Raw genomic sequence first — 72,089 nt, 5'->3', positions numbered from 1 at the left:
CCTCCCCCAAAAAAAAGTTGTACATTTTTTACTCTTAATGAACCTGCCTGGCAGTGCAGGAGATGTAAGAAACACTGTTTTGGTCGCTGGGTCAGGAGACCCCCTTGGAGGAGGACATGGCAAACTACTCCAGTTTTCTTGCCTGAAGAATCCCATGCATAAAGGAGCCTGGCAGGCTACCGTCCGTAAGGTTGCACAGAGTTGTACATGACTGAAGCGACTTAGCATACAAGCAATGAACCTATATTGACATAATTGCCACACAGTATTCATAGTTTACATTAGACTTCATTCTCAGTATTGTACATTCTATGGACTTGGACAAATACAGAGTTACAAGCATCTGCTGTTACAGTACTACAAATATTAGTTTTATGTGCTCAAAATCCACTATGTTCTACATATTCATTCTTCTCTCTCTTGTAAGCCCTGGCAACCACTGTTCATAGTTTTGCCTTGTCTGGAATGTCAAACAGTAGAAGTCATACAGTATGTAACCCTTTCAGACTGGCTTCTTTCACTTAGTGATATACATTTAAGGCTTCTCCACGTCTTTTCATGATTTTCCCTTAGTCTGGATGTACTGAGTTTATTCATTTATCTCCTGAAAGTCATCATTTTTGTTTTTAAATTCCAAAGTTTTGGAATTCCAAAAATTCTAAATTTTAACAGATATGAGTCAAGCTGATATAAATATCCACATGCAGGATTTTGTGTGGACCCACAGCACTAGTGGTAACAAGCTGGTCTGTCAATGCCAGAGACATAAGAGATGCAGGTTTGATCACTGGGTCAGGAACATCTCCTGGAGTAAGAAATAGCAACCATTCCAGTATTCTTGCCTGGCGAATCCCATGAATAGAGGAGCCTGGTGGGCTACGATACATAGGGTCGCAGAGTTGGACTCAACTGAAGTCACTTAGCAAATAGCAAGGAGTGCAGTTATTAAATCCTATGCAAGAGTATCTTAAGGCAAACCATTTGATACCACGGTAATCCAAGCCTATGCCCCAACCAGTAACGCTGAAGAAGCTGAAGTTGAACGGTTCTATGAAGACCTACAAGACCTTTAAGAACTAACACCCAAAAAAGATGTCCTTGTCATTATAGAGGACTGGAATGCAAAAGTAGGAAGTTAAGAAACACCTGGAGTAACAGGCAAATTTGGCCTTGGAGTACGGAATGAAGCAGGGCAAAAGCTGATAGAGTTTTGCTAAGAGAATACACTGGTCATAGCAAACCCCCTCTTCCAGCAACAGAAGAGAAGATTCTACACATGAACATCACCAGATGGTCGACACCAAAATCAGATTGATTATATTCTTTGCAGCCAAAGATGGAGAAGCTCTATACAGTCAGCAAAAACAAGACTGGGAGCTGACTGTGGCTCAGATTATGAACTCCTTATTATCGAATTCAGACTTAAACTGAAGAAAGTAGGGAAAACCACTAGACCATTCAGGTATGACCTAAATCAAATCCCTTATGACTGTACAGTGAAAGTGAGAAATAGATATAAGGGACTAGATCTGATAGAGTACCTGATGAACTATGGATGGAGGTTCGTGACATTGTACAGGAGACAGGGATCAAGACCATCCCCCTGGAAAAGAAATGTAAAAAGGCAAAATGGTTTTCTGAGGAGGCCTTACAAATAGCTATGAAAAGAAGATAAGTGAAAAGCAAAGAAGAAAAAGTAAGATACCTTTCCAACCCAGGAACTGAACCCAGGTCTTCTGCATTGCAGGCAGAATCTTCACCAAATGAGCCACTAGGGAAGACCAGAAATTGCCTGTCTTTCAAACTAGCTATACAGTTTTATAATACTACCAGCAATAAATGATAGTTCCTGCTACTCCTCTTCCTCACAATTCATGCATTTCTTTTAATTTTCTAGTTATTTCCCTGATTTATTCTGATTAATTTTTCACAAGTGTTATGATAATTCTTTTGTGCTCTTGAATCTCCTCTTGACTTCAAGGCCCTGTGCCACAATTTTACTGAAAAATGTAATGAGGCTCTTAAACCCAAGTATTGCCGTCAGTAAGTGGCCTCTATTTATTAGTGTAATTTTACATCATATCATGGCATGACTTGACAGCACAAAACAACATGAGATAAAACTGTGTGATCTATTCATCATTCTAACTTTATTTATCATCAACACCCATTTAGGAATTGTCTATTATCTTTTATGAAAATGTTTTTTTCTGTTTCCTCTTTTATTCCTTTTCTTACCACTATTACTGTCCCTCAACTATATTTTTAATAAACCGTAAGCTCCTTGAGGCAAACTCCTCTTTTAAACAACAGGACATTTTGGTTAAAATAGATGTCCAACACTGAACACAGAGTCTGATGTCTACTATACCTACAGTTTGTATTTATTGAATATAAAAATTATAAATAGGTAAATATAGATGCATTGAATATATATACTTGTATAAGTGTTATTTGGAAAAACTTGCTCAAAATATTATTATTATTTTTAATGTTCCATCATGTTCATTAAAGTCAACTACTTCTAAAAATTCAATTGAGATTCAGCTTGGCAAAATTCTGTTCATAGCTTTTTATTAATATTTTCATAAGAAAGGGAGAATGGATATATATGTATGTGGATATAAAATGTCCTTGCCATGTTAATCTCAAAGTAATGCTAGATACATACTTGATCACAAATAATGACTTTTTTAACTTTGTATGTTACATTTTGTTTGAAATTTCTTTATTTCTTCAACAATGGAAGAATATTCTCAACTAGTATAAACTTCTAACTTGATCTTTAAGGACTTTAAGCAGATTTTTTTTTTAATCTGCCCTTATAATTATTTTTTGAGCAGTTTGCTAACAACCCTCTTTAGCTCATTTGAAGACAGTGTATATCCATTTGCTCTCACTGGTTTTTCTTTGTAGGTCATTTCTGCCAGTTGTCTTAATCACACACTTGTGATATTTCTTTCTATTTATATCTCATAGATTTCTCTGAGCCTGTAGCCTTTAAAAAAAATTGAAGGGTGGATCTCTTAAAATTCTTTCTCTATCAGTTTCTAGTCTGCTCTTCATGGATTCTAAGCTGGCGTTAGAGATATGCAAGGTCTTTTCATTATTTGTATTTATTTTCCTTTCTTTCATAATTCTCTGTATAAAGTAGCCTGGATATTTTCTATTTCTATTCATTAATCCTTTCTACTCTCTTTCCCATTTGTTGTTATAATTATTTTTTAAGTCAAATATATATATATATATTTGACTTTATATATATATATATATATATATATATATATATATATATAGTTTTAGAGTTACATTTGATTCCTTTTATAAATCTTTATTTCAGAAGTTTTCCATTTTATAATCTGTGGTTCAGTTCAGTTCAGTTCAGTTCAGTCACTCAGTTGTGTCCGACTCTTTGCGACCCCATGAATTGCAACACGCCAGGCTTCCCTGTCCATCACAAACTCCTGGAGTTTACTCAAACTCATGCCCATCGAGTCGGTGATGCCATCCAGCCATCTCATCCTTGTTGTCCCTTCTTCTCCTGCCCCTAATCCCTCCCAGCATCAGGGTCTTTTCCAATGAGTCAACTCTTCGCATTGGGTGGACAAAGTATTGGAGTTTCAGCTTCAGCATCAGCCCTTCCAATGAACACCCAGGACTCATCTCCTTCAGGATGGACAGGTTGGATCTCCTTGCAGTCCAGGGGACTCTCAAGAGTTTTCTCCAACACCACAGTTCAAAACCTTCAATATTTCGCCGCTCAGCTTTCTTCACAGTCCAACTCTCACATCCATACATGACCACTGGAAAAACCATAGCCTTGACTAGATGGACCTTTGTTGGTAAAGCATTGTCTCTGCTTTTTAATAATGCTGTCTAGGTTGGTCATAGCTTTCCTTCCAAGGAGTAAGTGTCTTTTAATTTCATGGCTGCAATCACCATCTGCAGTGATTTTGGAGCCCCCCAAAAATAAAATCTGACACTGTTCCTACTGTCTCCCCATCTATTTCCCATGAGGTGATGGGACCAGATGCCATGATCTTAGTTTTCTGAATGTTGAACTTTAAACCAACTTTTTCACTCTCCTCTTTCACTTTCATCAAGAGGCTTTTTAATTCCTCTTCACTTTCTGCCATAAGGGTGGTGTCATCTGCATATCTGAGGTTATTGATATTTCTCCCGGCAATCTTGATTCCAGCTTATGCTTTTTGCAGCCCAGCGTTTCTTGTGATGTACTCTGCATATATGTGAAATAAGCAGGGTGACAATATACAGCCTTGATGTACTCCTTTTCCTATTTGGAATCAGTCTGTTGTTCCATGTCCAGTTCTAACTGTTGCTTCCTGACCTGCATACAGGTTTCTCAAGAGGCAGATCAGGTGATCTGGTATCCACACAGTCGAAGGCTTTTGTGTAGTCAATAAATAATAAATAAATAATTTATATAGTCAATGAATAATCTGTGGTAGGATCCCCCCAAATGTTCATGTCCTACTCCCAGAATTTGTAAATGTGTTATTTTACATAGTAAAGCTGACTTTTTAGATGTGGTTAAATTAGGATTCCTAGAAAGGGGGTCTTATCGTGGATTATCTGGGTGGGCACAATGAAATTATGAGTTTAAGAAGGGAGGCAAGAAGTCAAAGAGGAGAAGACAGTGGGAGAACAGAAGCACAGACTGAAGTGGTGTGGGCCACAAACCACGGAATGCCAGCAGTCTCTAGAGACTGAAAGAGACAGGAAAAAGATTTTCTCCTAAAGCAGCTAAAGGAAGCAACCTAGCTGACTCTAATTTTAGCTCTGTAAGACTCATTCCAGGCTTCCAGATCCCCAGAAACTAAGATAATGGCTTTGTTTTGTTTTAAGCCACAAAGCCTGGGGTGATTTCACAGCAGCAATAGGAAATTAACATATGCATACTTTTTCTTTAACATATGTATTTATAAACATTTTAAAGTTTGTTCCTGATAGCCACAATCTTAAGGCCATCAATGAGTTAATTTAAATGATTTATATTCCCTGGATTTTGTTTAATGATACTGGATTAATTTACCTTTTGTTTCAGTGGGTTTTGCTTTGTTTTTTTTAAGGCTCAGGCTATGTGTGGTTTCACAGGGTAGCTCTCCAGTTGGAAGCCTGAGGATGTTTATTACTGCTCTTCCCTTAACAGTCTGAAACCCCTCAGGGCTGTGACACCACTGAAAACTTCACACTGATTTTCATTTTCTGCTCATTTTTTTCAGCTTTTTCACCTGCACACAGCTGAAGCTTAAGGATTTGGCAGTGTGTTGGACTCACTCTCCTAGGACTCCCTTCTCCCTGGGATTTTGGTCATGCAAGTTCTGGTTTGCTTGGCCTTCTCAAACTCAGATTGCCCTTTCTTTTCTTTATGTTAAGCTCAGTAAGATTTCCAAATATTTTACTGCCTTCTCTGCCTATTAGATGAAACCCTTGGCTTTTTCAGTCACTCACTCTCTGTCATAATTCATCAAATATATTGAGTACCCAGTCTGATATAGTCTAGTATAAGCTTCTGTACAATGTAAGTAAGGAGAAGGGGGCAACAGAGAATGAGGTGGTTGAATGAGATCACTGGCTCAGTGGACATAAGTATGAGCAAACTCCAGGAGATAATGAAGGACAGTCAAGCCAGGCGTGCTGCTGTCAATGGAGTCACAAAGAGTAGGACACAATTTAGTGACTGAACAACAAATGCACTGTAAGTTAGAGTTTTGCTTTCATTTTGCATATGTGAGCCTTGGAGCTTAGCAGTGATACATAACTTGCCCACAATGGCCCAGGGAGAGTTGGAGGCAGTTCTCTCTCTAACATTCACTTCACTATATGAGAATGACTCCCAGATGTCATATAAAATAAACTGAAGAAAAAATAGTAACCATTTAAATAGGAACTAGATTTATGAACCTGCTCATTAATTTCAATGTCTTCAGACAATATATTTTGTTTTCTAATGGAAAGAGGTAAAAGTTAAAGTAATTTTGAATTTCATGTGTTTAACTGATTATTAAACTTATGAGTATAAACACTAGCGGTAAAAAAAAAAAAAATGTAAGGAGACCTTTTGCTATAGGTGACATACATGAAAATTAATAGAATACCATAATTAGAAGATAACATAACTCAACCTACAGCTCTCATGGAAATTTTCATAATAGTGCCCACCATAATCAGTCATTGCTGTTTTTTATACCCTTTCTTGATATTCCAATTTGGGACAAGTTTATTTATCTTGTCTTGAGCAGTAAATAAATCTCCTATGTTAGTTTCTAGTCATTGTTTTTTCTGCTAATAGAGAATTGATTTTGATGAACTTACTGAGGAAGTATATTCACATGTGAGGAAAATAAAAGCAACCAAAGTGTATTAAAAGGTTAAGATAAACTCCAAAATAATAGAGTGATAATTTTAACCAGAATAAATAAGAGAGAATCAGTGGGGAAGGTGATAATACTATGCTGTCATAGTTAAGACTGTAAAGCAGTGAGCAAACTAATAATTCAACACTGGAATTTCAAAGGAAGCTAAACAACAAAGCAGGTCTTTGTGATATAGAGTGCAAGAACATTTGGTTGCTTAATTTTGTTTCTTAATATATTCTCAAACTTCTAAAAATAAAGTGCTAATAAGAATATTGTTAGGAAACTTTAAAAAATTACAATAACTAGTAAAATATCAGATGTTGGCATTGTTTTAGATCAAGCAATATTGTTAAGTTGGATATTGAAGGATATGAGGATAGGTATTTAAACATAAGGTTTTGTATTACCAATATTTATTATAACCAACATTTTTCATATTCTTCCATTTGAAAAAATAACCAAATAAAGAAACCAAAGAAAAACTCTAAACTTTTAAAGCCATTGAACACTTAAAAACCTTCACCTTGTTTGACTTCTTTCTTGTTAGAGATAGGTAGTAAGTATTCTCAAAAATATCTGTTCTCTGTCTGAAGCATCACTCACTTCTCTGATAACTCATACCAGTTGTTCTACCCTGATTTTTCCTTTTCTATCTCTATTATTTCTACTTTTTCTTATCCCTTAGAACTATATTCTAGATTATTTTCACTCATTCCACAATGTTTATATGGTAAATGTCCTATTCTCAGATGTTTAAATATTTTATGTGCCACTATCTGCATGTAATGATTTAGAGATTCAGGGTCTGGAATCCACTAGATATGAGTATAATTATTTTATTACTAATTTTGTGAGTTATTTACTATCTTTAAGTTTTGAAAAAGTATTTTTGCTGTAAATGGAAGACCGCTTCCTCTTCTCTCAGAGGAATTAACTAACGATCTGCATTTCATCACATTTTAAGACAATAAGTAGATCATGATGATGTGTAAGTTTGAATTCATCACATGGATGAGAGACTGTCCATTTTGCACACTTCTTCCATGTCTCACCTATGCATCCATCATCCTCCACCATGTGACAGAACTCTCACTACCTCAGGCTGGTTGTGCCCCTGGTCAGGGGTGGGAGGGTCTCCAGAAAGCTTGGCATGTCCACAAGATACATACAAGGAGCTGTGTACCTGGAGCTCCCTGGCCCAGAATCCAGTGTTGCTGAACTTCACGTATATCTTCCTAGAATCTCAGGTGAGGAAGATATTACAGGCTTATCTTATCTCTCTTCACCAACACTTTGTTTTTTTTCCTTCTCATAAACCATCCTGATCAGAAAGGAGTTTTATCCTTTTCCTTCTCTTGTATCATAACTACCCCCTTATTTGAATATAATTTATCTCTTCATCAAAATTTATGTCATTATAGCAGATGGTATTCAGTTTAATGATGAAGAGCAGAGTTTTGAGCCAGCTTGCCTAGGTTTGAGTTGTAGCTCTGGTCAATTATTAAATATATGATCTTGGTCAAAACACTTAACTGTATCTTAATTCTCTTGTCCTGCAATTACACATTATTATAACACCTTCTTCATAGGGATATTGAAAGATGAAATGAGTTAATATGGATAAATGGCTTAGAATATTGCCTTGCATGTAGGTACAAGATGTATTTTAGCATTTGTTATTCATGTAAGTTATAGAAATTGGCAGTAAAAGAGCATGTAAATCTTTGCATCTCTTTTGAAGGACTCCCCTTCAAATGCTTGATTTCCTCCCACACTTTCCAATCTAACTTAGAAGGTCAACCCTTAGCCACCTCAAACTCATTTACATATATTATTAAAGCTTCTTTGAATCCAGGAAAAACATTAAGTATATCTTGTTTAGGTGCCTTTGTTTAAATTTGGCAGGAAGTATGTGTTAGTCCCTAACCCCAAATTAATGCCATGTTCTTTTTTGACTGAAAAAAAAAAAAAAATCATAATCCAGACTCTATTGTTAGATTTTTTTATTTAACAGTGAAACTAGTGCTGAGGATGTCTTGTGTCTGGGGATTACCATCATGGTTTACTCTGGTTTTCCAGAACTCTGACCTTACTTAACCACATTAAGAGAATGTCTTTCCCCCCCCCCCCCCACGTTTCCTCCCTCTTCTTCCTCTTGCTCTCCCTCTCCTTTGTTTTTCTCTTTTTTTTCTGTGTTTCTGATTATACATCAAATCTGAGGTCTTTCTCCAGAATAAAGTCGTCTCTTTCATATCATTGGCCCATACATTGTTCATGAATTATTGCAACTGAGATAGGGCTTCCTTTTCTGAAAAGCAACTATGTCTCTTAAAAACACAGGTTCCAGAGGTGACTTAAAGAAAAATGTACATGTTGGTCCCTTTCCTCCCCTCTCTTGGGTCTTTCTCTTCACTTTTATTCTACTTCAGGTTTAGAATCCTGGTCTCATGATGTCTTCAAAGTCAATAACTTGTAGATTTATAGTTAGACTAGGTCTCAAACAAATGATGACCAGTGATCTTGGAAAAAACTATGGCTGCATCTGTAAATTCCATGAGAATGTATTTAATAATTGGTCAGTTCTACCCTACTAGTCAAATTGAGGGGTTTCACTTTTTGCCTTTACTGCCCCTCTGGTTATCAAAAACAACTATTTGGTTTATTCTTCAAATGTCCTTTGTCTTTTACAAGACCAAAGTTCCACATTTGCCTATCTAATGATCAGCAAACAGTTTTAAATGAAGTATCTCAAACCACCTGCTATGCAAACTATTTTTTTATTTCATATTTAACACATATGCAAATGCCAAACTTTCTAGTTTTGTGTATATGCTCTCTCTCTCTTTTTTCTTTCTTTCAACTTTGATAACTCTTATTCATCCATCCAACCAGTGTTCCAGCAAATAACTCATATAAACAGTCTAATATAAAGCTGCTATAAATTTAACTATTTAATTGTATAGACAATACATGGAGTATTTTAGTTATCTTATGTTTTTCAAATGGAAACATTTTGCAAACTTTTCTACTATCTTCACTGAACAATATGAAATTCTTCCCAGTCTATTGGTCTACATGTAATTCATTATTTTTAATGACCAAGTAGCACTTCATAGTGGAGCTATATCACAATTTATATAGTTATCCTTCAAATCATAGTCACCGTCTATATTTCTGCTTTTTTCTTCCCCTGAAAATAATGCTTACAATTATATTTTTGATACATAAATCACTATATGTTATTTCATTTCTATAGAGTAGATATCCTAGTATAAGATATTGTGTTTAAAAGGAAAATTCATTAAAAAATTTTATTTTGGGCTCTTCAGTTGCTTGTCTTAAAAATAACTGACATTTTTGCAAACAATAGACATGTCATTTTCCAGTAATCTCCAACAACATCTATGTGCCTTTAAATTTTTTACAGTTTGAAGCATGTAAAACATAAAGGATAATGATGAGTCAACATTTATTTTTATTTGCAGTTTTCTGAATATTGATACATTTAATGATTTGTATTTTTTGGTGAATTTTTTTTTTTGATGAATTTTTACTTTATAACACCTGGCCATTATTTTTTATTAATAATTCATCTTTTTCATTTTCATATTTAGAGATACTGTGCTCATTATCTGTATTACAAATATTTTACTTTGCTATATATTATTAATATTTATGTAGGGTAGTGTTAATATACAGTTTGTCTTGTTGGTCTCTTTTTCAGATATTATTGTTCTTTGCCTACTTACTGTAGTTTAATTTTAGTTAAGGTTTGTGATGGTTTTGCAGTGGTGGACATCAAACCCCTCCCCACGTGAACCATCACATGAACATAGACTATATCCCCCTGAAAATGTACAGAAAGGAATGTTCCCACTCTTTCTTTTCCATATATTCCCCAAGAATTGCAAAGAGGACTAGGATTCAGCCAATATTCTCAATTCATTTTTGTGGATTAGTGAAACTAGTTAATATTATTAAATATTATTTAAATTTCAACTGAGGATAGACAAGGGGCAAAGTTCTTAAAACCAGTTTTCAGGCACCTGCCAAAAGAACTGGAAGAGAAATTAAAAGAACAGTTTTGTTTTTTTTTCCCTAGAACTCAAGATTTCATTTTCCTCTGAGCTCATATTATCATGTGAGTCAGAAGAGGCTGATTTTATTGAGCTTTTAGTTTAAAGGAAAGGAGAACATTTTTGATCATAGTCACCACAGAGTCCCTTCTTTACACTGTATCTCTTTATTTAAAGCTATTTTGTTGATGTTACTAAAGGGGAAAATGACATAAAGTCATTAATATTGGTTAATTGACATAAGGTTAAGTAACATTCTCATGAAATAGTTATCTGTTATTCCATTGCTATTAATATCTGACATAAGTATATTTATGAAACAATGCTTAAGACTTCTAATCAATTTTATATAACAGTACATATTTTCCTTACATTTGGAATCTACAGAAATTAGGTCTGTCTTATAGAAGAAATATGTTTTATCCAAGGTCACATTTGACTTGATATTTCTTTGTCATTTGTTGTGTGCATTACCTGTGATGAACAAGAATTTAGGTTGTCACCATTCCTTCCAGTAATGAAAAATATATTTTATTTAAAAAAAATACAGTTCAATGAATTGTTAGTGCCTCCAAAACTGAATAACACAGTTACAATGAATTCCTCATGTGAAGAAAAATGACTGACATGACCCAAAACTTCTGAATTTGTATGCATTGAAATTACTGTTCAAGATATAGTGGAGAAGGGATGGAAGAATTAATCAATTTTATTAATATGATCTTTTAAAAAATGTACTTTTTCATCATTTTTAGGACTGATATATCATATCTGACACATTTATTTGTGTCCTTCACAGTGAGTTACATTTCATCTTTTGGGTTATTGGCATAAGGAAAAAGAGATAGCATTGCTGAGGGCTGTTAACAGTTTCATGTATCAACTTTTAGCTGTGACTCAGCATCTCTATTACATAAGCTCACCTTCTGACTGTTCAGTATTATTCATACATTTGAAGCAGAATTCAGAGAGGTCACATTCATTCTTCTTTGATCACAGATGACTGCCTGAAAAGATCATTCTTCTCATGAATCAACATAGAATATATCCTGAAACATTTTATCTGTGATAAACATATTTTCACATCATAAATATACTTAAATATAGTAATAAAATTATGATCTTTGCCAAATAATGATATCATTTGACTCATTTTATTTATGTATACAATTATACAGTGAAAGTGAGAAATAGATTTAAGGGACTAGATCTGATAGACAGAGTGCCTGATGAACTATAGATGGAGGTTCATGACATTGTACAGGAGACAGGAATCAGACCATCCCCAAGAAAAAGAAATGCAAAAAAGCAAAATGGCTCTCTGAGGAGGCCTTACAAATAGCTGTGAAGAGAAGAGAAGTGAAAAGCAAAGGAGAAAAGGAAAGATATACCCACTTGAATGTAGAGTTCCAAAAGAATAGCAAGGAGACATAAGAAAGCCTTCCTCAGTGATCAATGCAAAGAAATAGAGGAAAACAACAGAATGGGAAAGACTAGAGATCTCTTCAAGAAAATTAGAGATATCAAGGGAACATTTCATGCAAAGATGGGCTCAATAAAGGCCAGAAATGGTATGGACCTAAGAGAAGCAGAGGATATTAAGAAGAGGTGGCAAGAATACATAGAAGAACTATACAAAAAAGAACTTAATGACCCAGATAATCACAATAGTGTGATCACTCACCTAAAGCCAGACATCATGGAATGTGAAGTCAAGTGGGCCTTAGGAAACATCTCGACGAACAAAGCTAGTGGAGGTGATGGAATTCCAGTTGAGCTATTTCAAATCCTGAAAGATGATCCTGTAAAAGTGCTGCACTCAATACATCATCAAATTTGGAAAACTCAGCAATGGCTACAGGACTGGAAAAGGTCAGTTTTCATCCCAATCCCTAAGAAAGGCAATGCCAAAGAATGCTCAAACTACCGCACAATTACACTCATGTCACACGCTACTAAAGTAATGCTCAAAATTCTCCAAGCCAGGCTTCAGCAATACGTAAATTGTGAACTTCCAGATTTTGGTTTTAGAAAGCTGGTTTTAGAAAAGACAGAGCAACCAGAGGTCAAATTGCCAACATCTGCCGGATCATCGAAAAAGTAAAAGTGTTCCAGAAAAAACATCTATTTCTGATTTATTGACTATGTCAAAGCCTTTGACTGTGTGTGTCAAAATAAACTATGGAAAACTCTGAAGGAGATGGGAATACCCATCTGATCTGCCTCTTGAGAAACGTCTATGCAGGTCAGGAAGCAAGAGTTAGAACTGAACATGGAACAACAGACTGGTTCCAAATAGGAAAAGGAGTACGTCAAGGCTGTATATTGTCACCCTGCTTATTTAACTAATATGCAGAGTACATCATGAGAAACACTGGGCTAGAGAAAGCACAAGCTGGAATCAAGATTGCCAGGAGAAATATCAATAACCTCAGATAAGCAGATGACACTACCCTAATTGCACAAAGTGAGGAACTAAAGAGCCTCTTGATGAAAGTGAAAGAGGAGAGCGAAAAAATTGACTTAAAGCTCAACATTCAGAAAATTAATTTCATGGTGTCTAGTCCCGTCACTTCATGGCAAATAGATGGGGAAACAGTGGAAACAGTAGCTTTATTTTTTTGGCTCCAATATTACTGTAGATGGTGATTGCAGTCATGAAATTAAAAGACACTTACTCTTTGGAAGGAAAGTTATAACCAACCTGGACAGCAAATTAAAAAGCAGAGGCATTACTTTGTCAACAAAGTTCTGTCTAGGCCAGGCTATGGTTTTTTCCAATAGTCATGTATGGATGTGAGAGTTGGACTGTAAAGAAAGCTGAGCACCAAAGAATTTGATGCTTTTAAACGGTGGTGTTGAAGATTCTTGAGAGTCCTTTGGGCTGCAAGGAGATCCAACCAATCCATCCTAAAGGAGATCAGTCCTGGGTGTTCATTGGAAGGACTGATTTTGAAGTTGAAACTCCAATACTTTGGCCACCTCATGCGAAGAGCTGTCTCATTTGAAAAGACCCTGATGATGGGAAAGATCGAAAACAGGAGGAGAAGGGAACGACAGAGGATGAGATGATTGGATGGCATCACCGACTCAATGGACATGAGTTTGGGTGAACTCCGGGAGTTGGTGATGGACAGGGAGGCCTGGAATGCTGCGATTCATGGGGTCATAAAGAGTCGGACATGACTGGGTGACTGAACTAAACTGATGCAACTATGCATACTGCAAACTATACATACATATTGATTAGACTATAGATGTCTTAGAAAAACTTTCTTGTAGAAAATGTTACATAACTGTATTTCCTTAAGTTACTATAAAAAGCAGAATTTGACTTTTACCAATGGATATAGATCTTAAGTCTGGTTAGCAAATAGAGAAAGGACAATTTCTGTTTTGTTTTGCCCTGTTCAGTTCCAGTAAACAGCGTCTTTACTTCTGTGGTGCTATTCTCATTGATATTACAAGAGCTGAACTGAATCTTACAACTTTTGTAAAAGGAAATATCACTTGAACTTTTGTAAAATAAGAGATATTGTTTGTACTTTTGCAACAATTATCTTAAGGAACCAATGTACTATTAGTGTGTTTCTGAGTATGTAAATAAAATATTTTATCAGTTCCAAGTTTTTTTTCCATTATGATTCCAGATTTTGAGCCTATGATATAATACATCAAACTTTAATTATCAAATGGACAGAATCTGCAAGAAATAGGAAATAGAAACTTAGGTTTTATGATGATTTTAAGCTCTGCCATCAAACACATCATATACCACTACTGTCTTAAGACTAAGAACATTCAGATTTTATAAGTCTCTATTATTTGATCCTCAAGCAAGAATAGTTTGCAGAAGTTTAAAAATTGCATCAGTAAAATAAACTACATGATTTTATATTTTTTTCTGATTTTAAAATAAGAAAGTAAAAATTACCTTTTTATATATGAGTGTGCTTGCTAAAAAACTTTACATGTATCACAGAAAGTTGCACAAAAACTCATTTAGAGTTGTCTTTTTTTTTTTTAAAGAGCATAACTTGTTAGAAATCCCATTATCTGCCTTACAGGCTAACTTGCATCTGGTCTGGCAAATTGCCTTTTCATGGTATCATTTACTTGACTTTTCTATTCATCATAATTCCTATAAAATGGCAGAATATAACTAGAGATTTGATTAGAGTTATAATCAACTTTGAGGGATAAGAATAATAATTATTCTTTGTACTTCCTATTGTGCTACATTATGAAGCATAAAATGGCAATTGTTTATTAATGTAAGTATTAATGTTTATTAACGTAAGCATTATTTTGTGGATGAAGTACTATAGCCCAATCACTCCACTGCAAAATTTCCTCACTAAATTTTCACAGAATCATTTGGTATTATATTGACTATTGTTTAGATTCATTGTTCCATTATATGTTGTAAAATATTAGTATTTTAATTCTACTTTTAATTCTGAATTTATTAGATAAATTTTTCTGTAAAGAAAAATTTCCCATTTGAATCAACTGGTTCTGCTGAAATAAAATCAGTAAAGGTAGATGAGATAATGCTTGATTCTATTCTTACATTGTCAGTTATCAGATTAATGCATTGCTGCCTTAACAACCTCTAATATCATATTGTTATGTATTTATGATTTTCGTAAATATAAATTATAATCTGTCAGATTCTCAAATTATGTCAACATAGGCCTTTGAGTGGTCTGTATTCTTTGGACAAGGTGCTTTTAAAATTTGATGGTATTCTTGCTTTCTAGTTCACCTGGGACATTTCTTTTCCATATCTGAATTAAAACATTTCTTAAAAGATCCCTCATTATTTTCACTTGAAAATGATGTTTAGAGGTTGTTGTAGTTGGGGATTTAGAAATGCAAAGCACTGCTTAAGAGTTAACTTTTCTAGGCTTTTGAATGAAAAGATCAAAAAATTAAATTTATTATAGAAAATATTTTGTATACTTGTATAATTGCTGCATTAATTTAATATACAGTTAAGCTCATTTAGTCCATTTTTTCCCTGCTTTAAAAGAGTACTCTTTTCTTTTTGACATATATTTTATTATTATTCCAGGTAAATTTCATACTAAAATAATTTTTTAAAAATAATGAAAACTGAAATTGCAGGCTAATTTTGTTCATAATATAAATTTTAATTCTAAATAAAATACCACAGTGGGACTTCATATGAAAAATACATCACATACTGGCCTAGTTCAAATTATTCCAGATTATGTTAAATTAGGTTGTTACTTGTAAAAAAAATCCCTGTAAATTACTCATTTAAAAAATGAGTCAATGTATATTATCATTTTAATAAAGACATAAAAATATTTTAAAGTAAGTATCCTTTATGATAAAAAATGTAAACTCTTTCCCAAGATGACTCAGTGGATAAAGCATCTGGCCTGCAATGCAGGAGACACAGGAGATGCAGGTTTCATCCCTGGTCAGGAAGATCCCTGGAGTAGGGCGTGGAAGTTCAGTTCAGTTTAGTCATTCACCTGTGTGTGACCCCATGGACTGAAGCACACCAGGCTTCCCTGTCCATTACCAACTCTCAGAGCTTGCTCAAACTTATGTCTGTCAAATCCGTGATGCCATCGAACTATCCTCTGTCATCCCCTTCTCCTCCTGCCTTCAATCTTTCCCAGGATCAGGGTCTTTTCCAATGAGTTGGTTTATTGCATCAGGTGGCCAAAGTATTGGAATTTCAGCTTCAGCATCAGTCCTTCTAATGAATATTCAGGACCGATTTCCTTTAGGATGTACTGGTTGGATCTCCTTGAAGTCCAAGTGACTCTCAAGAGTCTTCTCCAACACAAAAGCATCAATTCTTCGGCAGTCAGCTTTCTTTAGAGTTCAACTCTCACATCCATACATGACTACTGGAAAAACGATAGCTTCGACTAGATGGATCTTTGTTGGCAAAGTGATGTTTCTGTCTTTTAACATGCTGTCTAGGTTGGTCATAACTTTTCTTCCAAGGAACAATTGTCTTTTAATTTCATGGCTACAGTAACCATCTGCAGTGATTTAGGATCCCAAGAAAATAAAGTGTCTCACTGTTTCCATTGTTTCCCTAACTATTTGCCATGAAGTGATGGTACTGGATGCTATGATCTTCATATCCTGAATATTGAGTTTTTAGCCAACATTTTTATTCTCCTCTTTCACTTTCATCAAGAAGCTCTTTAGTGCTTCTTCACTTTTTGCCACAAGGGTGCTATCATCTGCATATCTGAGGTTATTGATATTTCTCCTGGCAATCTTGATTCCAGCTTGTGCTTCACCCATCACGGCATTCCTCATGATGTATTCTGCATGTAAATTAAATAAGCAGGGTGAAAATATACAGCCTTGACATACTCTTTTCCTGATTTGGAACTAGTGTGTTGTTCCTTGTCCAGTTCTAACTGCTGCTTCTGGACCTGCATACAGGTTTCCCAGGAGGCAGGTCAGGTGGTCTGGTATTCCCATCTCTTGAAAAATTTTCCACAGTTTATTGTGATCAACACAGTCAAAGGCTTTTACATAGTCAGATGCTTTTCTAGAATTCTCTTGCTTTTTCTATGATCAAGTGGATGTTGGCAGTTCAATATCTTGTTCCTCTGCCTTTTCTAAATTTAGCTTGAACATCTGGGAGTTCTCAGTCCACTGAGAACTGTTGAAGCCTAGCTTGGAGAATTTTGAGCATTACTTTGTTAGCATATGAAATGAGTGCAATTGTGTTGTAGTTTGACCATTTTTTGGCATTGCTCTTCTTTGTGATTGGAATGAAAACTGATCTCTTCCAGTTCTGTGACCACTGCTAAGTTTTCCAAATTTGCTGACATATTAAGTGCAGCACTTTAATAATATCACTTTTTTTTTTTTTTCTTAATTTGAAATAACTCAGCTGGAATTTCATCACCTCCACTAGCTTTGTTTGTAGTGATACTTCCTAAGACCCACTGGACTTCCCATTCCAGGATGTCTGGCTCTAGGTGAGTGATCACACCATCGTGGTTATCTGGGTCATTAAGAATCTTTTTTGTATAGTTCTTCTGTTTCTTCTTGTCACCCATCTCTTGTTAATCTCCTCTGCTTCTGTTAGGTCCATACCGTATCTGTCTTTTATTGTGCCCATCTTTGCATGAAATGGTCCCTTGGTATCTTTAATTTATGACAGTCTGTTAAGTTTGCAGTACTATATCAGTGCATCTCTGGTGACTCAGCAGGTAAAGAATCTGCCGGCAATGCAAGCGATGCAGGTTCAATCCCTGGATCGGAATGATTCCCTGGAGAAGGAAATAGCAACCCACTCTAGTTTTCTTGCCTAAAATATCCCATAATCACAGGAGCCTGATGGGATACAATCCACAGGGTCACAAAGAGTCAGACATGACTGAGTACACGTGTGCACACACACTTTAATCAAAAAATAATTCTCTTGGGAAAATTGTGCCAATGGACTTGCTCAATGCAGCGTTGTGACAAATCTTCAACTTATAAAATCTACAATTGGCTGAGTAATATTCCATGATGTATATGTACGGCAAAAAACACTATTATAAAGTAATTAGCCTACAACTAATAAAAATAAATGAAAAAAAAAAATCTACAATTGAAAGATGGTAGTCAAAAGGTACAAAATTCCAGTCATAAGCTGTATAATAGAAGGTAAATGGTTAAGAGAGTAAATCCTGAGTTCTCATAATGAGAAAATATATTTATTTTATTTTTTTCATTTATTTAAATATTTATGAGAAGATGGGTGGTGCTGTACTTACCATAGTAATTATTTTTAACATAGGTAAAGTCAAATATCATGCTGTACTCCTTCAACATATACAATGATATATGTACATGATTTCTCAATAATACTGGTGGGAGGTTGGAGAAGATTATAGAAGTGTAAAAGTCTCTAGCGACACTGATCTAGAGGAATTAAGAGGACATCAATTATTCTTATTGAATGAATAATGGAGCTGTGCTACTGATCTTACAGACATTAGAAAGGTAAGAGGATATAAAAATTTCATGCAAGCCAACTTGAAAATTTATATACAATAGACAAATTTTTAGAAAAACACAACTTTACAAAACTGCTAGACATTTTAAAATGTCTAAAAATTCCAGTATCAATATAAAAAAATTGAATCCTAATAAATATGATAATGCTGGGTGATGACAATATTTGAAGAATCTGTTAGACCTTGGCTTCAACTTTTTATATTGTGAGATTGTAATTACTTTAAAACCTGGATTCTCTCTCCATTTCTTATTTTTCTTGACAAGAGAAGGAAATACCTAATGGAGAAGTTGAGAGATGGAACTAGGCAAGCTCACTTCAGTTTTTGCTCCCCTTTATTCTGTTCTGACTTCCTGCTAAGATGAAGACTTCTGGTATGCTCTTTTCTGTGCAGTTAATAGACTTCTTTCTTTTCCTGAGGAGATCTGCAATTGTCCAGTGATGTCTGTAAGTGGGAAGGCAAACTGTCCTCTGGGACAAAATATTACCCAGGCTGTCAGTCTGAAAACCTTTTCACTGACTGACCACCAATAATAAAAGTCATATTTACAGGGCTTCTCTGGTAGCTCAGCTGCTAAAGAATCTGCCTGTAATGCAGGAGACCACGGTTTGATTCCTGGGTCAGGAAGATCCACTGAAGAAGGGATATGCTACTCACTCCCCTATTCTTGGACTTTCCTTGTGGCTCAGCTGGTAAAGAATCCTTCTGCAATGCTCAAGATCTAGGTTCAATCCCTGGGTTGGGAAGATCCCCTGGAGAAGGGAACAGTTACCCAGTCCAGTATTCTGGAGAATTCCATGGACTGTATAGTTCATGAGATTGCAAAGAGTCAGACATGAAAAAATGTTGGCAAAACTGTCAGTTTGAAAACTTTTTCACTGACTGACTGTATCAATAAAGAAGTCATGTTTAGAGCTTCATCTGCCTTAAAAAATAAGACATGTAAACTCATATATCTGAAAAAGAGTTAGTATCAAAATTATATAATAAAAATAATAAGAAAAGAAATCTGTCAGCAAAGACACAAAGTCTAATATAAAAATAGGCAAAGTACATAAACCAACATTTAACAGCATAGAAAACTTAAATGGCAATCTGTTAAAACTACTAATAGTAGTAATACTGTCTAACTCCTAATATACTTGTCAGTTACCAGGTAAATGCAAAGTATTTCCATAATGTGAAACCATGTTATTGCATCTAGATAGCTAAACACTAATAAATTGGACCTTATCAGATGTTAGTGAGAATATGAACTGTGGTACACAGTGTTCAGATGTACATACACACATATCTGGTGTGAGGTATGCCTCTGCAAGGTAGAATAAAACAAGCTTTCCTTTCCTGTGAAAATAGGTATAGTGAAACAACTTATTTTGGCCTATGAGACATGAATGTAATTTGAGATTGGGGATACTCCATGTACAAGATCTTCGGAGTGATGTCATCACCAAGTGCATCTACAGCAATACTATGACAGAAATGTGATGTGAAAGTTCTAAGCTGCTGATATGGGGGCATCATTTGTTATTTTTGCATTAAGTGATTCGATTAATGACTGCCAATGAGTCATGCCTTCTAGTGTCTATACTCTTGTGTAGTTCCCTTCCAGATTACTCAGGGCATGCCTACTTTACTTACTTTGACCAATGGGAAATCAGCAAGTATGAGGCTTGATAGGCTTTAATTCTTGGAACACTTCAATCTTTTGAAAAAAAAACCTGATCTATCTTCCTTAAGGACGTGGTCCCATGTAGAAAGAGACTACCTCAGAGGGAGAAGTCAGCCATCTCACCAGTTCCAGACATTTGAGCTGAGAAACAAGATATGAGAATGAGGCCATTTGCACCATGTAATTTTAATACAATAGGGAATGAAAAAAATTAATTGAAGTTTTAGAGCTCAGTATAGAAACATATATTAAAGTCAATAAATTTATCTACATTTTTACCAGTATTCTATATTGATCTGACTATTTATACATGTAAAGTTGTATATAATTTTAAGTATTGCACTTATAAACTAAAAGCTACAAATATCAACAAGGAAATTTAATACTACAGAAATGGGGTTAAAAGATATTCATTATTGAAAGACTCAGTATTGTTAAGATGAGAGTTCTCACCAAGTTGATCAAGAGGTTAAATGTTATCCCACTCAAAATACTAATAGGCTTTTTTGAAGATGAAAAGCTGATTTTAAAATGTGTAGGTACAGAGGATTCTGGTGGGCTACAGACCGTGGGGTAACAAGAGTCAGACATGACTTAGTGACTAAACAACAATAAAAGAGTATCTAGAATAGCCACAACAATATGAAAAAACATAAGATATTGGAAGGGATCATACACCTATTTTTGACATTCAGAGCAAGACTGTGTTTATTAAGTCACTGTGGTGTTAGTTAGTGGACAGACTTATGGATCAAATTAACAGAGTTCAGAAATAGATTTCTATGGTCAGTTTATTTTCAACAAAGTTGTCCAGTACAGTGTTTAATGAATAAAATGTGAAAATGATTATTTTTGTTTTACTAGGATTTGTTGTTGTTTAGTCACTCAGTCATGTCCAACTATTTGTGACCCCATGAGCTGCAGCATGCCAGGCTTCTCTGTACTTCATCATCTCCCAGAGTTACTCAAACTCAAGTCCACTGAGTCGATTATGCCATCCAACCATCTCGTCCTCTGTCATTCCCTTCTCCTCCTGCCTTCTGTATTTCCCAGCATCAGGATCTTTTCCATGAGTTGGCTCTTTATATCTTGTGGCCAAAGTATTGGAACTTCAGCATCAGTCCTTCCCATGAATATTCAGAATTGATTTCCTTCAGAATTGACTGGTTTGAACTTCTTGCAGTCCAAGGTACTGTCAAGAGTTTTCTCCAGCATCACAGCTTGAAAACAGTTCTTTGGTGCTCAGCCTTCTTTATGATCCAATTCTCACATTCGTACTAACTACTGGAAAAACCATAGCTTTGACCAGATGGACTTTTGTTGGCAAAATAATATTTCTGCTTTTTAATACACTATGTAGGTTTGTCATAGCTTTTCTTCCAAGGAGTGAGTGTCTTTTAATTTCATGGCTGCAGTCACCAACGGCAATGATTTGGGAGCCCAAGAAAATAAAATTTGTCACTGTTTCCAAGTTTCCCCGTCTATTCGCCATGAAGTGGTAGGACCAGATGTGATGATCTCAGTGTTTTGAAGGTTGAGTTTTAAGCCAACTTTTTCACTCTCCTCTTTCACATTCATCAAGAGGTTCTTTAGTATCTCTTTATTTTCTGCCATTAGGATGATGTCATCTACATATCTGAGGTTACTGATATTTCTCCTGGCAGTCTTGATTTCGACTTGTGCTTCAGCCAGCCCAGAATTTCACATGGTGTACTCTGCATATAAGTTAAATAAACAGGGTGACAATATACAGCTGTGATGTACTCCTTTCCCAGTTTTGAACTAGCCTCTTGTTCCATGTCCAGTTCTAGCTATTGCTCCTTGAGCATCATACATTTTTCTCAGGAGACAAGCAAGGTGGTCTGGTATTCCCATCTCTTTAGGGTATTTCCACAGTTGTGATCCACACAGTCAAAGGCTTTAGCATAGTCAATAAAGCAGAAATAAATGTTTCTTTTTTCTTCTGGAATTCTCTTACTTTTTCTATGATCCAATTGATGTTGGCAATTTCATCTCTGGTTCCTCTGCCTTTTCTAAATCCAGCTTGAACATCTGGAAGTTCATGGTTCACATACTGTTGAATCCTAGCTTGTAGGATTTTGAGCATGACCTTTCTTGGATGTTAAATGGGTGTGATTGTGCAGTACTTTGAGCAATCTTTGGCATTGCCTGTCTTTGGGACTGGAATGAAAATTGACCATTACCAGTCCTGTGGGCACTGGTGAGTTTTCCAAATTTGCTGACATATTGAGTGCAGCACTTTAACAACATCATCTTTTAGGATTTGAAATAGCTCAGCTGGAATTCCATCACCTACACTAGCTTTGTTTGTAGTGATGTTTTGTAAGGCCCACTTGACTTTATGCTGCATGATGTCTGTCTGTAGGTGATTGATCTCACCATCATGGTTGCCCAGATGATTAAAATCTTTTTTGTTTAGTTTTTCTGTGTATTCTTGTTAGTTCTTCCTAATCTCTTCTACTTCCATTAGGTCCATACTGTTTCTGTTCTTTACTGTGCCCATCTTTGCATGAAATATTCCCTTGGTATCTCTAATCTTCTTGAAAAGGTCTCTAGTCTTTCCCATTCTATTGTTTTCCTCTATTTCTTTGCATTTTTCACTTAGGAAGATTTTCTTATTTCTCCTTGTTATTCTTTGAAACTGCATTCAGATGGGTATATGCTTATTTTTCTCCTTTGCCTTTCAATTCTCTACTTAGCTATGTGTAGGGCTTCTCAGACAACTATTTTGTCTTTTTGCATTTCTTTTTCTTGGGAATGGTTTTGATCCCTGCCTCCTGTACAGTGTTCCAACCCTTCATCAATACTTCTTCAGACACTCTGCTTATCAGATCTAATCCCTTGAATCTATTTGTCACTTCCACTGTGTAATCATAAGGGATTTGGTTTAGGCCATACTTGAATGGTCTAGTGGTTTTCCCTATTTTCTTCAATTTAAGTCTGAATTTTGCAATAAGGAGTTAATTATCTGAGCCACAGTAATCTCCCGTTTTTTGTTTGTTTGTTTGTTTGTTTTTCTACTGACTGTATAGAGCTTCTCCATCTTTGGCCACAGAGAACATAATCACTCTTATTTTGGTATTGACCATCTGGTGATGTCCGTGTATAGAGACATCACTTGTGTTATTGGAAGAGGGTGTTTGCTGTGACCAGTGTGTTCTCTTGGCACAACTCTGCTAACTGTTCCTCTGCTTCATTTTGTATTTCAAGGCAAAACTTTCCTGTTAGTCCAGGGATCTCCTGACTTCCTACTTTCACATTCCAGTCCTCTATGGTGAAAATGACATCCTTTTCTTCGTGTTCTAGAAGATCTTGTACTTCTTCATAGAATTGTTCAACTTCAGCTTCTGTGGCATGAGAATTGCGGCATAGACTTGGATTACTATAATAATGAATAATTTTCCTTGAGAACAATCAGAGATCATTTTGTCGTTTTTGAGATTGCATCCAAGTACTGCATTTTGGACTCTTCTGTTGACTATGAGGGCTGCTAGATTTTTCCTAAGAGATTCTTCCCCGTACTAGTAGATATAATGGTCATCTGAATTAAATTTGCCCATTCTGGTCCATTTTAGTTCACTGATTCCTAAAATGCTGATGTTCACTCTTGCCATCTCTTGTTTGACCACTTCCAGTTTACCTTGATTCATGGACCTACCTTCCAGGTTCCTATACAGCATTTTTCTTTACAGCATTGGACTTTACTTTCACCACCAGACACATCCACAACTGGATGATGTTGTCACTTTGGTTTAACATTTTCATTCCTTCTGGAGCCATTTCTCCACTCTTCTCCAGCAGTATATTGGGCACCTGCCAACCTGGGAAGTTCATCTTTCAGTGTCCTATCTTTTTGTCTTTTCATACTGTTCATGGGGTTCTTAAGGCAAGAATACAGAAGTGATTTGCCATTCCTTTCTCTAGTGGAGAATGCTATGTTAGAACTCTCCGCCATGACCTGTCTGTCTTGGGTGGCCATAGATAACACAGCTCATAGTTTCATTGAGTTAGACAAAGCTATGATCCATGTGATCACTTTGGTTAGTTTTCTGTCATTATGGTTTTCATTCTGTCTTCCTTCTGATGGATGAGGATAAGAGGCTTATGGAATCTTCCTGATGGGAGGAACTGGCTTTGGGTAAAACTGGGTCTTGCTCTGGTGTGCAAGGCCATGCCGGGTAAATCTTTAATCCAGTTTTCTGCTGATGGGTGGGTGTGTAGGGCTGTGTTCTCTCCCTGTAGTTGGTTATAAAAGGTTAAAAAAAATAAAGTAAAATTTTGGCTTGAGAAAAACTGTTTTAAATTTTAAAAACTAAAAAAGCAGATTTGATTTAAAACACAAGTAAATGTTAAATGTATCAGTAAGTTCAAATAATCTTTTAGAACTTGTATTTCAAAAATACTTCTGCAGACTACAGGGGGCAAGGGTAATAAGATCCTACAAACTTTGCAGTGCAGCCAAGGAGGAGAGGCAAACAGAAAACCCCCTATGGGCTTTTACAGTTTGTCTTCAGAGACTATATATACTTCCTCAATTCCCAGCAAGCATTCCCCTAGCGACTGGAAATGTTGGCTGCTGCAATCACCCTGATGGGTCCCTCTCAGAGAAATGCCTTGAGCTAAACAATCTGCATCAGTGATTCATTGGTTTAGGAATACAGAAGTCTTGCCTCCCAGCCTCAGAGCAGGGCAACTCTGCAGTGTCTGCAGTGTCCAGCCAGTTCCAGAACTCCATGAGTTTCCTTTATTCCTTCATGCTGTCAACTCTGACTACTTCCCCCAGTAAATCCTCTATATGCAACTCCTGAGGGGGGGGGGGGGTGAGCTTCAAATCTCAATTCTTATGTCTTACTATTCACAGATCAGTTACACTTTTAAGCAACTGTGAGCTAAAAGACAAATATATGACTCTCCCACTCCATGTATAGCTTTTGGCTTCTAGACAACAGTGGCTTAATTTTTGTTACCATTTGCTCTCAGTTCCTTATGTAACTACTTAATATCAGAGTTCAGTGTTTCTAGGCACACAGCCAGATTACAAGCCCAGCTATAGATTTTTAACATTATCCTCCCTCAAGCCAAATACACTTAAATGAGTATTTAATTGAATTAATTAGAAAATCATCACTAGTTTTAAGTAACCTCTTTGTTTTCAGCATTGACAAAAATCCCAACATTTGCAAACTGAATTAAATGTGAGTTACCAAAAATTCTGAAAGAGATGGGAATACCAGACCACCTGGCCTGCCTCTTGAGAAACCTGTATGCAGGTCAGGAAGCAAGAGATCTAACTAGACATGGAACAACAGACTGGTTCCAAATAGGTAAAGGAGTACGTCAAGGTTGTATATTTTCACCCTGCTTATTTAACTTATATGCAGAGTACATCATGAGAAACGCTGGGCTGGAAGAGGCACAAGCTGGAATCAAGATTGCTGAGAGAAATATCAATAACCTTGGATATGCAGATGACACCACTCTTATGGCAGAAAGTGAAGAAGAACTAAAAAGCCTCTTGATGAAAGTGAAAGAGGAGAGTGAAAAAGTTGGCTTAAAGCTCAACATTCAGAAAACTAAGATCATGGCATCCGGTCCCATCACTTCATGGCAAATAGATCAGGAAAGAGTGGAAACAGTGGCTGACTATTTTTTGGGGCTCCAAAATCACTGCAGATGGTGATTGCAGCCATGAAATTCAAAGACGCTTACTCCTTGGAAGGAAAGTTATGACCAACCTAGACAGCATATTAAAAAACAGAGACATTACTTTGTCAACAAGGGTCCGTCTAGTCAAGGCTATGGTTTGTCCAGTGGTCATGTGTGGATGGGACAGTTGGACTATAAAGAAAGTTGAGTGTGGAAGAATTGATGCTTTTGAACTGTGGTGTTGAAGAAGACTCTTGAGAGTCCCTTGGACTGCAAGGAGATCCAACCAGTCCATCCTAAAGGAGATCAATCCTGGGTGTTCATTGGAAAGGCTGATGTTGAAGCTGAAACTCCAATACTTTGGCCACCTTATGCAAAGAGCTGACTCATTTGAAAAGACCCTGATGCTGGGAAAGGTTGAAGACAGGAGGAGAAGGGGATGACAAAGGATGAGATGGTTGGATGTCATCACTGACTCAATGGACATGGGTTTGGGTGGACTCTGGAAGTTGGTGATGGACAGGGAGCCCTGTAGTGCTGCGATTCATGGGGTTGCAAAGAGTTGGACACGACTGAGTGACTGAACTGAACTGAACCAAAAGTAGGGCAACATAAATCCAACTCAGAATGTTAGCTATAAATGAAGTGTTGTTAAAAGAATCATAAAGTTACACATATAGATAGCAGATGAAGATATATTATATAATATATAAATGTAATTGCAACAAAAAGCATGGGTTTATAATGAAAAAATGTTTATATTTTGCATCTGACATTTTTTAGGAAGTAAAATTTATTTCTTCAGAAATTAATGTCTATAACTAAAAGTGCAGTTCTTTATATGTTCTTTTAAGAGCTATGTGTATTAAATGTGTCATTCAACATGTGTTGTGTTTCAAATTGCAGAATGTTTTATGCAGATAAGTTTTAAATTTTCAAAACTATTATTATTCCATAACTATAATCTCTTTAATACTATTACACTGAAAGTTATGGTTAAGTTTTCTACCTATACTATTGCTTGTAAAAACAGATTACTATTTCTGATAGCTTAATAATACTCTTTTTAAAATTGTAGTTAATTTACAATGTTGTATTAGTTTTTGGTAAACAGCAAAATGATTGTCTTGTACACACACACAAACACACATTCTTTTTCAGATACTTTTCTAAGATACTGAATATAGTACCATGTACTATACAGTAGGATCTTGTTTATTATTTTTATATAAAGTAGTGTATATCTCTTAATTTCAAATTCCTAGTTTATCCCTGTATCCCTTTTCCCATGTAGTAACCATAAATTTGTTTTTTATGTCTGTGAATCTGTTTCTGTGTGATAAATAAATTCGTTTGTGTCATTTTTTAATTCCACATATAAATGACCTCGTATGATACTGTCTGTTTTTAATGACTTACTTGACTCTGTATGATAATCTTCAGGTCCATCCATGTTGCTGTAAATGAGGTCATTTCGTTCTTTTTATGAATGAAATGGCTCTGTATATATCTCATACCATCTCTATCCTTGCATGTGTCAGTGGACACTGAGGTTGCTTCCATATCTCGACAATTGTACATAGTGCTGCTATGAACATTAGGATACATGTATCTTTTTGAATTAAAGTTTTTGTCTTTTCTGGATGAATGTCCAGGATTGAGATTGCTGAATTATATTGTAACTCTATCTTTAATTTTCTTTTTTAAGGAACCTCCAAACTGTTCTCCATAGTGACTGCACCAACTTATGTTCACCCCAAGAGTGTAGGATAGTTCCTTTTGGCCAACACTCTCTCCACCATTTCTTTTTGTAGACTTTTTGGCTATGGTCATTCTGATCAATGTGAGGTGACACTTCACTGTAGTTTTGATTTGCATCTCTCTAATAATTAGCAGTGTTGAGCATCTTTTTTATGTGCCTGTTGGTCATCTGTATGTCTTCTTTGGAGAAATGTCTATTAAGATCTTCTGCCTATATTTTTGATTGATTTGCTAGGTTTTTTGATGTTGAGTTTTATTCACTGCTTGTATATTTTTGAAATTAATCCCTTGCCCATTGCATTGTTGGCAAATATTTCCTCCCAGCTTGTATGTTATCTTTATGTTTCATTTCTGGTTTCCTTTGCTGTGCAAAGCTTTTAGGTTGAATTATGTCCCATTAATTCATTTTTGTTTTTTATTTCCATTACTCTAGAGGATGAATTATATATGTATATATTGCTGCTACAATTTACGTCAAAGAGCATTCTATCTATGTTTCCCTCCTGGAGTTTTATAGTATCCAGGTCTATAACCCATTTTGAGTTTATTTTTGTGTATGATGTTAGAGAATGTTCTAATTTCATTTTTTATATGTGGCTATCAAGTATTCCCAGCATTAGTTACTTGAGATACTGTCTTTTCTTCATTGTATGTTTTTGTTTCCTTTGTCAAAGATAAATTGACCATAGGTGTGTGGGTTTATTTCTGGGCTATCTTTTCTGTTCATTGAGCACTATGTTTTTGTGCCAATACTATGCTGTTTTGATTACTGTAACTTTGTAGTATTGTCTGAAGTCTGGGGGACTTATGCCTACAGCTTTATTCTTTTCCCCCAGGATTGCTTTGGCAATGCAGGACCTTACTGGTTCTGTATAAATTTTAGGACTATTTTTTGTTGTTGTTCTAGCTCTATTAAAAATATCATGGGCAATTTCACAGAGATCACATTAAATCTGTAGATTGCTTCCAATAGTATGGCCATTGTAACAGTATTAATTCTTCCAGTCCTAGAGAATGTGATATCTTAACATTTCTCTGAACCATCTTCAGTTTCCTTTGATCAATGTTCTATAGTTCTCAGTATATAAGTCTTCCACCTCCTTGGTCAGGTGTATTCCTAAGTTTTCTTTGTTTGCTTTTTGAAATGATGTTTAAAAGCGCTCTTTTTTTTTTTTCTTTTTACTTTCTATTTTTGATGGTTCATTGTTAGTGTAAAGAGATACAACAGATTTCTGTATGTTAACCTAGTACACTGTTACCTTGCTAAATTTTTTTCAACTCTAATAGATTTTGTGTGAAGTTTTTAGAGTTTTCTATATGTGTATAGTATCATGACATCTGCCTACAGTAACAATTTCACCTCTTCCCTTTCAATATGGATACCTTTCATTTCTTATCTGACTGCTAGGTCTGAGACTTCCAATCCCATGTTTAATTTAAGTGGTGAGAGTGGGCATCCTTGTGTCTTTCCAGATGTCAGCAAGAAGGCTTTCATCTTTTCATTCTTGAGTGTTATGTTGTCTATGGTTTGTCATGAATAACTTTTTTATGTTAAGATATATTCCCTCTATACCCACTTTGGTGAGAGTTGTTACCATGAATGGATGCTGAATTTTATCAAATGCTTTTTCTGCATCTATTGAGATGATTATGTGATAGTTGTGTTTTCTTTTATTGACTCAGTGCATCACATTGATTGATTTGTATATGTTGAAGCATTCTTGTGACCCTGGAATGAACCCAGCTTGTTTATGGTATATGATTCTTTTTATGTACTGTTGGGTTCAATTTGCTAAATTTTGTTAAGAATTTTTTCATCTATATTCATCAAAGATATTGTATGGCTTGTAATTTTCTTTTGTTGTTGTTAGTGTCTTTATCTGGTTTTGGTATTAGAATGATAGTAGATTCACAAAATGATTTTGGGAGTGATCCCTACTCTTCAATGATTTGGAAGTGTTTGAGAAGGATCAGTGTCAGTTCTTCCTTGTGTGTTTGATATTTTCCAAGTGAACCTCTTTGATCCTGACCTTTGTTTGAAGGCAGTTTTTGTTTGTTTGTTTGTTTTGTTTTGTTTTTAAAAAGTCCTCTTTCACTTTTTGTTTTAAAATAAAGAAAAAACAATGAAAATAATAAGGTGAAGGGGACAGAAATCAAATTTTGAAAAAACAAAAACTGTATTGTCACAAAATAGTTTTGCCATAATGTAATTTTGACTTGAAATAAGATATTTATTCAAAGACTATTTTGATGGAAAAGGAACTAAAGGGAAATTTTGCATTTAAGTGCCACTGCATAAAATATTTCATTTAACAGTCATATTTGAGAGAGGTGCTAATAACATTTTTATTTCACAGAAGAGGAAATAGAGCACAAGAGATCTTTTTCACCAGCCCAGTATTAAAATTCAGTCTGTTCATTCACTCAGTCATACCTGACTCTTTGCGAACCCATGCATTACATCACACCAGGCTCCCTGTCCATCACCAACTTCTGGAGTTTGCTCAGACTCATGTCTTTTGAGTCAGTGATGCCATCCAACCATCTCACTCTCTGTCATCCCCTTCTCCTCCTGACTTCAACCTTCTCCAGCATCAGGGTCTTTTTTAATGAGTCAGCTCTTCACATCAGGTGGCCAAGGTATTGGACATTCAGCTTCAGCATCAGTACTTCCAATGAATATTCAGGATTGATATCCTTTAGGATTGACTAGTTTGATCTCCTTGCAGTCCAGGGGACTCTCAAGAATCTTCTCCAACACCACAGTACAAGTGCATCAATTCTTTGGCACTCAGCTTTCTTTATAGTCCAAATCTCACATCCATACATGACTACTGGAAAAACCACAGCTTTGACTAGATGGACCTTTGTTGGCATCTGCTTTTTAATATGCTATCTAGGTTGATCATAGCTTTTCTTCCATGGAGCAAGTATCTTTTCATTTCAGGTCTTCAGTCCCCATCTGCAATGATTTTGGAGCCCAGAAAAACAAAGTCTCTCACTGTTTGCATTGTTTCCCCATCTATTTGCCATGAAGTGATGGGGCCAGCTGTGATAATCTTAGTTTTTTGAAGGTTGAGTTTTAAGCCAGCTTTTTCACTCTGCTCTTTCACATTCATCAAGAGGCTCATTAGTTTCTCTTTGCTTTCTACCATAAGGATGTTGTCATCTGCTTATTTGTGGTTATAGATATTTTTCCTCGCAGTCTTGATTCCAGTTTGTGCTTCAGCCAGCCCAGAATTTCACATGGTGTACCCTGCATATAAGTTAAATAAACAGGTTGACAATATACAGTCTTGATGTACTCCTTTCCCAATTTGAAGCCAGTCCATTGTTCCATGTCCAGTTTTAATTGTTGCTTCTTGACCTGCATACAGATTTCTCAGGAGGCAGGTAAGGTGGTCTGGCAAAAGTCAGAGTCCCACAATATTTCTGACTGCAAAATTGAACACTAACCTTTATGTTACATAATTGCTTATAGAAAACTCTTTAAAAGCCTAAGTAGCTTTATATTATGGATATTCTATAACTATTATATATAGCATAAGATGTCAGTTATAACTAAGACCAAACAAAGCATTTTTACTATCTAGAATGATACTAATACTGTTGCTTTCACCTCTCTGAAATATTAACATAATTTTTATGTAAAATCTACATGTGAAATTTCTGTTTCCTCCCAACTCAATGAAAGCCATCACTATTATTTTTATATCCATTTGCCTGAGATTAAGATGCTGGGAAAGGATTTTACTTTGCATAAGACAAGATCAAGAATATGACTAAGAAATAAGGTTTAAAGGACATAGAATTAATCCTTTCTCAATGTACAGTATATGAATTTGTCAGTTTAAAATATCACAGATAGACTTACAAAATTTTAACCACTATAATAATAATTTTCAGTATACCTTCTTTAAATATATTGCATATTTTTATGTCCTATCTAATTTAATTCCTTAACTGAGTGGAACTCTTAGAAACTTGCTGTAATTTAATATTCATGCATGATCTGCTACAATAGTATAAAAACTGATATAAGTTTTTTTTTCAGTCAGTGCTCATGGATTAAGTAAATTTCTCTAAATTTGATTTTAACATTACTTTTTTGGGTCTATTTTAAACATCCAAGCATAATGCAGTGTGCACGCTTTGTCACTCAGTCATGTCCGATTCTTTTGCAAACCCATGGACTCTAGCCCACCAGGTTCCTCTGTCCATGAGCTTTTCTAGGCAAGAATACTGGATTGGGTTGCCATTTCCTCCTCCTGGAGAATCTTCTTGAGCCAAGGATGGAGCCCATGTCTCTTGCATCTCCTGCACTGAAGGTGGATTCTTTATCCACACAGTGGGGTGTAGTAATCAAATGAAATGTGAAAGTAGACTGTGAAAGTCGATTGAAACTAGATTGTGAAAGTAATCTCTTTTCAATAGCAGGGAAATTTTTCTGATGCCATTAGGAATTTTTATTCTAAGGGTATTTCTTAGTAATGTATTGCCTAGCTGTTAAGCCCACAGGGTCTAAGCAGGAAAGTGTTTGTTGTTTTAAAACACTGAAAAACCAGAGAAAACAAAGTATGTGATCAATGAACTTCTTTAATTTCTATCAAATGTGACTATGGAAAATAAATTATTTAAAGAGAGAAACAAGCAAATCCTCTATACAGAAAGCCAATTTTTCTTATTTTTTTTAAGAATTGCATATATAATTCTAAAGAAAAAAGCTAATTCTCTTTTTTTATTATTCTGAACAATGTATGTGTAGGAAGAAGACTGATTACATAACACTCCCCAATGTGAGTCGTAATAATTCAGGAAATTAATGAATCCATGAAAAATTCAATGAATGGAACACCATACTAAGTCCCTTTATATGTGTTGTTGGTTATAGTATTCACACTAACCCATTGAGCCAGCCATTGTTATCAGTTGATACATTTGAGGCTTAGGAAGCTTAAGTGACATGCCCAGATAATTTAGCTAAAGCATAATAATAAAGGTATAAATGATATAAATCTGAGTCTTCTAACTCCCAGTACTGTGATTTCTCTAACACACCATGCTATTCCTCAGATTCACAGTATGTAACAATTAGTTTATGGCTGCTCTTGCTTTGCAATGGATTGATTAGTATAACCAGAAAGCAAAGGGTCTTCAATACAGTTAGTAATGATGAAGTGAAGTGAGAGTTGCTCAGTTGTGTCTAACTCTTTGCAACCCCATGGAATAGACAGTCCTTGGAATTTTCCAGTCCAGAATACTGGAAGGGGTAGCTGTCCCCTTCTCCAGGGGATCTTCTCAACCAGGGATCAAACCAAGGCCTCCCACATTGCAGCTGGATTCTAAACCAGCTGAGCCACAAGAGGAGCCCAGTAATGATAAAAGACAAGCTGAAATTAAAGGAACATATGACCTAAAACTTATTTAGAGAATAGATAGATAAAGAAAAAAATTAAATTTTAGACTGCATTTAGGGGGTGAAATCAATACATGAGAGAAATTGAATCTCATGTAAGTACTGTAAACCAGTGTGTACAAAGAAGCTATTTAGAAAAGAGGAATACAAAGTAAATTGCTATGGAGGTATATTTATATATTTAAATTTCTCCATGTAATTTCCTTTCTCCTATCATTTAGGTTTATTTGACTGTGACTCTGAAAATTATACTCCACTTATCATTAGAAATACATAGTAGTATTCATCTAGAATTAATCTTGCTTGTACCCTGAACATAATAGTCTCAAATTGTTGTTTTGAACAGAAATTATTAAATCTAATTTACTATGATGCATCAAAAGTAGAGGATGGGATATTTATGAAATATTTATATTGCTTAAATAGGATACTGCTTTTAACAACACACAGATATTAAACTTATTTCTATTATTTTGTGAGACAACATCAACACATAATTTCTGTTATTTTAGAAATAATTTTTTTAATGAAAGGTGATATGTTTATATGTGTCAGGAATTAGGAGGTAGACATCTTTGAGTAGGTCACTTTTCTGCCTCCCACCCGTCTTCTTATAGGGCCTTGAGCTTTTGCTGGGATAAGGAGGAATTAAAAAATTAAGAGCCAGTTCTGAATTGGGTATTATTGATTAAGAATTGAGGAAGAATCAAAGATCATGAATCCTATAATTTTCATCCAGGTGGTAGCATGATGCAATCAGAATTAGAGTTACTATATATAGAGTTACTATTTGTAAAAATCAGGAATAAAATTACTAATAATATCAGTTGACTTATATTATCTGTGAAATCATAATTTAATGTATTAGTTTGCATTAATTTTAATAAATATATAAGTAAATATATAGTTATTTCATTAGAAAATATCAGTGTTTACTGTCCCAGATCATTTTTAGATTGTCATTTATAAAAAAAGAAATCATATGAATGAGAAAAAAAATTCAGGAAAAAAAATGAATAGCACAAAGGCAGCTTTAGAAGGATATAAAGTTTGATGTAAGTTTGTGGGTTGTCTTAAATACTAGATTATAGAGAGGAGGGGCTTCCCTGGTGGTTCAGGCAGTAAAGAATCTGCTTGCAATGCAGGAGATCCAAGTTCAATCCTTGGGTTGGGAAGATCCTCTGGAGAAGGCAATGACTACCCACTTCAGTACGCTTGTGCTGGAGAATTCCATGGACAGAAGAGCCTGGTGGGCATTGGTCCATGGGATTACAAATAGTCAGACATGACTGAATGACTAAAACTTTCACTTCACTTTTTACAGAGAAATTATATCTTATAGTCCATGTAAATTGAAAACTGATCACATCAAGAAGGTAGTAATTTTAATGAAAGTAATATTTAATTAAGTCTGATCCACGGGTGTCATTTGTGATTAATTAAAGTGAGCTCTAATAAAATGCTTAGAACAGTAATATGGTTATGCAGATATGAAGAGATTAATGCCCCCAAAACAGAGTTACACTGGAAATGAAGTGATGAATGTGGATGCTGTTGAAAGGGCAAAGCTTTTAGATTTTGATGCAAGACTGAAAAAAGAAAAAAAAAAATGAAAAGGTAAATCTTTAGTTTGTATAATAAGTGATTAGACTTGGGAACATAGCTATGATTAAAGGATAGAATGGTTTTAGTTTTGGTGGTTTTAGGTGCATTTGTGCAGCCAAATAAAACTAAGTAGAAATTATTTATGTGTATGTTACATGTTCATTAGGGTGTAAGAAATGAAGATGATACATATTCACTTATTCATATTTTAAATAATAAACATATGAGATATACTTTTTATATGCATACATAAAATATGAGTAGTACCTTTATCCAAGTGATAGAGAAAGAGGAGACATTGAAGGAACTGTGGAGAGGCATGAGGAAAACTGCAAGTACTGAAAATAAGGGGAAAAGATCAAGAAAAAGTTAATATTCAAAAAATTAAAAAAAAGAAAATGATAATAAGGCTATTAAAGGCTTTAGTGAGCAAAGGGAAATGTGATTATAGAAAATACCATTGCAAAGGTGACAATTATTTTGTGTCAAATAACTTTTTATTTTTCAGTTTTTCTACTTTGCCTGACTTACCTTATATCCATTTTATATTTAACAAACTATTGACTATAGAAAACTAATGGAATGAACAAATTCTTGCTAGAAATGTGGAGAAAACCTTTCATGACTGAAAGAAAACTAGATAAATGGCATTAAGTTTAAATTTTGGAAAAAAAAATAAAAGCCATGCATTAGAAAACTTTTCATGTACTTTAATGAATTTTAAAATAAAGTGATTGAGCAGAAGTTTATATTTGATTGTAACAGTGTTTCCAGTTATTAAACATTTGACAATAATCAGTAATAAGATAAATGGAACAGGAGACTTTTATTTTTTATTGTTAGTCTTTATAAAAGTTTATAAACTAGTTTTACATTTAGCTTGAATATTTTACATTTGTATCCCAAACCTACCTTTCTGGGACTTTAAATTGTTTTAGGACTAGTTACTCAGAGTAAACTCATTCTTAGAAAACTCATAGAAACATGAAATAGAAGAATTTGCATTTCTGAATAGCTCATATTTTGAAGGGTTGAAACTTCTTTCCTTGAATTCAGCCTACCTGGGCCTCAGCAAATGGTCATAAACTGGAGTCTGACCCATAAAAGTACATGTACTATGTTTTCTTGGTAGATATAATTGCCTTATTGGACAGTTATTTAAAATTCCTGATATTGGAAAAAATATAAGAAAACTTAATTTGAAAGAATTAAATCCATACAGCTAAAATAATACACATTCTGAAACATGAACCACACAACATATTTTACATTGAAAAATATGACTGACTTTACTAGTATATTTGACTTATAATCCTTAGTAAAATGTTATTCTTCATTTGAATGACACTAAATCCCACTCCATCTACTACTCTGAAATATTACAATGAATATTCTACAATTAACAAAGTTATCAGTGACCATACCAACATCTTTTTCTTGTCACCTTTGCCTTGTTTATAAACTTCTTTTATTGATTAAATTGACTGTAGTTTGTTATTACATTATAAAATAATATTTATGCAATATTAACTTAAAACATTGGCTTTCCTGGTGGCTCAGGGGTAAAGAATCCACTGGCCAATGCAGAAGACACAGGTTGGATCCCTGGGTCAGAAAGATCCCCAAGAGAAGAAAATAACACCATGCTTCAGTATTCTTGCCTGTAATCCAATGGACAGAGGGACCTGGCAGGCTGCAGTCCATGGGGGGTTGCGAAAGAGTAGGACACAACACGACTTAGTAACTAAACAATAACTTAAACATTAGGTTAACCTCAACTAATTCTACTTTCCAAACTTGCTTTATATCATGATCCTTGTGTCTGTTAATAACTCAATGGTTATTAATGTTATTGTGTTATAATGGTACTCCCAGTTTTACTTTGACTACTTTTTTTCCTTCCTCCCCAGTCCACATTCATCTTTCATTTAACATGTTGCCTATTCTCAACTATTTCATGCATGGGTTCTTCCTTCTGTATCCACATGACCAATACTGTACTACATTAGCTCAGAATCTTAATCTAATTTCACTTGAGCATTTTTTCCCATCAAAAGTTGTCCTTGAAAATGCTGCAAGAATAATCTTCATATAACACAGCTCCATTTGTGTATTTCAGAACTCCAAAGGCCTACAGAAATGAACGTGAACCTATAGGATTCAAGGACATAGTTGTAATCTTAAAATCTCCTATAAAGTGATTTTACATATTCTTGGTCCACATATTATTTGTCCTAGGACCTGTTCACACATATGCCATGAAATTCTAACTTCCATGATAGATTTTCTGTGCTGTATTTCAAAATATCACCACTAATGCCCTGTGTTTGCTAAGATTGCATTCGAACAGTTTACATGAGATACTTGACTATATTCTTATTAATAAAAAATGAATTTTATTTTATTCACCTAACAAAATGTCCTGAGAGTGGTAATATAGGGTTTGTTCTACTGCTTGAGAAAGTTAATAAAGATCCAACTTTTGTATTCTTTCCCAATCTACCACTTCCTTCTCAGGCTTGACTGATAATCATTACCCTGAAATTTGAAAGATGATATGATTTCATGAATCATATCAATCTGTAGTGAGGAAGAAAGAGAAATAAGCAAATGTTACATTCAAAACTATCATTGTGCACAGGTGATGCAGTGGTAAAGAATCTGCCTAACAATTCAGAAGACACAGGTTCGATCCCTGGGATGGGAAGATTGCTTGGAATGGCAACCCACTCCAGTGTTCTTGCCTAGAAAACTCCACATACAGAGGAACTTGGTGGGCTACAGTCCAGAGATTGCAAAGAGTTGGACATAACTGATCACAGAACAACATGTACACAACCCTTATTTTAAGTACAAGTGAGGAGCTACAGATGTTTAATGTTGTCCATAGCTGTCTCCTACCCCAAGGGGAAAAAAATGGTTTCTCTTGAGAAAGGAAGAGAGTGAATGTATTAGACAATGTTGTCTCCAATACACCTACTTTCCTCTCCAAAAGCATATTTTCAATTCTTATTCATAATTTAAGTTCAAATTAAATCCAATATTCAAAGTGAACCCTATCCTAATTCTAAAATCTAGAATCATTTCTTTATATCCTGAAGTTTCATGGCGATTTCTTCTATGATGTCTTTTCTTTTTCTTGAAATAATATGTTCATTTATTTGTACTTATATACGTTTATGAAATAAAAGTACTAACAAAAATGTGAGATGGCTCCTCTGCTCTCCTGTGAAGCACTCTGATACTCCATTGGCTTGCCGTTGTTGTTCAGTTGCTTAGTTGTGTCCAACTCTTTATGACCCCGTGGACTGCAACATACCAGGCTTCCCTGTCTTTCATCATCTCCTGGAGCTTGCTCAAACTCATGTTCATTGAGTCAGTGATGCCATCCAACCATCTCATCTTCTGTCATCCCCTTTTCCTCCTGCCTTCAATCTTTCCAAGCATCAGAGTCTTTTCTAAAGAGTCAGCTATTTGCATTATGTGGCCAAAATATTGGAGCTTCAGCTTTAGTCCTTCCAATGAGTATTCCTTTAGGATTGATTGATTTGATCTCCTTGCAGGCCAAGGGACTTTCAAGAGTCATCTCCAACACCACAGTTTAAAAGCATCAATTCTTTGGTGCTCAGCCTTCCTTATGGTCCAGTTCTCACAACCATACATGACTACTGGAAAAACCACAGCTTTGACTATATGGACCTTTGTTGGCAAATTAATGTCTCTGCTTTTTAATATGCTGTCTAGGTTTGTCATAGATTTTCTTCCTAGGAGTAAGTGTCTTTTAATTTAATGACTGCAGCCACCATCTACCATGATTTTGAAACCCAAGAAAATTAAGTCTCTCACTGTTTCCATTGTTTCCCCAATTATGTGCCATGAAGTAATGGGACCAGATGCTATGATCTTCAGTTTTGAATGTTGAGTTTTAAGTCAACTTTTTCACTCTCCTCTCTTGGTTTTATCAAGAGGCTCTTTAGTTCTTCTTCACTTTCTGCCGTAAGGGTGGTGTCATCTGCATATCTGAGGTTATTGAATTTCTCCCAGGCAATCTTGATTCTGTCTTTTGCTTCATCCAGCCGGGCATTTTGTATGATGTACTCTGCATATAAGTTAAATAAGCAAGGTGACAATATGCAGACAGCCTTGACATACTCCTTTCCCAATTTTGAACCAGTCCTTTTTTCTATTGTCTTAGTTAATTCACAATTTCTATCAGATTCCATGTAGTTGAATCTTGGTTAAAGAGTCAAAATTTCCTACACAGAATTTCTCTAAAAGTTGTTAGATATTCCTTAACAAGATAAATGAAAATGGCTGATATTTCACTATTTTTTCTAGTGTCCACGAGTTCTGAGGTTTTCATTTCTTTGGATGGGATTCATTTCCACAGGTTGAATCTGACGGGTATCCATGTAATGTCTTGACTCATACAGAGAGACAGTCTCAATAGGCAATCAGTAGGTAGTTCTTAAATGATACTCTGGCTTCCATGGCAGTCACGAAATTTCTCAAACACATGCGGCAGTTTCAGTTTCCTTGTTGGTTGTAATGTGGGCCTACTCATGCCTATGTATACAGGTTGGGTAAGATAGAACTCTTCATTTTGTAAAAGAAAATTTTGGTCAAGACAGTGGGAGTGCATAACATAAATATTATATGCATACATATACTTTATCTTTATTAAATTTTTAATATATATCTCTTAGAGCAACTGAATGATACCTAAAATATGCCAATAAGTGTTGCTCCTCAAAGTTTCAGGATTGATAAGCAAGCAGTACGTCAATCTAATAATCTCTGCAAAAATTCACTTCTTACAAACTTCTAATATAAAACATCTTGTATAATATTATAAAGATAAATTTCACATTGTTTCAGATTTCACACCAAATTTTGACTTTGTTTTTGGTATAATCAAATGTTTTGTGAAATATACTTTCTCAAACAAGAGAGTTGATTTCTACCAAAAATGATGCTTATCTCCATCTCAACAAATAAAACAAATTTTCCAACTAAGAAAAAAATCTTCCTGTCTCTGATTAATCTAAAATATAGAGATTTATGTGCAAAATTTATGCATGAATAAAATATATAGAAATTAGTTGTATTTTATGGAGCACAAATCTTGTTTTGCCTGGGATAGGCTTGGTTTATGCCCATTGTACTTGTTTAATTATTAATAGAGTCCTCTTTTCACTATCATAAAAGTGCCATTTTGAAGATGAATTAACTAGACATTTTGTCTGCTTTCTACATAAAATGAAATATTCAAATTCCCAAATTAACTGTATTTTTTTCAGGTAGCTGAATCTTTTCATTTCAGTGGTTAGGTCATTATTTGCTTTATGTTTAGTTGAAATATAACTAAGGAAAAAAGAACACTGAATAATTTCCTTTCTTCTTAAAAAATACACAGAAAATAAGTCATGTTTTATTTCAGTGTAGCCCATGGATAATACTGTGGTATTTATGCTTTTGTCACTGTTATATGAACTTGATTTTTAATTCTCTGATGGTTGATATTGCTGACATTTTATTCTTAGCTATTAACCTTTATTCTTATCAACAATGTATCTACTTTTACCAACTGTTTTTTAATGCATTCATTTTAGCTGTGTATGGCTTCCATATGTTCTTTCTTGAAGTTTGCAGAGAGAAAAAATCTATGTGACAACTCTGATTTGGCAATTATTTTATCCCTGTATCCCTGTAAACACTTTTCTAAATATTTAGAGTTATCAAATCTCATTTAAAAAGTTACTGTTTTTAAAGTAGGTGATCTCTAGTATCTGGTTAGCAATACTATATTCATGAGGGTGCCAAATTTCTTAGAGGAGGGTTTAAAATAAATTATTAACATATTCAGATTGTGACTTTCTTTAGTGACATGTATCACAATATTGTCTATCTCTAGAATCATTTCACTTATTTTTATATTTTATCTAACTAGAATGGTTGATGCTGAAAAATTATTTATTCACCTGATGGTTACACCTGTCACTGTTAGATGCAATGAATATAAAATTAAAATATATGATATCTGTTTTCTCAAATTTTCACAGTATATTGGGAGAAGAAAAGTGTAAATTATTGTAAAATAATATCAATTTTTTGTCAAAGATCTGCTTAGTGCATAACATATGTTTATACAAGCATATACATGTGTATGCATATAAGCCACCCATACAAACATACTTCACTCCTATGCTATTGTCTAACATTAAGTTTGGACAGTAGACTGCTGCTGCTGCTATATACTGTCCTTGCTGATTAACTAAGGTTCAAAAAGAGTTGCTGTGGATATTTGAGAAATTTAGTAATTCTTAGTAAGTTTAAAGTAGCATAGAAAGTGAAATGGAACTGAAAGAAATACTCTAAGTTATAATGCTTTTTGGTATGTTATAAGTTATTTGTTTCACCCAGAAAAGTATTGCAACTAGGGGTTACTGATCCTAATCTGCCTAATCAGAAGTATTTTTATCTTCAGGAAACTAGCTGACTGAAATCAAACAAAATGTGTGACTGATTTACTGGATGGAGGAGCCAGATAATCATATGCCCAGATGTAAAAGTTCTTACCCCATGGTGATATAAAAATTTTACCTTATCACAATTGTGATATTTTTAATAAACTGTCCTTGTTAGTGGTCACTCCATAGATTTCTTTTCTGGATACCTAGCTGTGATGAACAATCAGAGATGGTATCAAATGATAACATAAAAACATGCTCAAATTTATGAGACTTTAGTAATAAGAAAAATCTCTTTTTCCTAAATGAGTCATAGAAGATATTACAGAGAAGCTGATACTGTAGCCTTATGAGTGTAATTCTCCAGGTGGAGGAGAAGGGGGGACAAATATTTTAAGACGTATTCCTAGAGTTTGGTATAGCTCAGGCCACTTGACAATGAAGTGTTCCAAAATCATATGGATATATAGGCACAGATGCTTTCATACATTCTTATTTATCATGAATAAATTAAAACAATCTTTCCAATATTGCAAGTGGAAATTGTACTTTATTTGAAGTTTTATCTGATTTAAAGTCTTTACACACAGATGGTATACTATATTGCATCAAAATTGGCATTTTCAGTATTAGCTTCTGTATTTGCTTATGTTGCTCTTGGCATGATTTCACATTAAGTAGTAGAAACTTTTGAGAAACAAAATGTGGCATATTTGAAAATAAGAAATTTATCCTCCATTTTATTTAATCTTATTGGTATACACCATGGCTTCCCTGATGTATATATTTCAACATATATAAAATCCCATTTTAGCTTTCTCTTTCTATTTATGGACTTCAGTTTTGCTTTTGTTTCTAACATACATCTTGGAATTGAGAGCAATAAACAATAATTATTCTGAGAAATATCATTTAATTTTATTAATTTAAAATAACATTAATAAATCCTTTGTGTTGCCAACACCTGGCATATCATATTTGTATTATTTTCTCTAAAGATTATATAATATAATATTCATCAAGATGAATCACTGTGTTTTCCATATTAAAGTACATTTATTTAAAGGAAAAAAGATCTTTTTTCTGTATTCACTATTCTCAGTTTCCAAGGTAATAAAATTAAATTGCAATTGTTTTCTATGATTTCCATTTATTTATTTGCTTCCATTTAGAGCACTTATTTTCATTTCTATTTTCCCTATATGAGATTGAGTTTAGAATTTCCCATATCTTGACTAGTTCATGAAAGTACAGATAAATCTAGCTCTTATGTTATTAAATTTCAATAGTCTTCATAAGCAATTTAGAAACAAATATAGTCAGGTATGAAAACTTTAGTATGGATGATTTTATTTCATTTGCAACAAACAGATGTATGCTAACAAGAGGGAAATAAATAGAAAACAGCTGTTCAATCTCCTGAGTACTTTCAGAAACATCATCACCTACTTCACTAAGAATACCTTATGTAACATGTCCTAATTTATATTATTTTGTATGCTAAATCTTTGACCCATCACAGATCTTTATTCAATTATCTTTTAGTTATCCTAAAATCATTATTTGTCCTTAATGGTCCTAAAAACAGATCTGTATGCTTGGTTTTAATTTCCCACATCCAGGATCTATCCATGGAGTTATTGTATTTACTTATCTCTCTTTCAATCTTTTAATATAGAAACATTAGAAATGTCTCACTGTGTATGTGTCTTTAATGACAGCAGTATTAACAGAACAACTGTTTGGCAGAATGTTACACTCTGAATCTGAGTTTGCTCATGATTAGATTCAGGTTAAATATTTTTTCGAACAGTACTACTAAGGTAATATTTCCTTTTCACTGTATCACATTGGAGGTATGTCAATTTATCTTATTGCTGGTGATGTTAAATTTCATTATTTGATGAACGTGGTATCTTTCAGAGCTATCTGTTACAAAATATATTTTTTATTTCCTTTATTATATATCAGTATAAGAAATTGAATGGGTGATAATTTTGAAAATTTACAATGCTGATTTTCTAATTATCTTGTTCTGTCTAAATTTAGTAGCTATTATTCTTCTGTAAAGAATCCTCTTTCCAGTCTTCAAGTGTCACTATGAATTCATAGATTTTTTTTTCATTCAATCCTACACTATAATCCATATGCCACTATTTTTAATACTGAATCTCAAAATTGAGAGCCAGCTCAAGCATTTCCCTTTGTTATTTTACATGTTTTTGTTAGTCTCTTAATACCACCTTGCTTTCTGACAGAACAAATTATTCCACATACATCTTACATTTTTGCTGTCCCTTAAATGGAATTTGCAAATTATTTAAAGGGTTATAATTTCTTTTAGTTGAGAGTTATAGATAACAATCATTATAGAGGTGATACACAGTACTGAAGTATCATAGTTTCAAGTCTTTGTGGAGGACAAAGCTAAAAAATATCTTTTTTTAAAAAATTGAAGGACTAATATCACTATTTTCAAATTGAATATAAAAACCACAGCATTCTTCCTTGTCTTCCCCACTTCCATTATTGTAATTTCCTTTTCCAGGGTGACACACTTGGTTTTCCAAAGCATCAATATTCCTGCTGATCTGTTCTATCCTACAGCACACAAAAAAACTGCAAAATAACTAGCAATACCATGACCAAAAACAAAGCTATTAACACGCAAGATATTTTGTATTTCAGTTTTCCTTAGGATAGATTCACACTCAGGGTGTCCTGGCAGGCCATGAGGTACCAATTTTGCCTCAATTTTCAATTTTTTCTCTGTAGTTACATTATCAATTTGATATAAAGATAGGATATTTTCCTGCTCTATTTTAAAGTTTATTCTGACTTTAATTTTATTAATTTATTTTCAACTTTATTTTAATACAAGTAAAATATTATCATAATAAAAAGACAATATAATAAGAGCAATATAAAAAATATATAGATATCCCTAAGATGTCTATCCTACCCCTATTCCCCCTATAAGACTCTACTGGAGAAGGCAATGGCACCCCATTCTGGTACTCTCGCCTGGAAAATCCCATGGATGAAGGAGCCTGGTAGGCTGCAGTCCATGGGGCCGTGAAGAGTCAGATACGACTGAGACTTCACTTTCACCTTTCAATTTCATGTATTGGAGAAGGAAATGGCAACCCACTCCAGTGTTCTTGCCTGGAGAATCCCAGGGACGGGGGAGCCTGGTGGGCTGCCGTCTATGGGGTCGCACAGAGTCGGACACGACTGAAGCGAGTTAGCAGCAGCAGCAGCAGCGTAAGGCTATACATTTGATTCTGATTTTTCTTTGCTGTTTATTCTTCTAAATAAGCAAACATATTTTTGTTTCCCTAAACAAGTTTTGTACTACATACTATTTATACATTTTTACACTTAAGCTTAAAAACAAAAACAATATATTCTTAATATGACAGCCTTGTTGTTCATTCTCTAAGTCCTGTCTGACTCTTTGTGAACCCATCAACTCAGCATGCCTGGCTTCCCTGTCCTTTACTGTCTCCCAGAGTTTGTTCAAACCCATAATCATTGAGTCAGTAATGCTGTCTAACCATCTCATCCTCTGCCACCGCCTTCTCTTCTTGCCCTGTCTTTTACAGCATCAGCCTTTGCCCCAGTGAGTCAGCTGTTTGCATAGGTGGTCAAAGTAGTGGAGCATCGGCTTCAGCATAGGTCCTTCCAACGAGTATTCAGCGTTAATTGCCTTTAGGATTGACGGGCTTCATCTCCTTGCTGTCTAAACGATCTCAAGAGCCTTTTTCAGCACAATTTGAAAGCATCAGTTTTTTGGTGCTCAGCTTAATTTATGGTCTAACTCTCACATTCATACATGACTACTAGGAAAACCATGGCTTTGACCATATGGACCTCTGTTGGCAAAGCAATGTCTCTGTGTTTTAATGTGCTATATAGATTGTTATAGCTTTCTTTCCAAGAAGCAAGGTTTTTTTTTTTTGTTTTTTGTTTTTAATTTCATGTCTACAGTCAACAACTACAGTGACTTGGAAGCCTAAGAAAATGAAATCAGTCACTGTTCCACTTTTTCCCCATCTATTTGCCATGAAGTGGTGGAACCAGATGCCACAATCTTAGTTTTTAAAATGTTGAGTTTTAAGCCAGGTTTTCACTCTCCTCTTTCACTCTTCAAGGGATATATATCATTCTTTTTATATTTGCATATTTCTCCATTATACAAAAGCTCTATGGCTTAATTAACAAGGTTTCAATGGATGAGTATTAAGGTGGCTACTAATGTCCTGTTCTTACAAATAACACTTTAATTACTGATTTCCCTTATTGTGGGTTTGTTTATGAATATGTGTGTATTTGGTAGAATATTTCTAGAGTTAATTGTTAGAGGAAAGATACTGTTTCAAAAGGTAAATTCATATGTAATTTTGTTAGATATTCTGAAACCCAGTTTAGAGAATACTCTATACAGTGCTTAGTGTTTGAGTTTACTGCCCATCCAATGGTTTTATTTCCAACTCACCTACAGAGGAAGTAAATTAAGATTCATACATAACTGATTGAAAGTGAGCAAAAATCAGAGTAAACATTTCACCAAAGATAAAGAAGTGGCAGAGAAGCAAATTAATATATGTTGAACATAATTTAGCCATTAGGGAAATGAGAATTAAAGCCACAAGTTATCATTTTTGTACATCGTAATGTCTGAAATATTTGCCAGAATCAAGTGTTAGGAAAGGTGGGAATACTCAAAAATGGTACAGCCATGTTGATAAATAATTTTGTACTCTGTCAGAAATGTAAGTATACATCTACCATATGATTTCTTAATATTACCCCTAGGTATTTAGATAATTATACCTATTTAATCCTAATTGTTGAAAATATATTAAAAACCTGTAGATAACTATTTATAGCAACTTTATTCACAATTGAGAAAATAGGAAATACCTTAGATAAAGTTTCATCAGTGAAAAAATAAATAAATGGAATCATGTTGGGAGTAAGAGGATAGATTATCCATGAAGGGCTAGCATTATGGGATTTGGGGTGATGGGACTGCATAAAACTGTGTTAGTAGTCACATATCAATACATTGGTTATAATCCATAGAAAAGTTCATCACAAAACTAGATTTTATTCTATAAATGCATACCTTTAAAAAAATCAACAAGTATATGCCAAGGGAAATAGAATAAAAACAATCACAAATGAATCTAGCTATAATTTAAATAAGTAACACCTACAATGAAGAAGAAGAGAAATATAGGAGTTGACCTAAATAGCTTTGGAAAACATTTTAAATTTAAGTATAGTTAATTTAGTTAATTTACAATATTGTGTTAGTTTCTAGTGTACATCAAATATTTAAGTTACATATATTGACATATGTAAAAGAATCTGAATGAAATGAAATGCAAATTCATTTCATTTCATTCTTTTTCACAGTTGATTAGTATTCCATTATGTGTGTGCATATGTGAGTGTATGTGTGTATATATATCAGTTCAGTTCAGTTCAGTCACTCAGTCGTGTCCGACTCTTTGCGACCCCATTAATCGCAGCATGACAGACCTCCCTGTCCATCACCAACTCCTGGAGTTTACTCAAACTCATGTCCATCGAGTCGGTAATGCCATCGAGCCACCTCATCCTCTGTAATCCCCTTCTCCTCCTGCCCCCAATCCCTCCCAGCATCAGGGTCTTTTCCAATGAGTCAACTCTTCACATCAAGTGGCCAAAGTATTCGAGTTTCAGCTTCAGCATCAGTCCTTCCAGTGAACACCCAGGACTGAACTCCTTTAGGATGGACTGGCTGGATCTCCTTACAGTCCAAGGGACTCTCAGGAGTCTTCTCCAACACCACAGTTCAAAAGCATCAATATTTCACCTCTCAGCTTTACTTACAGCCCAACTTTTACATCCATACATGACCACTGGAAAAACCATAGCCTTGACCAGACGGAACTTTGTTGGCAAAGTAATGTCTCTGCTTTTTAATATGCTATCTAGGTTGGTCATAACTTGCCTTCTAAGGAGTAAGTGTCTTTTAATTTCATGGCTGCAGTCACCATCTGCAGTGATTTTGGAACGCCCCAAACTAAAGTCTGACACTGTTTCCACTGTTTCCCCATCTATTCCCCATGAGGTGATGGGACCAGATGCCATGATCTTAATTTTCTGAATGTTGAGCTTTTAGCCAACTTTTTCACTCTCCTCTTTCTCTTTCATCAAGAGGCTTTTTAGTTCCTCTTCACTTTCTGCCATAAGGGTGGTATCTTCTGCATTTCTGAGGTTATTGATATTTCTCCCAGCAATCTTGATATTTGGAACCAGTCTGTTGTTCCATGTTCAGTTCTAACTGTTGCTTCTTGATCTGCATACAGGCTTCTCAAGAGGCAGGTCAGGTGGTCTGGTATTCCCATCTCTTTCAGAATTTTCCACAGTTTATTGTGATCCACACAGTCAAAGGCTTTGGCATAGTCAATAAAGCAAAAATAGATGTTTTTCTGGAAGTCTCTTGCTTTTTCGATGATCCAGCAGATTTTGTCAATTTGATCTCTGGTTCCTCTGCCTTTTCTGAAACCAGTTTGAACATCTGGAAGTTTACGGGTCCACCTATTGCTGAAAGCCTGACTTGGGGAATTTTGAGCATTACTTTATTTATTATTATTATTTTTTAAATTTTATTTTATTAGTTGGAGGCTAATTACTTTACAACATTTCAGGGGGTTTTGTCATACATTGACATGAATCAGTCATATAGTTACACGTATTCCCCATCCCGATCCCCCCTCCCACCTCCCTCTCCATCCGACTCCTCTGGGTCCTCCCAGTGCACCAGGCCCGAGCACTTGTCTCATGCATCTCACCTGGGCTAGTGATCTGTTTGACCATAGATAATATACATGTTGTTCTTTCGAAACATCCCACCCTCACCTTCTCCCAGCAATACCACTTCTGGGCATACACACCGAGGAAACCAGATCTGCAAGAGACACGTGCACCCCAGTGTTCATCGCAGCACTGTTTATAATAGCCAGGACATGGAAGCAACCTAGATGCCCATCAGCAGACGAATGGATAAGGAAGCTGTGGTACATATACACCATGGAATATTACTCAGCCATTAAAAAGAATTCATTTGAATCAGTTCTAATGAGATGGATGAGCATTACTTTAACAGCGTGTGAGATGAGTGCAATTGTGCAGTAGTTTGAGCATTCTTTGGGATTGTGTTTCTTTGGGATTGGAATGAAAACTGACCTTTTCCAGTCCTGTGGCCACTGCTGAGTTTTTGAAACTCTGCTTGGCGCCACCCCTGACCTTGGGCGAGGGGTAGCTCCTCTCAGCCATGCTTCTGCGTGGTCCGTCGCAGCCCCTGGGCTTCTACGGTGTATATAGATATACACATAAGAAAGTTGAAAGTGAAGTCGCTCAGTCGTGTCCGACTCATAGTGACCCCATGGTCTGCAGTCTACAAGGCTCCTCTGTCCATGGGATTTTCCAGTTAAGAATACTGGAGTGGGTTGCCATTTCCTTCTCCAGGGAATCTTTCTGACCCAGGGATGGAACTCCGGTCTCCCACATTGTAGACAGATGCTTTACCATCTGAGCCACCAGGAAAGTCCATATATATATATATATACACACATATATATGTATATATGTATATACATGTATGTATACATATATATGTGTATATATATATATACACACACACACCGTATCTTCTTTATCCATTCATCTCTTCTTGGACATTTAGGTTACTTCCATGTCTTTGTTATAAAAGGTGCTGCTATTAGCATTGTGGTGCATGTATCTTTTCAAATTATAATTTTGTCCAAATATATGCCCATGAATGGGATTGCTAGATCATATGGGAACTCTATTTTTAGTTTTTTTAAGGAATCTCCTTACTATTCTCCATTGTGGCTGCAACAATTTACATTCCCACCAACAGTGTGGGATAGTTCCCTTTCTCCACATCTTCTACAGCATTTGTTATTTGTAAGCTTTCTGACTATGGCCATTCTGACTGGTGTGAAGTGGTACCTCACTCTAGTTTTGATTTACATTTCTCTAATAACTAAAGATGTTGAGCATCTTTTCATATGCTTTTTGACCACCTGAAAGTCTTCTTTGGAAAAATGTCTGTTTAGATTTTCTTTTCATTTTTTGATTGTTTGTTATTGAGCTGTATGATCTAGTTGTATATTTTGGAGATTAAGCCCATGTCAGTCACATAATTTGCAAGTGTTTTTGTTTTTGTTTTTCAAGTTCATGGAGTGCCTTTTCATTTTATTTATGGTTTCCTTTGCTGTGCAAAAGCTCATAAGCTTGAATGTCTCATTAGTTTATTTATTTATTTATTTATTTGCTTCTAGCTCTATTTTCTTGAAAGACTGACCTGCTATTGATTTATGTCACAGAATGTTTTGCCTCTATTTTCTTCCAATGGTTTTATGATGCCATGTCTTTAAGTTAAGTCAGTTTGAGTTTATTTGTGTGTATGGTGTGTATTTTAAGTATGATATGAGGGTATTTTGTAACTTCATCAATTTACATGCATTTGAGGCTGTCCAATTTTCCCAGCACTACTAGCTAAAGAGACAGTTTTTTATGCATTGTATGTCCTTGCCTTCTTTGTCTAATATTGACTGTGGATGTTTGGGTCTATTTCTGGGTTGTCTATTCTATTCCATATGTACGTATTTGTGCCAGTACCACACCTTGTGATTACTGTAGCTTTGCAGTATTGTCTGAAGTCTGGGAGGGTTGTGCATCCTGTTTTGTTCAATTCCCTTATAATTGCTTTGGCAATTATGGATTTTCTTTGGTTCCATCTAAATTTTAGGATTACTTGTTCTAGTTCTGTGAACAGTATAATGGGTTATCTGATAGGTGCCACATTAAATCTATAGCTTAGTTTGGGTAGTATTGCCATTTTAACAATATTCATTCTTCCAGTCCAAAGCATGGAGTATCTTTTCATTTCTTCAAATTATATTTAGTTTCCTTACCAATGTTTAATTGTTTTTAACATGTAAATATTTCACTACCTTGGTCAAGTTTATTCCTATGTAATTTTTTAATGTGATTTTAAAAGTTTTTTTTTTTTTTTTTTTTTACATTCTCTTTTTTGATATTTAATTGTTACTGTAAAGATATTAAGCTGATTTCTGTGTGTCAAACAACACCTTAATTCTGCTACTTTTGTGCACCTAAATAAGAGCCTTAATTATTTTATAATTTTCTTGAGATGGTAATTCAGTTCTGTTCAGTCGCTCGGTCTTGTCCGACATTTTGCGACTCCATGAATTCCAGCACGCTAGGCTTCCCTGCCCATCACCAACTCCTGGAGTCTACTGAAACTCACGTCTATCATGTTGGTGATGCCATCCAACCATCTCATCCTCTGCTGTCCCCTTCCCCTCCCACCTTCAATCTTTCCCAGCAGCAGGGTCTTTTATAATGAGTCAGTTCTTCACATCATGTGGCCACAGTACTGGAGTTTCAACTTCAGCATCAGTCCTTCCAATGAGTATTCACGACTGATTTCCTATTTGGAGGGACTCTCAAGAGTTTTCTCCCACACCACAGTTCAAAAGCATCAATTCTTCAGTGGTAAGCTTTCTTTCCAACTCTCACATCCATACATGTCTACTGGAAAAACCATAGCTTTGACTAGATGGATATTTGTTGGTAAAGTAATGTCTGCTTTTTAATATTCTGTCTAGGTTGGTCATAGCTTTTCTTTTAAGGAGCAAGTGTCTTTTAATTTTATGGCTGCAGTGACCTTCTGCAGTAATTTTTGTTGTGAGAGTTGGACTATAAAGAAAGCTGAGCTCTGAAGAATTGATGCTTTTCAACTGTGGTGTAGGAGAAGACTTTTGAGAGTTCTTTGGACTGCAAGGAGATCCAACCAGTCCATACTGAAGGAGATCAGGCCTGAGTGTTCATCAGTTCAACTGGTACCTTAAGAACATGGAATAATTCTCAAGAGCATGTGGACTGTATATTACAATCAATTATATACTCACTGTCTATAAAACAAATTTCAGCAAACTTCGACTGTCTTAGATAATGATGGAAATAATCTAGGTAGAAATGCTATAAATAAAACTGTATATTACAATCAATTATATACTCACTGGCTATAAAACAAATTTCAACAAACTTCAACTGTCTCAGATAATGATGGAAATAATCTAGGTAGAAATGCTATAAATATAACTTAAAAGAACACAAATATTTGAAAATTAAGACTTAGTTTTGTAAACAATACAGTAAATAAAAGAGAATGATAAAATTTAGAAACATTTTGAAATGAATAAAAGAATATGACCTAAAAATCTGGTGGAAATGAAATTAAAGAAATGTTTATGGAAAATGTAAGATTATAATGCCTTTATTAGAGAATATATTACAAATACCAAATTCAATTACTTAAGTTTTACTAAGAAGAAGACTCAATATGCCAGCAAATTTGGAAAACTCAGCAGTGGCAACAGGACTGGAAGAGGTCAGTTTTCATTCCAATCCCAAAGAATGCTCAAACTGCTGCACAATTGCACTCATCTCACATGCTAGTAAAGTAATGCTCAAAATTCTGCAAGCCACGCTTCAGCAATATGTGAACCATGAACTTCCAGATGTTCAAGTTGGTTTTAGAAAAGGCGGAGGAACCAGAGTTCAAATTGTCAACATCTTCTGGATCATCAAAAAAGCAAGAGAGTTTTAGAAAAACATCTATTTCTGCTTTATTGACTGTGTGGATCACAATAAACTAGAAAATTCTGAAAGAGATGGGAATACCAGACCACCTGACCTGCCTCTTGAGAAACCTGTATGCAGGTCAGGAAGCAACAGTTAGAACTGGACATGGAACAATGACTGGTTCCAAATAGGAGAAGGGGTACGTCAAGGCTGTATATTGTCACCCTGCTTATTCAGCTTATATGCAGAGTACATCATGAGAAATGCTGGGCTGGAGGAAACACAAGCTGGGATCAAGATTGCCGGGAGAAATATCAATAACCTCAGATAGGCAGATGACACCACCCTTACAGCAGAAAGTGAAGAGGAACTAAAGAGCCTCTTGACGAAAGTGAAAGAGGAGAGTGAAAAAGTGGGCTTAAAGCTCAACATTCAGAAAACTAAGATCATGGCATCTGGTCCCATGACTTCATGTGAAGTAGATGGGGAGACAGTGGAAACAATGTCAGACTTTATTTTTTTAGGGCTCCAAAATCATTGCAGATGGTGATTGCAGTCGTGAAATTAAAAGACGCTTACTCCTTGGAAGGAAAGTGAAGACCAATCTAGATAGCATAGTATAAAGCAGAGACATTGTTTTGACAACAAAGGTCCATCTGGTCAAGGCTATGGTTTTCCAGTGGTCATGTATGGATGTGACAGTTGGACTGTCAAGAAAGCTGAGTGCCAAAAAATTGATACTTTTGAACTATGGTGTTGGAGAAGATTCTTGACAGTCCCTTGGACTGCAAGAAGATCCAGCCAGTCCATCCTAAGGGAGATCAATCCTGGGTGTTCATTGGAAGGACTGATGCTGAAGCTGAAACTCCAAGACTTTGGCCACCTCATGGGAAGAGTTGACTCACTGGAAAAGACCCTGATGCTGGGAGGGATTGGGTGCAGGAGGAGAGGGGGATGGCAGAGGATGAGATGGCTGGATGGCATCATCGACTCAATGGACATGAGTTTGAATAAACTCCGGGAGTTGGTGATGGACAGGGAGGCCAGACATGCTGCGAATCATGGGGTCCCAAAGAGTCGGACATGACTGAGTGACTGAACTGAACTGAAGTGGTCTACCTAATGAAACGCAAAGAAAGTAGAAGGAAAAAAATAATAAAAATAAAAAGTAAAATCAGTTAAATAAATTAAGTATATATTAATAATGTAAAATTTTAGTTTTTTCTGTTTTAAAAAATTCAATAAAAATAATAAACTTCAATAGGAAATTAACATAAAATTAATTTCCTCAACAGGAAATTAATGCAAAAATTTGCCAGAATGAGGTATACAGAGGAGGATAGTGAGTGCAAGTCACTCAGTAGTGTCCAACTGTTTGCAATCCCATGAACTATACAGTCCATGGAATTCTCCAAGCCAGTACAGTCCACAGAATTATTCAGGCTAGAATACTAGAGTGGGTAGCCTTTCCTGTCTCCAGGGCATCTTCCCAACCCAGGGATCGAACCCAGGTCTCCTGCATTGCAGGTGGATTCTTTACAAGCTGAGCCACCAGGGAAACCACGGAGGAGGGTATCAAATCGTAAATATATTTAAAAGAAAATAAATTAATATAAATGTAGCCTAACATCAAAATTTGACAATATGATTAAATGAATAATCTCTTGAGAAGCACAGCTTATTTAAATTGTAACAAACAAGTAGACAAAAACAAATCTGAGTCGTTGTATGTAAACTAAAGAAACAGTTGCTTTCCACTAAGAGATGCCCTTTACCTGAAAATAATGTACTCAATAATATATTCTCTCAAAATGAGTCAGAAAATGTTCCCTTTTATTTTTCTGAAATATTTATTAGCTTCCTTCATTTGCTCTCCATGTTCTATGGTGTAGTATATCTCAATACACTTATATATAAAAATCCATTATTGGTGTCACATGGAAAATAGACGTTAAGTAAACAAATTGAGAAATTCTCGTAGCAACCCAGGTGATGGTTGATGGTGGCTTGTGTTGAAAAATCAATAGAAATGGAGCAAAGTAGGAAGATATAGAAAGCATTTTTTTAAATGGAATTGTCAGGACATATTCTTTGAGATGGTATGGAGATAGGCAAGTTAATATGGGGAGGTTAAGATAGGGCTAGAAACAAATGATGTATTTTTAGAAGAACAGAAAATATTAGGTAGCAAGTCCTTAAATTATCTTTAAGTAATTATTTCCCAGAGTACGCCCTTATATAAAAGAGGAAAAAAACAAGGAAAGTGGTAAAACAACTCCCAATTCAAACTTTTATAACATATGGATTTTAATATATTCTGGTACTTAACTTGTATCCACAATGTAATTACATTTTGTTTGTTCTAGTTATGTGTTTAGTATGCTCATATCTTTTGTGATAAATTATCAAACATACTGCACAGCTGGCAAAAATATTTTCACAAAAATACCTCATTAAAAATCACCAAATTATCTTCAAATTTTCTGAACATGTGGTGCAAAATCTGAATTCATGCAGTTATGTGTTAGCTGCAGACAGCCTGACTCATTGATCTTGCTGTGTGATAGATATGTCTTAGGGGTGGGTTGTTGAGAATGATGATTTTTTTTGCCTAGCTGTTTAAATATTTTATGATTAAAAGATGACTTTTTTTATTCTGATTAAGTACTCAGCAGAATATTTTCCAAAGTTTTTTTTTTTATATATGTAATGTTAATAAGATCTAGTGAACTTTAAAAAAATTTAGGTTTCTTTTCTCCAATTTCTATATTTTTCATCTATTTTTTTAGCATTACTTTTGGAATTAGCATATTATAAATTGTTTTAGAACGATAGCTTATTTTCTATTTAGTTTTTCTTCTGATAGCTAAAAGTAAATTTATATATATAATCTTTACACCAGAATGTTGTTCTATTAGTAAAAAAATTTTTTAACCTTTCCAAAATATGGTTAACCACTATGTTTACTGTAACTTGAATGTAGCCCTGTTAAAATATCGCAAGCCAGTTTTTTTTTTTTTTTTTTTTTTTTTTTTTCTGATTGCAAACATTTTTAATTGTTTTAGCATTTGGTTAGTTTTTCATTATGGGTCTCATTCAACAAAACTGTTTACTTAAAGATGACTGAGATGCTTTTATAGTTAAAAATAAATCTATTTTTCAATCTGTTCCCTATTCAGACTGCAAAACATTTATTATCTTATGACTCTATATGCCAGTCATAATTTAGTAAGATAGAGTTGATTCATAAATCTAATATCCATTTTAAATTATTAGAATTTAGTGTCTACATACTACTAATAAAAATTTATAGAACTGTGTTCATAATTTTGACTCACAACAGATCTCAAGTCTTTTATCCTCACTAAATGATTTCAGAGTTGGATGGTTCATTCATAGTTGTTGCTTTTCTGGTTAGTCTTGTAATATTTTACTTCCCATGTTTAGTGTTAGTCAGAGATAGGACTGCATGCTTATGAGTACACATGCTTTTTTTTATCTCTGGTCTTTACTGCTGTGTTACATAAGACTGGATGAGGCTATCATCATCTGTGCTGTGCTGTGTTTAATTACTCAGTCATCTCTGCCTCTGCGAGCCCTTGGACTATGGCCTGCCAGGCTCCTCTGTCCATGGGGATTCTGCAGGCAAGAATACTGGAGTGGGTTTCCATGCTGTCCTCCAGGGGGTAGTCCCAACCCAGAAATTGAACCCAGGTCTCCAGCATGCAGGTGAATTCTTTACCATCTGAGCCCCCAGGGAAGCCCAAGAATACTGGAGTGGGTAACCTACACCTTCTCCAGGGGATCTTCCACACTCAGGAATAGAACCCAGGTCTCCTGCATTGCAGGCAGATTCTTGGTACCAAATGAGCTTCCAAGCAAGCTCTATAATTATCTACAGTAATCCAACTGACTTCTAAATAAAATATCTCACTGTACTAACAGTTTCCTCTCAAAGCAATTGCTTCTCCTTATAGCTGGAGAGATCATTTTAAAATTTCAGGTTCTATCATGTCATTCTTTTGCTAAAAACCTTTAGTGTCTTTGAATTGATTTAAGAAAAAAATATATATATATGACAATGTCTCTGCATATAATTATTACAAGTGGCAGGTTTTTCTATATCCTGGCCTGTGTCTTTCTCAGTCTCGGTTCACTCTGCCTCTCTCTAGTTTCAATAATAAAAATATTTGATATTCTTTTTCTTTTCATTTTCTGTCTTTATTTTTGTTTTGCAGAGTAATAATTGATATACAATATGATATTAGGTCCAGATATAGAATGTAGTGTTTCAACATTTGCATACATTATGGAATAAACACCATAATAAGTCGTTACCAACTGCCACCTTACAAATTTCATAGAGTATTAGTGACTGTATTTTTCATGATGAACATTGCATTCCCATAAGTTACTTTAAACCTCGAAGCTGTACTTCCCTTCACCCATTTCAACCATCCAACCCCAACTTCCCTCCCCTTTGGCAGCCAGCAATCTGTTCTCTGTATCTATGAGTCTGGGTTTTATTTTGCTTTTTTTGGTTTAATTTTTAGATTCCACAGATAAGTGAAATGATATGGTATTTGTCTGACTTCACTTAGCTTAATATTTTCAAGGTCCATCTATGGTATCACAAATGGCACGATTTCATTCTTTGTATGACTGAGTGATGTTTTATCATGTGTGTGTGCTTGTATTCTTTATTCATCCATTTATCAATAAGCATTTAGATTATTTCCATATATTGGTATTAAAAATAATGCTGCAGTAAACAGAGGAATACATATGTCTTTTTGAGTTAGTGTTTTCATTTTCTTCAGATAGATACTCAGTGGTAACATTTTGGATAATATAATAGTGCTTTTTTTAAAAAATGAAACTTCATTCATAGTAATGCTTTATAAGCCTTTGTATTTCTGACATATCAGTTATATTTTCTTCTCTTTTCCTTCTAATGCTACTTATTTGAAATATCTCTTGGTGACTCTAGCTAAATGTTTGTCAATTTTGTTTACCTTTTAAATAGACCAGCTCTTTGTTTTATTTATTTTTTATTATTTTGGTAATCTCTATTTCACTTATTTCTATTCCGATCTTTGTGATTTCAATTCTTCTACTCAATTTAGTCTTCATTTGCTCTTTTATTTATTTATTTTTTTAAAAAATATTTATTTTAGTTGGAGGCTGATTACTTTACAATATTGTAGTGGTTTTTGCCATACATTGATATGAATCAGTCATGGGTTTATATGTGTTCCCCATCCTGAACCCCCCTCTCACCTCCCTCATTTGCTCTTTTTCTTCTGGTCCCTTAAAGTTAAAATTTTTATTTGAGATTTCTCTTGCTTTGTCAAGCTAGGCCTGTATTGCTATGAACTTCCCTCTTAGAACTGCTTTTTGCTGCATCTCATAGATTTTTGTTTTCATATTTCAATATTTCATATTTCAAACATTCCATATTTCTGTTTTCATATGTTCTCTAGGTATTTTGTTAGTTTTCCTTAGATTTCCCCTATGACCCAGTAATTGTTCATTAATATGTTGTTTATTCTCCACATATTTGTATTTTTCCAGTTTTCATCTTGTGATTGATTTCTAGTTTCATACTACTGTGATCAGAAAAGATGGCTCATATGATTTGAATCTTCTTGAATTTACCAAGGCTAGATTTATGGCCCAGGATGTGATCTATCCTGGAGAAGGTTCTGTGTGCACTTGAGAAAAAGGTGATATTTATTGTTTTGGGGTGAAATGTCCTATAGATATCAAATATGTCTAGCTGATCCACTGTGTCATTTAAAGTTTGTGTTTCCTTGTTAATTTTCTATTTAGTTGATCTATCCATAGGTGTGAGTGGGGTATTAAAGTCACCCACTATTATTGTGTTATTGTTAATTTCCCCTTTCATACTTGTTAGCAATTGCCTTACATATTGTGGGCTCCTATGTTGGTTGTATATATATTTATATTTGTTATATCTTCTTCTTGGACTGAACATTTGATCATTATGTAGTGTCCTTCTTTGTCTCTTTTCACAGCCTTTATTTTAAAGGCTATTTTATCTGATATGAGTATTGCAATTCCTGCTTTCTTTTGGTTTCCGTTTGCATGAAATATTTTTTTCACTTTCAGTCTGTATGTGTCCCTTGTTTTGAGGTGGGTCTCTTGTAAACAGCATATATAGGGGTCTTGCTTTTGTATCCGTTCAGCCAGTTTGTGTCTTTTGATTGAGACATCCAACCCATTTACATTTAAGATAGTTATTGAGAAGTATGGTCCTGTTGCCATTAACTTTGCTGTTTTGGGTTAAGGTTCATGCAACCTTTCTGTATTTCCTGTCTAGAGAAGATCCTTTAGCATTTGTTGAAGAGCTGGTTTGGAGGTGCTGAATACTCTCAGCTTTTGCTTGTCTGTAAATCTTTTGAATTCTCCTTCATATCTGAATGAGATCCTTGCTGGGTACAGTAATCTAGGTTGTAGGTTATTCTCTTTCATTACTTTAAGTATGCTCTGCCATTCCCTTCTGGCCTGAAGAGTTTCTATTGAAAGATCAGCTGTTATCCTTATGGGAATCCCCTTGTGTTTTATATCTTCTTGATGTTATTGAAACTTGTTTTGTGACCTAACATGCATTCTATCCTTGAGAATGTTCTAATGTGCACTTGAAAATGGGTATTCTGCTACTTTGGGATGGAATGTTCTATATATATCAATTAAGTCTATCTCTCTAATGTGTCATTTGAGGTCATTGCTTTCTCATTATTTTCTATCTGCATAACTATTTATTTATATAAATGAGGTGGTAATATCTCCTATTATTGCTGTCAATTCCTTCCTTTATATCTGTTAATGTTTGCTTTAACTATTTTGGAGCTCCTATGTTAGGTGTGAAGTGTATGTGTCTACTGCATTTAGAAAGGTTACTGAAGGTATAGGAGGTGGGGAGTGGGCTTTAGCAGTGAAACAGGGGAATGCCTTGTACATGCTTGGCAACCAGCTTTAGGCTGAGAGTGATGAAATGCTGCAACTGCTAATGCTTGATAACCTCACCCAGGGGTCGAACAGTATCATAACCACCCACCCATGCTGATAGACTTTCTCTACAGAGCAGTAAAATGTTGCAACCATTTCTACCTACCTGTCCCAGGCAAGAAGTTGAGAGATGCTGTAAATGCCCACATTCTTTGGCTTCAGCAAAGCAGTGAGATAGTGCCACTGCTCACCTCTAACTGTCTTAGAAAGGTGACCAGAGTGTGCTGCATCCTTCCAAAGCTTTGTACTTGGTGCCAGCAGATTATGTTGAGGAAATAGTAATGGCGTCTACCAGATTCTCTGTCTCTGGGGAGCATTTGTCCCCTGCTCCTCCAAATGACATTTTTAGGTGAGCAAATGGATCTCCACTTATTGTCTAGGTACATTTCCATGTGCAAATTTTCATCCTTTGCTGTGGAGATCGGTTGTGGAGTTCATCAAGTTTTGAGATCTTTGCAGAGAAAAATTATCCATATACAGCTACATATTTGGTGTGTCTGTGGGAGGAGGTGAGTTCAGGAACTTCCTATGGTGCTATCAGTGCTAATTCCAGAAACTTGAGCCTTCTAAGCATTGTTCCCAGTATCTGAAACCCATTGTGCCCATCTTTTCCAGATCCTTCTTGATCCAATTAACTCTGGTTTATTCTTCATATTTAAAAGCAAACTTCCTGTTCTTAGGAAAACTTTCCATTATGCTGCAGTTAAATCAAGTTTCTTACTAATGTATTTGTAGTAACTCTCAAGCTTCCTTATAGCGGGTACCATTTTTACTTTCTGTTTTGCTTTGTTTTAATTATTGTAAAGTTCATGAAAAGAAGTTTGGTTGTCCCTTTGGTCATCAATTTGTCTTGTAACTATTAGAATATTGTTACTGGAGAGGTGGTTCTTCTTTCGTGGTGGGAAGGGCTCAGAGATGAGACATGGAGGCCTAGAAAACACAACAAGAGTTTATTAAGTGATATTGCACTCTCAGGAAGGAGAGTGGCCAGACTCAGGTGAGCAGCTGCACCAAGGTCCTTTTGGCAAGCCAGCTATATGGGATGTGAAAATGATTGGGTGAAATATTCATTGAGGAAAGAAGGATTTGGGGTTTTATATACTGGTTTTTGTCACAGCTCCACCTTCCCAAGGAGAGGGAATGGGTTTTCCTTATTTGGTCTTGATCGGAAGTGGCCTTGCCATATGCTGAGTACTTCTTATCTGCAATACTAGTTATATTGTAATTAGAGCATAATGAATAAGATGTTACATTCAGATGCTAGAGAGTCCCAGTTTTACCCACATTTCTTTCTTTGTCTCCAGGAACCCTGTCACCACACAGTGTGTTTTCCTGCCACCTGGGCTGTGCCCTTTTCTATGCTCACATCTATTTACCTGCCTGACCTTACAGTATCTGCTACATTTCAAGCTCATAGTCAATAGGTGCTGGGCTTCCCCTGGTGCCTAGTGGAAAATAATTCACCTGCATTGCAGGAGCTAAGGGAGATGTGAGTGAGATTCCTGGATTGGGAAAATCCTCTGGAGGAGGGCATGGCAACCCACTCCAGTATTCTTCCCTGGAAAATTCCATGGACAGAGAAGGCTTGTAGGCTACAGTTCACAGGGTCTCAAAGAGTCAGACACGACTGAAGCGACTTAGCACTCATGCACAATAGTTGTTGAATAAATTGAAATCACAATGTGATCTAAATTTATATTTTCCTGTTTTCTAAATAATATAATTATAACAAGATTTGTAAGTAGGAAAAAGTAACTAGTTTTATATAAACAAACTTTCTTTAATTCTTTAAAATATAAAGTTCATTTGTATCAAATGTGCTTAGAGATTTTTAAGTACTTAATGTCAAGATACCAGAAATATATGAAAACTGCTATTAGAATTTGTAAGTAATCCAATGTAAGACAAAAATATATAGCATATGGAACAATGTCTATAGTAAGCACCCAATAAATTAACTTAAGTTCTTGATTTTTAAAAAGATACAGTTTTTAGTGGGAAAAACATAAGAATGTTATATTAAAGAAGTATTTTCATCAGGTAGTTTACTCGAGAACCCTGCTTCTTTTTGGTTAGGAGTATGCCTCTTCTTTTCCTGTAGTACTTCTTACTAAAGTAGTCCTTTGCCTGGAAATAATGCTTTCTCACCTCCACTGATCCTGAACTCAGCAGTACTTCTGATTTAACAGTTCATTGATGAATGACAATCACAGCAATTACCAGGAATACACAGCTTATCAGATGAAAGAGGAGAAAAATTTTGAATATTATTCTTCCATCTCAGCTATTCAGGCAAAATACTGAATAAAAGGTGAACCCCAAGGGTACTTGCTGTATGCAAGCAGTAGGTGTAGCATCAAAGGACAACTGTGACTCGATCTAGGAGCTAAGAGTGTTCTAACGGCAGTATCATATATATTTACTAGAAAACATGGTACCATTTTTTGCCCTATCTAAAGCAAGCTCCATATTTTATCACAATTTTATGAATATGACCCTCATGTTACTCTCCTTGGTATGCGGCTGAATCCTTGCATTTCTCTCAAAATTCATATTTTAAAACCCCACTCTTATTATAATGGTATTAGGAGGTTGGGCCTTTGGGAGATAACTAGGTTTAGATGAGGTCATGAGTGTGGAGCCCTCAGGAGTGAAATTAGTGCTTTTATAAGAATTATCATTGAGCTTACTTCCACTCTTTTCTTTCTGCCATGAGGATACAAAGAGAAATAAGCAGTCTGAAACCTAAAAGAGTGAACTCCTCAGAATTTAACTATGCTGGTGCTCTGATCTCTGACTTCTGTCTTCAGAAATAAATTACTGTTGTTTAAGCCACCAAGTCTATGGCATTTTGTTATTGCAGCCACAAAATGGGCTAAGAAAGCCACTAATACCTATGCCTTAGAGAGAACACCCAAGGTAGTGTTTCTTCCTTGCTTGCCCCTAACTCCAGCCCCAGGGCTCAGACATATACCTCCCTGGAGAACTCCATGGCCATGAGTCTTTAAATGGCTGTGAAGCTGCTCTGGTGAAGTGTCAGAGCAACTGGCTGGAACTCCTCACTCTAGAACTTGCTGGAAACTTGCCTCCATGGAGGCCTGGAAAAGCCTCCCACTAGGAAGTGCTGCTCCTCAGAATTTGCTGTGAACCAAACTAAAGGGCTGCCCAGGGAATCAGCTTGCTGCCAGATGCTGCTGACTGCTTTGAACTGCAGAATCAGGAGCTACAGACTCTACAAGGTGATGGGAGCACATCAGAGCCAGGAAGAGAAAGACCCTCCCTCCTCTGGAAGGCAGGTCTGGCTCAGTCTCTGTGGCGTCTCTGAGTCGTAGTGTGCACAAGGTTTTGTTTTAGCCCTCTGAACCTTTCTGGTAGGTATGGAGTTTGATTCTAAATGCAATTTTTCCCCTCCTACTGTCTTTCTGGGGCTTCTCCTTTGCCCATAGATGTGGGTTGTTGTTGTTGTTGTTGTTGTTTTTTGGTGAGGTCCAACATTCTCCTATTGATGGTTGTTCAGCAGAGAGTTGTAATTTTGGAGATTTTGCAGAAGATGAGCACAAGTCCTTCTACTCCACCATCTTGAGACAGAAGTTACTTTTCTGACAAAGGCTCCTCTAGTCAAAGCTGCAGTTTTTTCAGTAGTCATGTAAAGATGTAAGAGTTGGACTATAAAGAGAGCTGAGCACTGAAGAATTGGTGCTTTTGAACTGTGGTGTTGGAGAAGACTCTTGAGAGTCACTTGGACAGCAAGGAGATCCAACCAGTCTATCCTAAAGGAAATCAGTCCTGAATATTCATTGGAAGGACTGATGCTGAAGCTGAAACTCCAATCCTTTGACCACCTGATGAGAAGAACTGACTCATTGGAAAAGACCCTGATGCTGGGAAAGATTGAAGGCAGGGGGAGAAGAGGATGACAGAGGATGAGATGTTTGGATGTTATCACCGACTCAACGGACATGAGTTTGAGCAAGCTCCAGGAGTTGGTGATGGACAGGGAAGCCTGGTGTGCTGTAGTTCATGGGGTCGCAGATAGTCAGACACGACTGAGTGACTGAACTGAACTGAACTCCTCTGGAATCGCTAATAGCAAAGTTTCATATTAGTTCAGCTGACAAAGAAGAAATTATGCAGTTAGATCATTGTCAATTGTTAAAGTTAAGTTCTTTATCTTATCTATGAGTATGTCTTTTATCTCTTCTATCTCTTCTAACTAGATTTGTGTAACACTGAGACTCATACAATCTTTCTCTTCCTTTCTTAACAGAATATAAAAAAAAAATCAACTCTAATTTCTTGAACTTTTTTTTCTATTGTTTTCCCATTATGGTTAACTGTAAAGAGGTAAAGCTTTACCTTCATAACAGAGTTTTCCAATTTTGAGTAAAATTACTTTAATTAACATTGATAACCATAAGGCTGTTGCTGTTGTTCAGTCCTTCAGTTGTGTCTGACTCTTTGCGACCCCAAGGACTGCAGCACACCAGGCTTCCCTGTCCCTCACTATCTCCCAGAGTTTGCTCAAACTCATGTCCATTAAGCCAATGATGTCACCCAACCATCTCATCCTATGTCACCCCTTCTACTCCTGCCTTCAATATTTCCCAGGAACAGGGTCTTTTCCAATCTGTTGGCTCCTTATATCATGTGACAGACTACTGGAGCTTCAGCGTCAGAATCAGTCCTTCGAATGAATAGTCAGGTTTAATTTCCTTTAGGATTTATTGGTTTGATCTCCTTGCTGTCCAACGGTCTTAAGAGTCTTCTCCACAACCACAGTTCGAAAGCAGCAATTTTTCAGCATTCAGCCTTTGTTATAGTCCAACCCTCACATTCACACACGACCTACTGGAGGAATCGTAGCTTTGGCTATATGGACCTTTTTCAGCAAAATAACGTCTCTGCTTTTTTAATACACTACCTAGATTTGTCATAGCTTTTCTTCTGAGGAGCAAGTGTCTTTTAATTTCCTGGCTGCAGTTACCATCCGCGGTGAATTTGGAGCCCAAGAAAATAAAGTCTGTCACTGTTTCTATTGTTTCATCACCTATTTGCCATGAGGTGATGAGATCGGATGCCATGATTTTCATTTTTTGAATGTTGAATTTTCAGCCAGCTTTTTCACTCTTCTCTTTTACATTCATCAAGAGATTCTTTAGTTCGTCTTTGCTTTCACCATTAGGGTGATTGTCATCTGTTTATCTGCTATTGATATTTCTCCTGGCAATCTTGATTCCAGTTTGAGCTTCATTCAGCCCAACATTTCATATGATATACTCTGCATATAAATTAAATGAACAGGTTGACAATTTACAGCCTTGACATACTCCTTTCCCAGTTTTGAGCCACTCAGTTGTTCCATGTCTGGTTCTGTTTCTTCTTGACCTGCATACAGGTTTCTCAGGAGGCACGTAAGGTGGTCTGGTATTCCCATCTCTTTAAGAATTTTCCACAGTTTGTTGTGAGCCACACAGTCAAAGGCTTTGTCATAGTCAATAAAGCAGAAATAGATGTTTTTTTCTGAATTTCCTTTGCTTTTTCTAGATTCCAGCAGTTGTTGGCAACTTGATCTCTTGTTCCTCTGCCTTTTCTAAATCCAGCTTGCACATCTGAAAGTTCTTGGTTCAAGTGGCCTAGCTTGTAGGGTTTTTAGTATTACCTTGCTAGCGTGTGAAATGGAGATTTTAAGGCTTTCTATTTCCTTCATTTTAATAATAAACAGTATTACATATTTAAGCACAATATGGATTTAAAATATACACTAAGACTGTTAAGAATGGGAGAATTGTGCATAAATCAGGTTTAAATGTAAGAAGTTTACCTTGACTTTTATTTGGATAATAGACTTTGAGTGATAACCATTGAAGCAAGGGAACAGCTATTATAGAAGTCAACGTGAGAGATGATGGTGAGGGTGGTGGCTGCGCTAAGGAAGTATAGGCATAACTTAGAGATATTGTGGACTCAGCTCTGGACCAGTGCAATAAATGGAATACCACATGAAGTGACACACATAAACTTTTGACTCTTCAGTGCATATTAAAATTATGTTCACACTATCCTGTAGTTTATTAACTGTGCAATAGCACTGTCTTAAAAAAGACAAACATTAATTTAAAAATCTTAATACTAAAGAATATTAACCATCTTCTGAGCCTTCAGCAAAATATAATCTTTTTGTTGGTGGGAGGTTTTAATATTCTGAGAATTTGCAAAATATGACAGAGACATGAAGTGAGCAAAGGATGTTGGAAAAATGGTGCCAGCAGATCGACACAAGGTTGCTACAAACCTAATTGTAAACAGTGCAGTATTTATGATGGGCAATAAAGTGAAGCATGATGAAACAAAGTATCTGTATCTGATGTAGGACAGAATTTGAAGACAGGCACAACAGAATTTTCTGGTGGCTGGATATATAATGTGAAAGACAATGGGGTTCAAAGATGATATGAAAGATTTCACTTGATTAGTTCATTTATGTCGAAAAATATTTGACATTAATAATTCATGAGGATTACACAACACACATATATTGCAAATATGTACTAAAAGCAACATATCACTTGTCTTTTGCCTGTTATTTTTTGCCTATCTTGAAACCTGATAATTGCTCTATGAACATATTAGTTGCTCTTGGATTTTCAAAAGATATGGATAATGATCATTAAAACATCCATATTCCTGACTTACTAAAATTCATGTCCCCAGCTTTGGAGCACAAATTGTTACACTAATTTAGAAAAAGTGATATGGCAATAAAGTATCAAGACTGCTAATGAGATTTTGTCAAGTAATTCCACAAGTGGGAATTTAGCCTATATAAGTAATTAGTATATTAGTACACCAATTAGTAGAGTTACTATATTAATATTAACATTTTCAGTAATCTAAATGAAGATGATTCCTATTAAGCTAAATCTCAATCAAGGGTGAAGGTAAAACAAAGTTTTAAATTTATGCAAATTTTTAAAATACTTGCTCTGGTACCCACTTGTACAAAATAATACTGTGGGAGGTAGTGGGATTATATCAAAAGAAGATGTACAATACTAAGGGAATTCCCTTGATTACAATGAAAAGAGTTTTGAATTGCAGCAGTGCAACGTGACTAAGGTAGTACACATTCCAGATTGGATTAGGAGTCAAGAAGCTCCAAAAGTGATGAATGAAACAGAACATTTAGATGGTATGTTTTACCAGATTGAGAAGTTTTTTAGGAAATGTAGGAAAGTTGGCACTAAATTACTGATAGAAATAAAGAAAAGTAAAGACAAAAATATAAAGTAATATTAACTTCAGAAAGGTGAAAGTTATATAATAAAATTAATTTAATAATACTCTCTTAGTGGGTTGAATAGTGTCCCTCTAAAATAAATGTTAATGCAGAATCTCAGGATGTAAACTTATCAGAACTAGGATCCTTGCAAATGTAATTAAGGCTTAAGATGAGGTCATACTGGATTATGATGGATCCTAATTTCAATAAAAGTGTCCTTATAAGAAACAGAAAAGGATGCATAAAGAGGCACAGAGAAGCAGGCTATGTGAAGATGCAGACAAAAACTTTAATGAAATAAAAACTAATTAATATAAAAATAAAATAATATAGGCAACCAACAAGGATTTAGTGCATATCACAGGGAACTCTGCTCAATACTGTATAATAACCTAAATGGGAAAGGAATTTAGAAAAGAATACATATATATGAATACATACATATATATGTATAACTGATTCACTCTGTGGTACACCTAAAACTAAGACAACATTATTAACCAGAAGAAGACCTGGGTTTGATCCCTGGGTCAGGAAGATCCCCTGAAGAAGGGAATGGCAACCCACTCCAGTATTCTTGCCTGGGAAATCCCATGGACTGAGGGGCTTGGAGAGCTATAAACCATGGACTCACAGAGAGTCAGACGTGACTGAGCGACTAACACACACACACACACACACACACACACACACACACACACACACACACACACTCCAATATAAAATAAAAATTTGTTAAAAGAAAATAGAGTAATGCATCTGCAAGCCAAGACATGTGAAAGAGTGCAACAAGCTACTTAAAATTAAGATAGAGGCATGGGATGGTTCTGCCTTAGAGCCATCAGAAGGAATCAACCTTGCTGATTCTTTGAATTCAGATTTCTGGCTTCCTGAGCAGAGAGAGAGAGAGAGAAAAAATCTGTTGTTTTAAGCCACAAAGTTCATGGTAAGTTGCTATGGCAGCCTTAGGAAAATAATGCAATGCCTTGCTCATTCTATTTGTAAGTATTACTTACTTATGATGTGATCAGTAACATTATTTTGTTACAATTAATATTGGCACATGTGGGTAATTGACATCTGTGTGTACATCTGGGAAGATTAGTAAAAACATTCAATCCTTATCTTCCATATGGAACATGGCAGGGACTAGTTAGATCTTCATTAAGCACAAACTCTTTCTGGAAAACAGCTAAGCATCAATTTGTAGTCTTTTTACAAGTAGAGGGGAGTTATTTCACTATGTCTATTGAAAATGATGTACATTTCCCACTCTTGCTGCTAAAATTACACCAAGTTTTACAACTCTCTCTTCCTTATTTCCTTCACTGATTAGCCTTATGGACAATCAGCTAAGACTTCTGAGTTTTGCTTAAGATCATGTGTAAAGAAACAGCCAGTAGACCTATTCAAATAGAATCATATGAGTTGCAATATGCATGTGTATAATTATTTATCATCCACAGGTACTATACAATAGTATTTTGGATGTTGTTGATTAAAATTGATTTTTTGGTCATGGCAGAGATTTATCAGGCAAGGTTCAACAAGAAAAGACATGTGAGTACCCTCAACACATGATTTTGTATAGGGGTATACTGCAGCCTAAGAGGTTTCTTATAAATGGGATTGTTCAGCAACTTTAGCAATTTTTTTTTTTTTTTTTTTTTTTGGCCAGTAAAGCATAGTATCTTTGCCTGTTTCCAAATTCATCCATCTTGCTTTCCCTTCTTAAGAGGAAAGAAGAAGAACAAAGCAGTCAGTTGCATTACAGATCACATGGATCTAAACTGTCTGTGTTAAGGTACCAGCTGTTAATGGGAATTCATTAGGGTTATCTAGCTGCTTAGTTGTTGGAGGACTTGGAGTCTTACAGATGTTGCAACTTTTATAACAAAAAAAGTTAGCAAGGTTTGAAGAGTGAGGAGTTGAATTGTAATGCAGTCCCTGTCACAAGAAAGAGAGTAGGGGCTAAAGACCCAGTTGCCTCTTTGTCTAGTAGACCAAGAATAAACCCCAGGAATCATTTTTGGAAAATCCTGCTAAGCACAATGCAATGATTTTTTTTTTTTTTTTAACTTTGCTAAGCTTTTGAGATTTGAGGATCATTGATTCCAAAAGCTATTCTTTGAATGACAGGAGAAATATTTAGGTGACTTCTTCAAATGAATGATCAAAAATGAACAGTATCATTATACATTTTTAGTTAAAACCAGAAGAAAGTCCAGAAACACAAACTTACAGATTTGAAAATGGCTGATTCTTCAGTGTGGGACAAAGAGGAGAAAAAAGGGACACTGGGTCGCTGTGCTTGTATAATAGGCCTTTATGGAATTGCTTGACTTTGAGACATTATTCACATTTTGCTTTAATAGCCAGCTTTGTGTTTAATGGGAATACCATATGATTATAAATTTTTTCCACAAAATTGAAAGTATTCATACACTCTTAACTCCAGCAACAAAAGGATTATATGTATTTCTGAAGGTCCAAATAATGTACTACTAAATAAGGAAAAGTATATTAATTATGAAATAAAATTATTATTACCACAAAATTACACTCATCTCACTTGATAGCAAAGCAATGCTCAAAATTCTCCAAGGCAGGCTTCAGCAATACATAAACCATGAACTTCTGGATGTTCAAGTTGGTTTTAGAAAAGGCAGAGGAGCCAGAGATCAAATTGCCAATATCCACTGGATCATCAAAAAAGCAAGAGAGTTCCAGAAAAGCATCTATTTCTGCTTTATTGACTATGCCAAAACCTTTGACTATGTGGATCACAATAAACTGTGAAAAATTCTGAAAGAGATGGGAATACCAGACCACCTGACTTGCCTCTTGAGAAATCTGTATGTAGGTCAGGAAACAACAGTTAGAACTGGACATGGAACGACAGACTGGTTCCAAATAGGAAAAGGAGTACATCGAGGCTGCATATTGTCACCCTGCTTATATAACTTATATGCAGAGTACATCATGAGAAACTCTGGCCTGGATGAAGCACAAACTGGAATCAAGATGAAAAGTGCAAGTGAAGTCACTCAGTCGTGTCCGACTCTTTACAACCCCATGGACTCTAGCCTAACAGGCTCCCTCATCCATTAGATTTTCCAGGCAAGAATACTGGAGTGGGTTACCATTGCCTTTTCCAAGGGATCTTCCCAACCCAGGGATTAAACCAGGGTCTCCAATATTGTAGGCAGATACTTTACTATCTGAGCCACCAGGGAAGTCCAAGGAATCAAGATTGCTGGGAGAAATATCGATAACCTCAGATATGCAAATGGCATCACACTTATGGTAGAAAGTGAAGAACTGAAGAGCCTCTTGATGAAAGTGAAAGCATAAAGTGAAAAAGTTGGCTTAAAGCTCAACATTCAGAAAAGTAAGATCATGGCATCCAGTCCCATCACTTCATGGCAAATAGATGGGGAAATAGTGCAAACAGTGAGAGACTTTATTTTTGGGGGGCTCCAAAATCACTGCAGATGGTGACTGCAGCCATGAAATTAAAAGATGCTTACTCCTTGGAAGGAAACCTAGACAGCATATTAAAAAGCAGAGATATTACTTTGCCAACAAAGATCTGTCTAGTCAAGGCCATGGTTTTTCCATTGGTCATGTATGGATGTGAGAGCTGGACCGTGAAGAAAGCTGAGTGCTGAAAAATTGACGCCTTTGAACTGTGGTGTTGGAGAAGACTCTTGAGAATCCCTTGGACTGCAAGGAGATCCAATCAGTCCATCCTAAAGGATATCAGTCGTGGGTATTAATTGGAAGGACTGATGCCGAAGCTGAAACTCCAAGACTTTGGCCACCTCATGCGAAGAGTTGACTCATTGGAAAAGACCCTGATGCTGGGAGGGATTGAGGGCAGGAGGAGAAGGGGATGACAGAGAATGAGGTGACTGGATGGCATCACTGACTCGATGCACATGAGTCTGAGTAAACTCGGGGAGTTGGTGATTGACAGGGAGGCCTGGCGTGCTGCGAATCGCGGGATCGCAAAGAGTCAGACACGACTGAGCGACTAAACTGAACTGAACTGAACTGATCTCCACTTCAACAGCTCCAGACCCCTCTCTCCTCCTCAGAGACCCCAGACTTCTTATCAACCTAGCTAGGAATTGACTTTCTCATCCCCCCTTTTTCTTTTAGGAGAATTAGGTGGCCAAGGGAAAGGAGCATCATTTTTCTTCCACTACTACTTCCTGCTGTTCAGGGGTGTTGTCCCTAAATTGTTGAGGCAATATATTCTCCTAACCCTCATATTGAGGGTTTCTGATCCTGTGGACCCAAGAGATAGTTGGAGGAGGTTGTGGTATTCATAGAAGCCTGGACAACCATTTGTAACGTAAAAGCTTTCAGACCGTTAGAAACACACTGTGTATTATAGTTACAGATGTAAGGCAAAATAGTCATTAAATCAAGTTAAAATAAAATCAAAATTAAAAGTTACACTGTGTCCACAGTTACATCAGTCTATTTTAGGATTGCTAGATGTCATCAGGTCAAGAAGAGGCATCACATATCATTGTCGTTGTTGAAGATATTCATAGAGCTGAAGAAAGTCTTCCTTGAAGCGGAGAAGCCCACCAAGTGAAGCCTTCAGTTGATGAGGAGGTTGAAAAGCTGAAAGCTGAGTCATCTAGTTAATTCTAAGGCTTTAGGATATATGACAATATGTGCACAAAAACAGTCTGTCATAGAGACAGTCCCTTCTTTTTAGGGACAGTTTGTATCCTCATTAAAACTATGGATAAAACTTCAAACCAACTGTCTTTTTTCTTTTTTCTTGAGTTAACTTACATGCATGCCTTTTAATAATGTCATTAGCCTTTTCAACTCTCCTGAGGATGGGGTCTCCAGGAACAGTGCAAGTGATATTCTATTCCTAGAGCTTTCAACACCCCTTGATCAGCTTTAAAGATGGAGCCATTATTACTCTGAACTTTAGACTTTAAGATCCCACTTAAATCATGAGAAGTTAGTACAGTAAGATTTTGCCCATTAATAAACTTATGAGCTTCAGGCATTAGTGAAACAATAGTAGTGATTACCCTTAAGGAATATGTCCATAACCTTATTTTCATTAAGAAAAAAACAAACAAACAAACAAACAAACAAAAACCTAAAGTCTGATCCTGTGGGCAAACTCAAATTGGGAGCCTACAAGAGAGCAGTTTGAAGAGTCTTTAAAGCCTTTTGAGGCCCTGGGGACCAAGCCAGCTTATCAGTTTTGGCCTGCTGAGTTTTAGTTACAAGTTTATATAAAGGCTGGGCAAGTTCCCCATAACCTGGAATTCAGATTCTGCAGTAACCTATAATGCACCCAAATCCTATCAATTGTCTTAAAGTAATACATAGAGAATTATTAAATATAGTTTAACTTTAGAAAACATCCTTCCATTTACCATTTGACACTTTTATACCCAAAATAGGAGTGTCTCATGGACTGTTACAGGGAATCAATAGTCCTTGTTCCTTTAAATTTTCAATGATGTGTTTTAACCCTTCCTTAACCTCAGGCTTTAGTGGGTGCTACTTTTGATGTGGAAATAAGTGAGGGTTCTTGAGCTTGATAATGACAGGAACAGCATTTTGTGACCCACAGGTTTTCGATCAGCACACACTCTAGGATTTACATTTTGTTCAGTGAAAAATACTGTGTTCCTTATTTATGAAAACACAGGGCTGGACTTTTTTCAGTATGTCCCTCCCCAGAAGGTGTAAAGGAGAGTCTGACATGATTAGAAACTCAAGAAAATAGCACAGAGTCCCAGCTGCAGCTTAAAGGATGGCTGAAATAATAGCATTTGGCTCATCCTGACAGTCCCATTACAGTACTGGATCAGGAGGAAAGTGGACCAGGGGCTTCAGTGAGCACAGAGAAAGTTCCCCCAGTGTCCAAAAGGAAATCAACTGATTGCCCCCCCCCCCACAGTTATTAATACCTAGGTTTCCTCAGGTATTATTAGAATTGAAGCTTGTGTGGGGACCCCTGGGCACCTT

The sequence above is a fragment of the Muntiacus reevesi genome, chromosome 22 (assembly GCF_963930625.1).
Source record: "Muntiacus reevesi chromosome 22, mMunRee1.1, whole genome shotgun sequence".
Classification (NCBI taxonomy): Eukaryota; Metazoa; Chordata; class Mammalia; order Artiodactyla; family Cervidae; genus Muntiacus; species Muntiacus reevesi.
The sequence above is the reverse complement of the archived record's forward strand: the minus strand, read 5'-3'. Positions refer to the sequence as shown.